This window comes from Bradysia coprophila (genome assembly GCF_014529535.1).
Source record: "Bradysia coprophila strain Holo2 chromosome X unlocalized genomic scaffold, BU_Bcop_v1 contig_473, whole genome shotgun sequence".
NCBI lineage: Eukaryota > Metazoa > Arthropoda > Insecta > Diptera > Sciaridae > Bradysia > Bradysia coprophila.
In genome coordinates, this window is record NW_023503340.1 from 118,683 (window position 1) to 190,771 (window position 72,089).

At 36.3% G+C, this 72,089-nt stretch overlaps 5 protein-coding genes across 8 annotated transcripts; 1 reads left to right on the forward strand and 4 right to left on the reverse strand.

Moving 5' to 3' along the window:
- Positions 1–2,910: 2,910 nt before the first annotated feature.
- Positions 2,911–18,549, reverse strand: LOC119070126 (plastin-1). Of its 3 annotated transcripts, XM_037174446.1 has the most exons (7): positions 12,058–12,171; positions 11,879–11,995; positions 6,129–7,028; positions 5,485–5,695; positions 5,145–5,423; positions 4,833–5,086; positions 2,911–3,214 (listed from the first exon to the last, which is right to left on the reverse strand). In XM_037174446.1, the coding sequence occupies exons 2-7, from the start codon at positions 11,969–11,971 to the stop codon at positions 3,032–3,034; spliced, it is 1,920 nt and encodes a 639-aa protein (XP_037030341.1). In that variant the 5' UTR covers positions 11,972–11,995; positions 12,058–12,171; the 3' UTR covers positions 2,911–3,031. The 3 variants fall into 3 exon arrangements, with proteins under 3 accessions (XP_037030341.1, XP_037030343.1, XP_037030342.1); XM_037174448.1 differs by lacking the exons at positions 11,879–11,995; positions 12,058–12,171 and adding an exon at positions 18,207–18,549; XM_037174447.1 differs by having other exon boundaries at positions 11,879–12,097.
- A 3,929-nt stretch (positions 18,550–22,478) lies between these two features.
- LOC119070142 (histone deacetylase complex subunit SAP30 homolog) lies at positions 22,479–25,073 on the forward strand. The gene is made up of 4 exons (XM_037174470.1): positions 22,479–23,111; positions 23,189–23,214; positions 23,301–23,515; positions 24,379–25,073. Exons 1-4 carry the CDS (start codon positions 22,957–22,959, stop codon positions 24,505–24,507), a joined length of 525 nt encoding a protein of 174 aa, XP_037030365.1. The 5' UTR covers positions 22,479–22,956; the 3' UTR covers positions 24,508–25,073.
- A 1,904-nt stretch (positions 25,074–26,977) lies between these two features.
- On the reverse strand, positions 26,978–34,124 carry LOC119070124 (protein UBASH3A homolog). Of its 2 annotated transcripts, XM_037174443.1 has the most exons (10): positions 33,898–34,124; positions 32,597–32,837; positions 32,327–32,522; positions 32,134–32,232; positions 30,643–30,812; positions 28,416–28,536; positions 28,182–28,352; positions 27,689–28,102; positions 27,375–27,617; positions 26,978–27,306 (listed from the first exon to the last, which is right to left on the reverse strand). In XM_037174443.1, the coding sequence occupies exons 1-10, from the start codon at positions 34,005–34,007 to the stop codon at positions 27,062–27,064; spliced, it is 2,010 nt and encodes a 669-aa protein (XP_037030338.1). In that variant the 5' UTR covers positions 34,008–34,124; the 3' UTR covers positions 26,978–27,061. The 2 variants fall into 2 exon arrangements, with proteins under 2 accessions (XP_037030338.1, XP_037030339.1); XM_037174444.1 differs by lacking the exon at positions 32,134–32,232 and having other exon boundaries at positions 33,898–34,123.
- A 1,393-nt stretch (positions 34,125–35,517) lies between these two features.
- LOC119070144 lies at positions 35,518–40,649 on the reverse strand. The gene is made up of 13 exons (XM_037174472.1): positions 40,461–40,649; positions 39,447–40,364; positions 39,276–39,391; positions 38,901–39,206; positions 38,549–38,831; positions 38,211–38,296; positions 37,993–38,154; positions 37,446–37,634; positions 37,264–37,379; positions 36,734–37,202; positions 36,491–36,656; positions 36,068–36,422; positions 35,518–36,003 (listed from the first exon to the last, which is right to left on the reverse strand). Exons 1-13 carry the CDS (start codon positions 40,588–40,590, stop codon positions 35,847–35,849), a joined length of 3,453 nt encoding a protein of 1,150 aa, XP_037030367.1. The 5' UTR covers positions 40,591–40,649; the 3' UTR covers positions 35,518–35,846.
- Positions 40,650–46,486: 5,837 nt separating this feature from the next.
- On the reverse strand, positions 46,487–49,882 carry LOC119070135 (nuclear transcription factor Y subunit gamma-like). Its single transcript, XM_037174459.1, has 3 exons — positions 49,525–49,882; positions 46,930–47,647; positions 46,487–46,855 (listed from the first exon to the last, which is right to left on the reverse strand). The coding sequence occupies exons 1-3, from the start codon at positions 49,536–49,538 to the stop codon at positions 46,676–46,678; spliced, it is 912 nt and encodes a 303-aa protein (XP_037030354.1). The 5' UTR covers positions 49,539–49,882; the 3' UTR covers positions 46,487–46,675.
- Positions 49,883–72,089: the final 22,207 nt, after the last annotated feature.

A 72,089-nucleotide genomic window follows, 5' to 3' on the forward strand; every position in this document is an offset into this window, starting at 1 on the left:
AAAGACGATTTTTGAACTAGACTGCCGTTATTTGCATAAGGGACTTAGTGACGTCATCGTCCCATTTAAACTATACGTAGAAATGACGTCACTAAGTCCTCTATGCATATTACGGCAGTAGAGTGTACGATTATTTCGTTCAATAGAACTGGTTCATTTCCGCCGCGATTTGCATAAAGCGTATGCAACACGAATCGTAGACTGAGGTGTTTTATCGCACACAATATATTCTGTTAATGGCGATCTCAGCCAATCTAGTGGCGATAAAATACTAACATACCATTCTTGATGCACAGACAACTATTTTTTAGATATAAATATTCAAATAAAAATTGCACAAATTCAGTAACACATTAAATGTCCTTTTTTAGGGAGGGAGGGAGTGTTGATAATAAGTGTAATATTGTGTAAACCAAGTAATAGTCGAGTATATATACAAATGATCTGGATGGTAGAAAAATTGTGAATGGAGTGAAAATTATCCGGACAACTTTAAGACCGAATGTCGAGATGTAGAGAGTTGTCGTCCCAATCACGATTTTTGCCATCAGCATTTAATCATCATTAGGATTGACCCATATACAATGAAAGTTGAGTACAAAATATCGGAGTCTATCACAGGGCGGAGAAGATATACTCAAAGGTGTCAGCTTATGCTTATCTTCAGGCGAACTGTAGTTTAGAATGCACCAAATGCACATTAAACGCTAGCGCACAAAACGTATTTATCTACACACCAAATTGACGGTTTATTCTGTACGTTTACGTTTCGTAAATTGGGAAATTAGTAATAACGGCCTATTTTACGTAGTATTTCGAATTTTGCTCAATTAACGAGTAGCCAGTATGGCCACACAATCCAGTACTTGACGATGATATTTATCACTTTTGTCAGGACTATCTTATAAGCTGAATGAAATTTGTAAACGTATCTTGGCGCATTGATCTGAAACAATTATTCAACACACACACACATTGTTACGCATAGGGCCACTGAAAACTAGTGAAAAATGTATATGTCAAGCATTTTTCCATGATATAAGCCTGATGTAAACTCTCATTTTGTAGGCATTTTGAATGGTCTCATAAAATATAACTATTTAATTCCTTGATCTTGTATTGCTTGTGTGGACAACCAATGAAACGATTTGTTTACGAAAATTTGTTTATTGTTTCCCCTTGCATTCGGTCGTCGTTACCGACCATAATCATGGGTTACTTCTAATGTCACAACAATTTTGAATTAAATTCGATTTCTTGGCCGCAGATTATATCTGGGTTGACATGACCTATGTCAACACAAACAACAACAATCAACACAATATTGAACCCAGATATAATCTGCGGCCAAGAAATCGAATTTAATTCAAAATTGTTGTGACATTAGAAGTAACCCATGATTATGGTCGGTAACGACGACCGAATGCAAGGGGAAACAATAAACAAATTTTCGTAAACAAATCGTTTCATTGGTTGTCCACACAAGCAATACAAGATCAAGGAATTGATTGCTTTGAACCAGCTAAACAAACATCCAGTAAAAAAAATATAACTATAAACTATGAACTATAAAACTAGTACATAGTTCCTAAGACCATGTGAAAAATGCTTGAAAAATGAGAGTTTACTTCATGCATCATGAAAACCGTTTTATCTACAGTAAGTTGAAAATATTCATAATTTTCAGCATTTACACACGAAAATTTCCGTGAAACTTATGCGCACGCAATTGACAGAATCCTACTACGATCATGTGCAGTAGGGTTTTGTGTTGATGTCTTTTGCTTGAAAATTACGAACATTTCAACTAACAGTAGATAAAATCGTGTTGCTAACAAGTTAGTAAATGGGGGTTTGCGCACACGATGTGATGCCGAACTCGCTCCACTCGTATCGGCAAACTCACATCTGATGCGCAAAACAAGCCCATTTACTAACTAGTTAGCAAAATAGCTATTTCAGACATTTCTTCGCCGTCCAGTGTGCTGAACTTATGACAAGACAGAACGAAAATGAATGTGTCAAAATTTATATGAAAATATTCAACGACAAGTACCTCGAGGGAACTTATAAACAACTGCTCGGCCGGTATTCTCGTTCTAATCATAACGGTCTCTAACGAAGAATCGCTAAGTGTGTGTTCAGTAATTAATTTGCGTTAAAGGTGGTGCGTAATTGTGTTGTCGACGAAAGTTGGTCCGGTCACAGTTGATCAGCAATTAAACATCTACAGATCGCTTGTAAAATAATTTTATAGCTCGATCTCACTGCGTTTTGGTCACTATATCGCAGGGCCTACTTTCGTGAAATTTATTGCTGAAATTAGCGAAATTCTTCAAAATTTTCGAAATTCTTCAAAATTCTCGAAATTCTTAAATTTAAAAATTCTTCAAATTCGTTAAAAAAAATTCCTGAAAATAGGCACTGCTATACGGTACGTATATAGATTCGCATGCATAATAATCATTCAAATTGCCAAAAACAAGACTCTAATTTACAGTTAAACTGTTCGAAGTAGTAGCTTTGATGCACCAAAAGAATTACAATCAATGTCTCGGCTGACATAGAAGTCAAAGCACGGGAATCTTACGCTCGAAATGATTTTCATGCTGGTTTCACATTTTGAGATTACACAAAATCGGAAAGATGTTCGGACTTCTTTCCTTTGCAAGGTAGCAGAGAAATGATAATCGACACACGCGCTGTTATCATTTCTCTGAACGGTAAGCAATTATCAATTATGATCAGACATCTTTCAGATGGATACTCCAGCGGTACACTAATAAAATCTTAAATTATATATTGGTTAGCTATAGGTAATCGTCTGCTTTGTCCCGAATGATAAATAAATATGGCGGTTAGCAAAATATATAAAAAAATGTTATTTTATGAAAAATGCGCACACCCGTATGTAGTTTTTGAAACGGTTTTATTTAAAAAAAAAAAATTCGGAGCTTCGGTATTCTGTATTACCATTAGAAAATTGACTTTATATATAGATACAAACTTTCTCTCTCTCTCTATCTCTGTCTTATTGATGTATGTTATTTTGTACGGCATCCATGTTTGGAATGTAATCCATAGCCATTAGGCAAGCAAACACTGTCATTACCATTTTCGGTTTGACTTCTGTTATATCCTCTGGTAGGGCATAGACTCTAGCACCGATCTTTCTTGCCATTGAAATCGCATATTTTGCATTGGCGTGATTATCCTATTATGAAAAAGAAAATGTACTGAATCGTAGACTCCGAAAAAACATTTTTGCGCTGGAAGACTGAAATTCAACGGATTTCTTTGCTTGTGTTGTTGTGGTCTCGTCTCATTTCAGTTTTCAAGCGCAAAAATCGTTGTTTGTGAAACGAGATGAAAGCTGAATTTTTCATCACTCGTAACAAAATGTACTATTTTCGGACTATGATCTGGAACATTCAGGTAACGAAAATTCAAAAACTGAAAATTGTTGAGTAGCGGTACAAGTTGGCGGGACATTTATACACGGTTTATATCGTCAGGAACGAAATTATTGTTCGAGAATTTTTCATCTAGAACGATATTATCGTCTAAAATGATTTTTTTTTGTTGAAATATTGTTTCCTGTACGACAATATCGTCCTGGGCGAGTAAATTTGCTTTTAAGAATTCTTTGGAAAATTGAACTGTTCATCCAAATCAGAGTTACTTTACTCTTATTTTGAATGTTACCTAGGAATGTCCTAGTGTCCTAGTAATGTCTTAGTGTCCTAGTAATGTCCTAGTGACTTAGGAATGTCCTAGTGTCCTAGGAATGTCCTAGTGTCCTAGGAATGTCCTAGTGTCCTAGGAATGTCCTAGTGTCCTAGGAATGTCCTAGTGTCCTAGGAATGTCCTAGTGTCCTAGGAATGTCCTAGTGTCCTAGGAATGTCCTAGTGTCCTAGGAATGTCCTAGTGTCCTAGGAATGTCCTAGTGTCCTAGGAATGTCCTAGTGTCCTAGGAATGTCCTAGTGTCCTAGGAATGTCCTAGTGTCCTAGGAATGTCCTAGTGTCCTAGGAATGTCCTAGTGTCCTAGGAATGTCCTAGTGTCCTAGGAATGTCCTAGTGTCCTAGGAATGTCCTAGGAATGTCCTAGTGTGCTAGGAATGTCCTAGTGTGCTAGGAATGTCATAGTGTCCTAGGAATGTCCTAGTGTCCTAGGAATGTCCTAATGTCCTAGGAATGTCCTAGTGTGCTAGGAATGTCCTAGTGTCCTAGGAATGTCCTAGTGTCCTAGGAATGTCCTAGTGTCCTAGGAATGTCCTAGTGTCCTAGGAATGTCCTAGTGTCCTAGGAATGTCCTAGTGTCCTAGGAATGTCCTAGTGTCCTGGTAATGTCCTAGTGTCCTAGTAATGTCCTAGTGTCCTGGTAATGTCCTAGTGTCCTAGGAATGTCCTAGTGTCCTAGGAATGTCCTAGTGTCCTGGTAATGTCCTAGTGTCCTAGGAATGTCCTAGTGTCCTAGGAATGTCCTAGTGTCCTAGGAATGTCCTAGTGTCCTAGGAATGTCCTAGTGTCCTAGGAATGTCCTAGTGTGCTAGGAATGTCCTAGGAATGAAATTAAATAGAATTGTTTGGAAATTTAGACCCTTTAAGGCATTAACTTGGAATGGGTCAAATCCTGACATTTTTCTAAATGCTAAATAACATTTCTTCCAAGTGAGGGTCTTCAGAAGACCAATAATCATTTTCTCCCCTACTCAGCAAAATATAAATTTCGGAAGTATTTGTTGTGGGAAATGTTGGAAGATGTTCCAGACCATAGTCTGAAAAATGGTTTTTCGAGTTCTTTGGATAAAATAGCACTTTGGTCTTACCTCTTCCGTTCCATTACTTTTAACAAGATCGTAATTGACGGATCCTGGCTTGATCGAATCTACTAAATCGATGACGATTCTTCCATCTGCGATAGCTGAATCTTGGAAGTTTCTTAAGCTTGTCGTTTTTCCTGCATTTTCCAATTTTTTGTTAACCCATCCAACAATTTCCTTTTCAATTATTGGACTGCCAGTGTTGGCTAAACGGGACAGAACGGATAGAGTGTATGCACGCATCAACTGCCAGATGAGAGCTGAAATCGGCGAATTTTACAATTACGATTGGGAGAAATTTGTCATAAAAAAAGTTACCTAGAGTAAGAGTAGCATTTCCTTCGCTTAAATCTTGTCCGGCAATGCCGACCAACGAAAATTTTAGTTGCTTGCCTAATTCTACGGCGTAATTACAGTTTTCCAATTTTTCCATAAACTTTCGCATTGGTGTGAATCGCTTGTGGACCTGTTTCCAATTTACGATTCCTGGCTTGATAATGTCAAATAATTGGAAGATGACTAAACCGTCGGCCAAATCGGAATACAGCCAATTGATGTGAGGTGAGACACCCATCGAATTCATCCAGTTTCGGTATGCTGTAGAAAAAGTGGGCAATGAGTGTCTGAGTTCACCGTTGAACCTAATCGTTTTACGTACTTTTCTCTTCGCGAGTTTCTTCGATCGCCTCTAAGCCCTCGATTTGGTCCGGCTTGTTAAGGCCGGGATGATTGTTAAACAGATTTGCGACGAAGGCCAAATTCAATTTGTAGACACCATTGACCACATCTTGGGGAGTCAGAAAACTTCTGCAATTCAATTTGCCAGCTTGTTGCAGCATTATTTCCGCACGTTCAGTCATATCACGTTCCTGTGAATTCGATTATAAATTTGTAATTGCTGGAAAAAGCAGAAAGGTGGTGGGACCCGCAAGTATTCGCAGTTTGATATGAGCCATGGACAAAAAGGAATTTTTAGGCTGTAGTGATTAAAGATCCTCAAACTTGTAGGATCACTCACTTGTACTGTCCGATCGAGTGATCTCTGAAGCAACAACAAAAGTAACTTCGCCGGCTCGAGCTGTATGTGCTAAGTTTGTCCTAAAATGTCCTAAAACGACATCTCCACTCTAATCAATTTATTGAATGGAATCGAACGTAGAAGGACTCATACTTCGGAACGAACCAAGAAAATTTTCGGAGTTTTAAAGAGCTTCAGATCGGTCGGGAAGAAAGACTTCTCAGTATGACGGTCTGTTGATACGAACATTCTAACATATTTTAAACTTTACACGTGAAACTTACCCTCAACGCTTCCAGCGATACCCCTGCTTCATTCGGTGCAATCTGTTTCAACAAGTGGGAATACACTTCCGAATCGACAATATCGCTTTGGAAGTTTGTACACCTTCGGGAAATGCCAGCGTTTGCCAAGTGATGGTTTACCCATCGCAGTAATATCGCTTCCGGCGACAATTTCATTAAATCCTCCAACCGTTCACCATCGAATAACAACGTGGCCAGACCGGGGCAACTATCCAGCGTGATATGACTGAAGAGACCGATTCGAATAATTTGCCACAGCAGTCCCAACACCAAATGCGGTTTCCCTTTGGCTAGATCGTGAGCATCAATGTTGACTATATTACATCCGATGGCTTGTGATGATACCAGCGCTAATGTCAAATTCTCGAATTCACGGTAGACCGTTAAATTTTTCTTATTTATAGCTCGTTCGTCGATCGTGTCCGGACAGGAATGGTTGATGATTTTACACAGTAATATTCCATCTTTGATTTTGGCATATAATTCGCGTCCTTCGCCGTCAATGGGTAACAAATGACTTAAGTCAACGTCATGGCCAATATTTGAGTTGATCCAATCGGAAAAGGCGAGCTGTTCTTCCATTCTCACCGAATGTGTTGTGCCTTCTGCCGATTGACTTGACATGCCACCAATTGTCTCAAGGTTTTCTTTTTTCGATACAACCGTTTTGAATGTGCTGGCCACATCCTTTGCTTTCAGATCGAAACATAGCGTTTCGAATTCTTCGTAGGACAGCTTTCCGGGATTGTTCGATCGTTGTTTGTTTGTATACTCGGATATCATTTCGCGAACTTGATAGCCGGGTAATTTGAAACCGACGAGATCGAGAGCATCTTTCAATTCCTTTAATTCAATGTATCCGTCGTTGTTTTTGTCAATCTATAATGGAAAGAAAGAATGAAATTGATTAATTGAAATTGGCTTGGTTGTAGTAAAGGACAGTAAAAACGTTAAGAATCATGTACAAAATCTCGTCCAATTGATCTTCTCATTACATAAATTCCCTCAAAATAAGTATGAGTTAATGTCATATCTCATAATTATATTTAATATTAAAACCGTAAAATAGATCGAAAGTTTCAATCTCTTCAAGAAATTTAAAGTTAGCACTGCAGCACTTTTCCGAGTAAAGTTTGGGTCGATGCAAAATTAAGGAAATGGTCTTCCTGGGTGATTTATAGACATGGTCGATTCTGTTAACAACGAAAAAATTCTAGTGGTCCACAGACCACGAAAAACCATATTTTAGACTATGATCTGGAACAACTTCAGGTGACGAAAAACCAAAAACTGAAAAATTTCGAGCCATTAACTTCACCCAGAAAGGACTTCACCCAGAACACATTTTCGTCCCGCTTCCTATAATTTCTTACACCATCCACGCTGTCATAATAAAATGATAAAAGTTTGGAAAAAGCTCTGCAGATAGTCGATTCTCAGAGCAATAAAAAAACAATTTTCGAAATCTTTGTTGATGATAATTCTCTATCGAAATATCCACTGATTTTCGACCATATTTTTGAATCATTGCTTCCATTTGCTCAAAGAATCGAGCATCGGGAACTTTATCGGTCACCTACCAAAGTCAAGTTTTTTATTTTTCCAATTTTTTGTCTCATCTTATTATGACAGCGTGGACTGTATATAGTAGAAATAACAAAAAACGGGACGAAAAATAGTCATTTTCTCACCTCAGGTGAAACTTGAAGAACATTTGTTCTGAAAAACGTTGTGTTGACCTCGGGATAAAAGTAGAAAATTTCATTTTCTCGGGTGAACAACACTCTCAAATTTACAACTTTTCCACCTCTTGGTGAACAAATAACTATTTCACACAAATCTTTCATGAGTTTTGTTTTGACTCGGTGATCACGTTCTGTAATCTATTTTGTACAGAAAAAAAATGCTACATGTGGTATGAGCTTCTTCGACTTCTTATCAATGCTAATTTCTTTTTTGTCCAAGTATTCGCAATCTGCTATCGAAAATCGTCATTTCTTCAATTTGATAATGACACAAAAATGTACCCATATTTGGTGTCTGTTTCTGATTGCAATAAAACCAAATATTTGCAGCGAAATACTGATTAATGAGACTCAATCATATCTAGATATAGATAAGTAAGGCGTTGTTCATGAAAGTTGTTCTTTTCTCAATTTTCTAGAGTACATCCGCTCACACTTTTATTATGTGCTCAAAAAGCGTACTGAAAAATTACAGAAATGAGACGGGAAAACTGGAAGAGTGCAACTTTCAGTAAGCCATAGATAGTCCAGCCCCTTGTGTCAGAAAAAGTCGTCTCGCTCGCTTTAAGTTTTTCAAATTTTTTCTTTATCTCATGTGATTCAGCATGAAAAACTATGGAACTAATTTTTTTTCTGGAAAATGGAAAATCGCTTTTCCGGCTGGAAAAGCGGTTTATATGAAAAAAAAATTAAAAGTCAAATATCTACCGAACGCGATAACTTTTTTGAAAAATTCTTTTTTTCCTTGAAAGCCTGATTCAATACCAACATTTCGTGGAACAACTTTTTTTTCTGTAAAATAAAATGGCATCGATATAGGAATCTTCCCAAAAAATGACCCGGGAAAATTCATAAACTTTGAGTTCACCTCACACCGTCAATTCTAAACTGATTTCAATAAATGAGGGTTCTTTAGAAAGCTAAGGTCAGTACCTTTCGAATGCTGCCCGGCGGGCTTCACGCCGTTTCCTGGATATCGAGATATAAGTCAGTATTTCCACGGTTCCTAGAACTGATATTTTCCAACATTCTTTGGTATTTATTTCTGAGCAAAATAGTGACGCATGATTAATTTTTGCTGATGAATTTTGAAGAATAGCCTGTCCACATCATTTTAGAATTGAATCCTAGTCACAAAACTAGCTCAGGATGTTGTGGATGCCATTTGATACCCAAATTTGTATAACTCGTCAGAGTAAACCCTATTTATGCACTAAACTACTTTCGATTCGACAATTTAACACCAGAAGTGTTTTAAATGGTGATAAACCATATACATTCCATTTGTGTTAAGCACCTTCCTGATGTTCCATCGTCTTCCCAGCTCTAGAACCTATAGATTTCTCGCATTTTTATCGGATTTTTTCATGTTTTTCTGGATTTATGTCATTATTGAGGTAATGAGGGGTCAGTTCCTATCAACTGATCATTCCTTATGGGTCCTCCAACTTCTAGGTTCTAGAAATCTTAGAAGTCTGAAATTATACCAGTATCCTGTGTTATCCTGAGTTATTAAAAGGTGATCGAAAACTTTATGTTTTTGGAAATCAGCGATAGGTGTATCAGTTGCCTCAAAAAATATAAAATACAGATAAAACTAGAAGTAATACTAAAGACTTCAGATTTCTAGAACCTAGAAGTTGAAGGACCCATAAGGAATGATCAGTTGATAGGAACTGACCTCTAATTACCTCAATAATGACATAAATCCAGAAAAACATGAAAAAAATTCGATAAAAATGCGAGAAATCTTTAGGTTCTAGAGTTGAAAAGACGGTGGAACATCAGGAAGGTGCTTGAGACAAATGGAATGTATATGGTGCAGTTAGTTATCTACATTTAAAACACTTCTGGTGTTAAATTGTCGAATTGATAGTAGTTTAGTGCAAAAATAGGGTTTACTCTGACGAGTTATACAAATTTGGGTATTGAATGGCATCCACAACATCCTGAGCTAGTTTTGTGACTAGGATTCAATTCTAAAATGATGTGGACAGGCTATTCTTCAAAATTCATCAGCAAAAATTAATCATGCGTCACTATTTTGCTCAGAAATAAATACCAAAGAATGTTGGAAAATATCAGTTCTAGGAACCGTGGAAATACTGACTTATATCTCGATATCCAGGAAACGGCGTGAAGCCCGCTGGGCAACATTCGAAAGGTACTGACTCTAGCTTTCTAAAGAACCCTTATTGAAATCAGTTTCGAATTGACGGTGTGAGGTGAAATCAAAGTTTATGAATTTTCCGGGTCATTTTTTGGGAAGATTCCTATATCGACGCCATTTTATTTTACAGAAAAAAAAGTTGTTCCACGAAATGTTGGTATTGAATCAGGCTTTCAAGGAAAAAAAGAATTTTTCAAAAAAGTTATCGCGTTCGGTAGATATTTGACTTTTAATTTTTTCGTATAAACCGCTTTTCCGGCCGGAAAAGCGATTTTCCATTTTCCAGAAAAAAAATTAGTTCCATAGTTTTTCATGCTGAATCACATGAGATAAAGAAAAAATTCGAAAAACTTAAAGCGAGCGGATTGACACAAGGGGCTGGACTAAGAGTGTTCCATTTCGGAGAAATGTCACCCTTTTTAATTGGAAATATTTTCTATTGCGTGCTGCGAGTACAAAGACCTCTACTGGGGGGTTTCTCAAATTACTCCCTAAAGAATAGCGAAACAATTTTGTTGGAAGAATCCGATGGGCTTATGATGCTAAGAGAGAACCGAAAGTGGTGAGTTGCGGTCACAGATGAACAAGTGTAGCATTGAATGAACGATTCGTTTCCAAAAATTGTTTTATTTTCTGACTCACAAATTTTTATGTTTTCTGTTAAGTTATTGATTCTCTTCTATAGATTAAAAATTTTCGAGTCACAATATTAGTTGTTGTAATAAAAAGTTGCATGAATCATGTCGCGTACCGGTTGAATTTCTTTAGTTTCGTTTCCTGTGATGCAAACAACTATTTTTCACAGCTACACCTTCAAACGATAAATTCTTTTTCATACGAGCGGTGTGATAAAACATATCTTCTCCACTCAAAGAGCCATGTGAAAATGACGTTTTAATGACGCTTTGTGTGATGACAGTTCGGTGGAGAAAATTTGTCTTTTCTCCACTCTTGTTGGGATAAGAGACTAAATAAACACTTTCACCCCGAACTATCACCGCTGTTTTTGTTTCGAAAAGCTGTGTGACAAAGTGTTGTATTTGTTTCATGGAGAAAAACGGTTAATCGCACCTCACATATATTCCAGCGATTCACGGCTGTATAAACGAGGGGTAAATTGCGCGAGCAAATTTTGTCCCACCTAATTCCTTCTATCTGCCGTAATGTGCGTTAGTAACTTAACGTTTTTCAGAACAATAGAAATTCTTTTGTTATGAAAAAAGTTACGTTTCTGATGCAAGTAACGACAGATTGGTCACCAACAGCAAATAGCACCTATCCCAGTATTTGCTCGCATATGTTTCCCCTCGAATTTCGAATGTAAAGATCAACGCTTCTCAAATTTGTTGATGTTTTGGTTCTCAATTTTCGGTTGTGCTTTGACTGTGCCACACAGATTTAAAAGCAAGCACGGGCTGCACCCTAGCACGCTTCAAACACGTGTGTAAAGGTGTATAGGTCGTACAATTTGCAACAAAAATGTACCTGCAATAATGAAACTTAATAAAGTTCAATAAATGCAGCTTATGTAACACTTCCAACAACGATAACGATACTCATAGTCACACACTCTTGCCATGTTATCATGAAATATCTTTCATTTATATCACACACTTATTTATAAGAGAACGATTTCTGAGTACAGACATTCGAAGAAAAAAAAAATTATTCCAATGACCAGTAACGGAAGTGTTAACAAAAATCTTCTTGGAACTGATAGTCGATTTCTTTTCTACGAAAAACTATTTGTAAGACAACCGATTTAGAGTGCCTATATCGCAAAGTATGAACGCTAAGGAGGCTAATCTCATTACCCGATTAGATAGTTGCGGCCAAATTTCTTCTCGAAATGATCTGGCGTACTCTTCCATTGTATCCGGCTGATGTTCTAAGGCCCTAATATCCATCTTTAATTTCTATTTGACCGAGAACTGAAATCGTACAAGCGTTAAAATAAAAATTCACTTTCACAAACAGACTGAAAACGTATTACTGAAATGGAAATGCACCTGTAACACTAGCCACGAAACACTCAACTAGAACTTAAATTTTTATCGCGAAAAATATTCGATACAAAGGCCTCCGGTTTCTTATCAAATTGACATGAATTGATTAGAAATCATAAAAAAAATATTTATCAAAATAGATAATGCTCCTTTGAATAATCCCTCCTCTATGCTATAAACATTTTTGGTCGGATTATGATTTATATGATGGCTGCACTACACATAAACTTAAACGCCACCAATTAACAAACGAGTAAAGGTTATCCGATATAATCAAATTTTCTGATAATTCTTACCTGTTAAAACTTGGGAAATGTCTGAATGTCTGAATGTGACAGTCGCAAAGAGAAAAAAAACTCTTGGTTCATGGAAGAAGCAAGAGTTCAGAAAAAAAATTCTCACCTGACCTGTCATCGGAGGGAAAGCGTCAACAAAACTCCATCTTCTCACTGCATTTGGGTGGAGAATAGTAATTTATGGAACTAGTTGCGAAAAGTTGTTGTAACATTCAACAAAACAGTATTTTACTTGCCACCCGAAGGTTGCAAGAACACTTAAATGAGAAATTCGAATTCGCATCCTGTTACAACCACTCGAACTTCGCACTTCGAAGAGTTCTTGTAAACTCCAAACAGCACAAAGTTGTTACACTAAAGGAACCGACAAAAAGCAAAAAACACTCTAGGAGACAAACAAGGAACAAATCTTGAGTCAAGGTCAAAAACGAAGAAATTGCGAAATTTCTTTTTTCAAAAATTAACATCAAAATTACACGATTGTCCAAGTCACGTCATTCCATTCCTAAAGTACCTAAAGACACCGTTTCGTCCCGCTGATTTCAAAACTAACTAGTTCACTTACATAAAATTCCCGTGAAATCTATGTGGAAACAGCACATTGGGGGACTCGTCAGGGACGACGATGTCGATAGTTCTGAAATCATATGCGTTCTACGGTTTTTGGGGGAATTCTAAATGAAACCTGTTCTGGAAAACGGAAACCGAAACAGTAAAAAAATTAAGAAAAGAAAAAATCAAGAAAAACGCAAATCAACACCACCAATAACTCATAATTCATTAAACGAACCTTGACCTTCATCTTCCGTGTATTTTTCTCCTCTTGAGCTTCAAACTCCGCTCCTTTAAAAATTAAATCACAAAGAAACAGGAAAATTCAACAAAACAGTATTTTACTTGCCACCCGAAGGTTGCAAGAACACTTAAATGAGAAATTCGAATTCGCATCCTGTTACAACCACTCGAACTTCGCACTTCGAAGAGTTCTTGTAAACTCCAAACAGCAAAAAGTTGTTACACTAAAGGAACCGACAAAAAGCAAAAAACACTCTAGGAGACAAACAAGGAACAAATCTCGACATTGTCGTCCCTGACGAGTCCCCCAATGTGCTGTTTCCACATAGATTTCACGGGAATTTTATGTAAGTGAACTAGTTAGTTTTGAAATCAGCGGGACGAAACGGTGTCTTTAGGTACTTTAGGAATGGAATGACGTGACTTGGACAATCGTGTAATTTTGATGTTAATTTTTGAAAAAAGAAATTTCGCATTCTTCGTTTTTGACCTTGACTCAAGATTTGTTCCTTGTTTGTCTCCTAGAGTGTTTTTTGCTTTTTGTCGGTTCCTTTAGTGTAACAACTTTGTGCTGTTTGGAGTTTACAAGAACTCTTCGAAGTGCGAAGTTCGAGTGGTTGTAACAGGATGCGAATTCGAATTTCTCATTTAAGTGTTCTTGCAACCTTCGGGTGGCAAGTAAAATACTGTTTTGTTGAAACTAGTTGCGAAAAGTGGTTGTAACCACGTCGTGTGACAGAAACTATACAGCTCGACAGGTTGGGACACGAAAGTGGTGGAATCAAAACTTTTGAAATGCAAAACATAACTCTATTTTTAACACACATTCTATTTTATGAACGAAATATTGTATGAACGATCAAGTAGACTGCATCTAGCTTCAAAAATTGGTTTACTGCGATTATATATATATCTCAATAGCCGAATGGTTAGAGGTGTTGCTCGATAAGCATATTGGGTTTTGGTGTCAGGGGTTCGAAATTTGGTCAGGGCAGAATATTTATTTAGGGTTAGAACGAATGGTGAAACGTTATGACTGTTGGTGTGCTTGTCGACGTCGTCTCGGCTCGGCAAAAAATTCACACAACAATAACTATTTCCAACATTTGTTCCTTTGATGACAAAGGGACTATTTGTAATTATAAGACGATTTTGAGGCTTTCATCACGCCCATAAAATATGTTACTTCGATATAGTGTCTGGATAAATAACACGATGGAGCGATGATGTTCATTTCAAATGTATTATTCACGGCCACTAAAATCAGGCTAAATCCGTAATGACTCATCACTTATTGCTAATTTCCATATTCTTAGTCACGATAATTTCGAAGGCAAGAAGTTCTCTGATTTCTTATTTTGCGCAGCGTGTTTGATTTATTCGAATTTGATGTTATTATTACATGTGATCAAACAAACAATTACAAATTACGAATAGTGTATAAACGAACATATTGAACATTTCCGAGTAAAATAAATCATACTCTTCGCCTCTAGGTCGAGAGCTTTTGTAACGTTTTAAAACGTTGTTTTAAAATAATAAATAAATTTCAGTTTCATTCTACGGACGGTGATGGAATTTATGGATTAGATATAATTATTAGAATCGACGTGTGAATGTATTGGCACAGTGTCTCTATTTGCCGCTGATTAATATGGATATTTACTGATTATACAAGCCAATTGAAGCTTTGGTATTTTTCATTGATATATCTGCAGCTCTATTACTCAATAACAACGAGTCTTGTAACTAAAATAAGTTAATGTTTGTTTAGTTGATCGTCTTGTGGAATCTATAGCGAAACAAAATCCTCATCCACCTTTAACGTAAACAGTCATGACTCAAATACAGCGTGACTAATAAACAAGTTTAAATGGGTATCTTATGTTGTATTGAATGTGTTTCTTTCATACATTAAAAACACACACTTAAAACGCACACATAAATACTTTATATTATTAACAAAAACTGAAGGTTATTGCCGAGCTAAATAAACGATATAAGTAATCATTCAGAAAAATCGAAATTTCAGATTATGATTTTATGATCTATAATTACAAAAGTTAATTGAAGTCAAGTCCTAATCACTTTTACGTAATAGGAAGAAAGACAGTTCTTGTAGCGGTTGATAAGAATTTTCAATTTTCATATTTTATAACAACAACAAACGCCGATCCGAAATTAATGTCATCAATGTAACAAATCAATTATAAAATCGTAAAATAATAGTAAAATGAAATCACGTACTCTCGGTGCTTAAGTCAATGAAGGAAATGTAAACAAAAACAGAGAGTGTGAATCGTGAATAATAATATTCTGATAGGTTAAGCTACGATATGCGGTATGCATTTTTGAGGAGGGGAAAATAGTTATTTGTTAGACGAAGGGAAGAGAATAGGAAATTCCAACAAGAGCTAGATTTGCGGCCAAATCCAAGCGAGGAACGCAAATCGTTCGAGTTGGAATTTCCTATTTCCTTTCAGATGATAGGACAATCCTTTACTATGCTGGTGCATGTAATAAGGCTATTACATGTATAGGCAATAGCCTTTACATCACTCGCATAGTAAAACGTCGTACTACACACGGAAAATAAAGTGATATCTCGTATCACGATGAGTAAATGTACCTCGGGCTAAAGCCCTCGGTTACTTTTACTCATCTGGATACGAGATATCACTTTACTTCACTTGCATAGTAATGTACTATTTCATATGTGTGAGGTGTGATTATAACCTTTTTTCACATACGTACGGCATAAAAAACCCTACTTTCACACCAGAGGGAGAAAATTGACATTTTTCCCCCCGAAGCTATGATTTGAAAATGGTGTAGCAAATTGATGCGTTCGTTTCCTATTCCTGTTCCCTATTTTCTCCCCTATGTTAACAAATAATTGTTTCTCCTTGAATCGATCATAGTCATTTGTTACACCACTTTTCAAACAAGGGTGACGGTTCGGGGGAGAAAATTTCTGTTTTTTAATCTGTCAAAACAAGACAAAAGAGAAGACACATTTTCTACCCCTAACTTTCATCAGACGAAGCGTCAATACATGGTCATTTTTACATGGCCCATCGGATATTTGACACTAATCAAAACATCAAATTTCAACCAATTTCGTATTATGTTTCATATCAAACAGACTAAACAGGTTTCATTGTGTACTGTCAACACATTTTACAGTATTTTCATTCAATGTACGTACAGCATGTCATTATTTATGAATTGCTTCAACCTTGATTTGAATATGAAAACCGCAAAGTAACACCACGCTTTTATAGCTGAGCTTAAAGCGTGAACTATGGTTGATAATATCGATTTTACTTTAATCTCGGGAAGGTATCATCTCACTTAATCATTGTCATAAACCAATTCACCATAACAATGTTATATGATCAATAAAATTCGTTATGGCCAATCAATATTCTCCAGCCAAACGGTTTACAAGCAAACAATAAAATTGCATAAATTAGTGAAAGTGAGTGGGTGAAATGAAATGATGAAAATTAAGCATCTAGTGCGAATATTCTCGACTCGACTGAACTGACAATAAACAACAATTTAGCTCGCTTCGTTCGCATTAGGAGAAAAAAAATATTTTCAAAATCTTTTTTTATGAACATTCTCTGTCGGAATACCACAAGAAAATAGCGACTATTTTTCGACTATATTTTGGGGTTTATTGAATTTCCGAATTTGCTCTGCAAATCGACCATCCTTGGCCACGTAGTATCAAAGTCAAGTTTTAATTTTTTTTAAATTTTTTTATGATAGTCTGGACGGTAGAGTTATCAACAAACGGGACGAACATATTTTAAAGCTTTTTTTGGTGAGGGTGAGAATGGTACAATGTCCTCGCAAATTTTCAGTTTTTGATTTTTCGCCACCTGCAGTTCTTGCAGACCATAGTCTGAAAAGCGATTTTTCGAGATCTGTCGACAACTGGAATTTTTGTCGAATGGCAATATGCGCACACTACAATCTTACGTTTCCGATTTCCGTCAATCTTTTTGCAATACTATTTAGTATAGTAATGATCTGGACCAAAACCCTTCTTGGGTCATTAGAGCTGATCATTCATTTATTGACAGATGAGTCGATATTTGATTGAACCTAATGGAATGTTTCCGTTGAACACTCTCTAAATTCTACATTTATGGGTCCTGAGGTGCATTATTTGCTCGCTCACAGTCTTAAAACAATGCAATGACCTTAGCAACGATCCTCATTAATATTTAATCTTTGAATGGGAAAGGCTTACAGTTACACCGATTTTATTGTAAAAATTTAACTGAACCTTACCACCCCTGCAAGATAACTCGTTTATCAATGAATTGCTTCGCATAAATTGCGTGTAAATCCTAGTATACAATTTTTAGCCGGCAGTGCAAACACTGAGAGAAATTTAAAATTTTAACAGAAAAAAGTCTGATAATTGTGATAACATGCAGATAATGACATCCACTTGACTTGAATACTGTAACTTTCTAGTTAGCAGACTAAATTGCATAATGCATATGCCACTACTGCATGGTATCATCTTGAGACACTCCTGTCACTGTTCCCTTTTATTCCAATAATTAGATCGCTATACCACTCCCAAAATACTTGGATATAGTTTCCAGTGCAATTCAGCGATTTTTACAAATATTTTCACTTAAAAGTTGGTAGATAGTCCGCGGGTGGTAATTCTCTTGGCTATATACCACACGATTCTTAGAGTGACTGAACTCACAGTGTTTTTGGGTGGAGTTATGGTTTGTGTATATACAAAATACAATGTGTAGTAATACGGGGCTTTTTTTTAGTTTGTTCTGAATGGGATAAAATAATTATTTTGCATACAGTGGTCTCACTACCAGATAAGAATTTGAGCGGATGTTATTATTTGCCCTTTCCGTTTCTTATTATTTTCTTTTAACGAATCGTAATGAACACAAAATTTTTACAAGAATTGCTACGTGTTTTTTTGCTGACAATCTCACCAACAAAAATATTCCGTCTACAAAAAGGCCTTATTGAAACACCGCACGACTACTTACATCAGCAAATTTTTCTTTCATTTCTGCCCGTTCTTCAACTGTTAATTTCTTAAACGAATTCACAACATTATTGGTAGCCATCTTTACCGATTAATTGTTTTTCGTTCGTAATTCGTTAAATTTCACTGTATCTTTTGACTAATTCGCTTATTTCGATTACAATTCAATTGCAACGCTTCACATTCACCAAATTTTAAAAGAAATTACAAAACAATTTTACTTTTTAAACACTGGATTTAACTCCAAGTTGACGATATTCACAGTGTACAATATCATATACGTGTATACAATAAGATTTTGACAACAACTTTTGTATGCGGCCGACGAGTACTAGAGGCTTGTAATATATATTGTGCAAATTTGTATATTAAAGCAAAGACATTGCACGACAAGCAGATAGTCAGTTGAAAATATTGTGATAGAAGATGAATACACTTTGCGCTGGCTAACCACACAGTCACTGAATTCCGTTTTACATTTAGAGCTACAATCAGCCGTTCACATTTCATGCAATGTTCAATTATTACACATCCCACATACAGCGTCAAAACATAATTTTGAAAATTTCACTCCATCTATCGGTACACTGTTGGTCTTTGAGTCCAAGCAAAATGCGACACTAATACAGACAGAGAATAGAAACTACATTGACTGTAACAACGCACATCTTCATAATATCGTACTATAGAAAGAGCTCGTTTAATTCGTTCAATGCTGAAATCAAAATGTTCATCGTTTGATTTAGAATATTCTACGACAAATATCTATCGTCAAACAATTCAAATTGGTTCAGTTTTGTAAATTATATTCTGCCACTTTTAGGACAACACCGGGACGATTATTTTGGGGTGACTCATATCCCCCATGGAGACTAGCACCCATACTACTTCAATACCTATATATCGAGACTTTACTTGTGACTCACCAGGTTTTACGGGTTATTCATATTCATAATAAAATATTGATACTCAATCCATCGTGGAATCAATTTTTGCCAAACATCAGAATATTGATGTATCATGAAGTAATAATAACATTGATGGTGTGCGAACTGTTTACATTTGAGAATGGTATGACTGAATGAACAACGCGGTCAAATTCAAACGATAGATCGGTTTCGCATAAAAGATCCTAATTAATTGAGCCTAAATGATAGCACGGTGACCCCTAAATATTCATCTAATATATTCGACCGTTGTGGCCTGGCCAATGTTGTTGTTTGGCAAAGAAAATGACTCGGAAAATAAGAGTGGAAAGTAATAGCAAATAGGTTACAGCAGTAAATTACGCTCTAACAAGATTTTATTCTAAGGCTTGATTTCCACTTACCAAAAAAGTACTCCGTGTGAGAGACAAAATTTAATTTTTTCCTTTGTTTACTTGACAGCTCGCTCTCTGACGGATCTCACACGGAGTACTTTTTGATGAGTGGAAACCACACCTAACATATATAAAGTTTGTCACGCAAACTAAACTTCGGTTCAATACCTTCTTCTATCCGCTTTTTCAACGTCTTGGTTTAACCCAAGGTTCTGAAAGAACAGGTTAAGACAACTCTGAGTTGATCACGAAGGCGTTGACACACAACTGTGTCCACGGCTGCGAAGTTTATATGGAAAATGGAACTTAACAAAAATAAAATTCTGAATTTTCGAGAAAAACATTTTCTTCAAGTTGATTTCTCACACATAAAATTTGGTGTCACCCGCCTCCATGGTTGTTTTAATCTGTTCTTTCAGAACTTTGGTTTAACCAAGGATACCAAGTTGCGATTAAAAATGTTTATTTATAATATGTCACATCTTTTGTGATTTTTTGAGATTAAACCGGTTCTTTAAGAACCAAACCTTGTTTCTTACCACAATATGGATACGAGATTATGTCGCTGATACCGATACACTGAACTTAGGGAACGCCTTATGTGAGACACTTAAGAGGAATGCGTATTATATCGATAAACATCTGTTGGGTTTTGCGATGTATGCAAAAAAAACGGAATTGCCAAAATATTGAAACTTTCATACACAAAAAAAACGAAAAGCCTACCGAGAATTCGAGCTTACGAGAATTCTTCAAATGCTGAGGATCTTTGTAGCATTGATCCTCAACAAGACAAGTTTTCATTCAATTTCGTTTTCGTTGTTGCTATACAATATTCTGATCAAATTAATAATATCGGGGTGTCCAGCTTACATGTAAAAAAATATTTCAAATTGATTTTGTCAAGGATTTATAGTTCACTTTTACCGCCATTACGCTATCTGCGCTACATGCTGAAAACGCGAATATCGTCCTCCAATAGATGGCATTATAATATCAGCAATCAGAGCGATCAGAGCAAAATGAAAACTAACTTTTTGTCGGCTCATATGTTTGTATTTACTGGGTCATTCCACGTGAAATTTTAATTTTTAGCCCCGTACGAAGTACAAAAGGGCTTATAGGATTACGATGCCGTGTGTAATTGATGGAATTGATGGAAGGCAAAGTGTTTGCCTATATTCATAGATGACGAATCCGCAATAAAAATTTTGTCTGTCCATCTGTCCGTCTGTCTGTCACGTCGATATCTTGAGTAAATCAAATCCGATTTCAATTTTTTTTCCCCCTGAAAGATAGTCGAAATAGTGAGGCTAAGTTCGAAGATGGGCATATTCGGGTCGGCCCTTCGTGAGTTAGGGCCACCTAAGTGATTTAAGGTCTTTTGGTGATATTTATGGCAAAATAAACGATGGAAATGTAAATGACACGGCAAATGATAGGTATTGTCAATACCAATCCACGAAAAAACAGTTTTTTTTTAAATCGGGGAAGTGGACCGTGAGTTAGGGCCTTAGAAGTGAAAGGCTACTCGGCCCTATGCGTATTTTGCATATAAGTCGAGTAAATTTGATCCGTTTTTCCTAATTTTTGTTTCATTTAAAATGTAGTCGAACACCGAATAGAATGTTGTCAAAAAAAAATCAAGTTTGGGTCATTGGACTAAGACCATTACTAGGGCCCTATGTGTATTTTACATAGAACTCGAGCAAATTTCATCCGTTTTTCGTAATTTTTGTTTGATTTGGAAGGTAATCGAAGGCCGAATAGAATGTTGTTGAAAAATAAATATATTTGGTTCCTTGGACTAAGGCCGGTACTAGGGCCCTATGTGTATTTTACATATAACTCGAGTAAATTTCATTCGTTTTTCGTAATTTTTGTTTGATTTGGAAGGTAATCGAAGGCCGAACAGAATGTAGTTGAAAATTTTTTGAAATTTAGGTCCTCGGACTGAGGCCGATACTAGGCCCTATGTGTATTTATACTCAATAAATTAAAATTTTAGGGCTATTTGAAATTTTTGTTTCATTTGAAAAGAACGTCGTACGGGGCTTCGTAATAACGCTATGCGCAATTTCTAAGATGTACTCATTTCATAATAATTTTACTTTAACTACATTAACGGGCGCAATAGGCTTACGGTCAAAGTAGGGTGACAGACGCACTAGGGTCACGTACGCAATAGATATACGGGTTTGTACGGGGCTCAGTCGCAGCAAACGCTCCGACTGTTCTGATGGCTCGTTTTAAATTTGAATCGCAAGAAAAGATTGTTGTAATCTACCGCAAATATCAGCGATGGCACTGCCTTCGAGTCGGTTTTTCAAAAATGATTTGTTAGAAAATTAAATTTTCGATCACATTGTCCATGAAAATATTGTTCGATGAAGTGACAGAAAAGACCGACTTGCTGACAGCGACAATCATTGCGAGTCCTATGAAATAGTGTTCAAATCCACAGTTTAATGTACATACACCACACATTTTCCATTAAAAGCTTGGAATATAAATTAACCGATCTTCCATACCTGTTTTATACTTTCATTGCAAAAACTGGCGCTTATTCTTTTAAAACAACAAAAATACCACAATTTGAATGCGAAATGCCATACAAAACGACCTTTTCAATCTCAGAATTCAATTAATTGAGTCACAGTTACTAGCACGAACACTAAATTGATAAGTGTCAAATTTGGAGGCTTTTGTGATACGAGCTAGTGTTTAGGGTTGTTTGTATTGTATGTTTTAACTCATTCAACGAAAACAAGTTATCTATCTGTATAACAGAAACGCAGTGCCTACTGTGATTTCATCAGCCTCCGATTATTTTCTATGTTCGTGCTAGTAGCAGTGCTGTGATTGAGTGTGACATGCATTAAGCACTAAAAAAAGCCAGACCCGCAAGACTCATACTTTCAAAAATTTGTGTTGTAACCGCAGGCGTGGAATGACCCTACAACAAATATTATTTTACAATCTCTGTTCTCTTTCAATCAATCTTTTAATAGGAACTCTATTATCGCTAAACTCGTCTCAAGCAATAAACATTTATTCTGATTTAGAAAGACATATTTTCAACAGATATTCACAGACGTATACAGCAATGATATTAGTCTCCGCTCAAATGAAAACAAATAAAAAAAAATTGTGCTGTGATGATGCCATTTTGACAGTTGTTGACAGTTGATATATTTGTGCGGATTTTTTTTTGTTGTAAACATCCAAACATCCAAAGATTGTTGGAGGAGCAAGCCATCGTTCTTTCTTGAAACCATTTGATTTAACATTGGTTTGTGGATTAGTTTTTGTGTAAAAACAATTTGCACATGCCCAACCACACACTGTGATCTAGTGAATGTTGTGTTTAATCGAGTGTTACTTATGATAAAGACAATAAAACAATAAAGAAAAGTGAAATACAGTAAAAATGAACAACGGATTCAGTACGGGCGAAGAAGATTCTAGGGGTGGCGGAGTAGCAAATCAAATTTGTTGCTTAGTTGATGACGGGCTAAATTGTAAAAATGTAGCAGGAAATGCATCGTACAGTAAACGTATCCAAAAAACCGTAACGCAACGAAGGTAAGGCTTTTGTGTGCACATAATTTGGCCGAAAACAAAGCATTTCGAATAAACAGAATTATTCTCTTATTTTAAAGGTTAAAGTTGACGAATGATCCTACAGGTAATGAACATTCTTAATTTTTATTCCCTCTCTGTGTGTCTGTGCGCCCGAATGTTTCATTCTAAATTTTTGTGAATTTTACACAGCTACACATATCTACATTTGTGATTTTCATAAGGCACGCATTCAATGTGCTCGAACGAGACGACGCCGAAAAGACTCTGAGGACGATAGCAATGAAACGGACACAGATTTGCCAGAAGTGGATTTGTATCAATTGCAAGTGAATACGCTGCGACGATATAAAAGACACTACAAAGTATCGACAAGACCTGGGATGAACAAGGCACAATTGGCGGATGTAAGTGGAATTTTAACTGATTGCTGGTCGTGTAAATAAATCCTTTTACTCACTGCAGCTCCGGGAAATGAGTCATTACTTCATTGACATGACCGTCAAGACTCATTTGCCGGGGGCTCAGTGAGTAATTTAACTTACGTATTTGTATGGAACGTTGCCTTTTGTTTCACGCTACACTTGGCACAATGAAAAGTTCCGCACAAGGACGTGATCTACTACATTGTCCGATGACAATTCGGACATACATAATTTGACAATAGGTGGCCGGCGACCTCTTCAAATTCGATTTGTTTTCTCGGGATATTTTTTGTGTTTGTTGGTAACATCTGACCTGGTCGTACCGATGGGACTGATGAAATGTTACCACCACATGTTGACTGAAGCAGTTTCGCAATTTCAGTAACATATTCATATTAAATTGCTCAATGACAAAACTTTCTGATTTTGTCCCTTTTGTAGAAAATTCCCCAAAATGAACTGGTGTATCGATTCAATTGTTTTACAACACTCAAAAATGTCATCCAAATACTCGCAGTCAGAGTAGATTGTTAGATAGGCTCGATTTAGCATGTCTGCCATTACCGCTCTTATCACTGACAGACACAATTGGATCAAATTATCAGAAATTAATTGTAAGACTCATATCTTATGGAGCATAGGACGAAAAAATAGACTGTCACTTCGAACAGTTAGAACAGTTTTCGAACAGTTACCAAATTTTTCAAACAGTTAACACAGTTTTGGAATAGTTATCACATCCAACAGTTTAGGCGAAAAGTTGCCAATTCCCAAGTTGCTCCCCCAAGAAAAACATTCGAATAACCTGATGATCGCAATAATTTCCCGTTTTTGTACGATTTCAGGCGGTGATGAAGCATTTCAAGACGATACCAATTAAGGAAAAGGAAATTCTCACCTTCTTCATTTACATGGTTAAATCAAATTCAAATAAATTGGATCATAAAAATGGTATCGGCAACGACGCTACTTAAGTGATAGTCTTAAATTAAACAACCTTCCGCATGTCACTGTTTTAAATAAATCCACAAGCAAAATTTACCGTCCGTGAAGAATGAGAAGTCACCCATTAGACCTTTATAATCCAACTTGTTCCACAAGCGATATCCACGTTATTCGTATCTGAATAGAAAAGTGAACATCGAATGTGGAACAAGTTGGATTATAAAGGTCTAATGGGTGACTTCTCTTTCTTCTTGGACTGTAACAGAAAAATAAGCCCGAACGAAAGTTGAGTCATGATTCGCAGTCAAAAAAATTTATATTTTTTTTTCGTGAATTCGGGTCTCGAACAGATTATAAGATTTTAGCAGTTTTTACCTTACAATTTTAAGTTGTCATTTTGTTTTAACCATTGGAATTATGTTGTTTTATATACAAATCGAGTTTAGTTTTTTTTTCGAAATTTAAATTCAAAAAGAATCATTTTTAATGCGTAAGAGACACAGTAATTTGTTGTTGAATACCTTATCATTTTTCGTTAAAAGCTAAAAGATGCACTGAAATAGTCGCTTACAATAAAAACAAAAACGTAAGAAAAAAGATCCGTCTATTAATTGAATCGAAAAGTGGTCATTCAAAAATTATCTTTTCTTGTGAGGTGCTAGAGATGTGAATGGTTCAGGGTGGCGAATATGCTAGATGCAGCAATGTGTGAAGCAAATCGAATTTTGGCTCTATTGCATTTCATCGTTCTAGGTAGAGTCTAGATGACAAAGTTAATGCTAGTCACGGTGGAATGGACTTTAATTAAAGATGTGCATGACCTTCTGGCATTTTTGGATATTATTAATCATCTTGGAGCCCCGAACAAGATTCCACAACATTTTTGAACTTCCATTGATTTCAGTGCGGCCTTTTCCATATGGACCAAATGCCCATGGCGCCCGAAGTAGAGCAAACGAAAATGGCGGCCGAGGTCCTTAAAAACAAGGCATCAGAACAGTCGGAGCATTTGCTGCGACTTAGCCCCGTACGACCCGCAATCCTATTTCGTCCGTAACCATAATAGGTCCGTAGCCGTAATACGCCCGGAACCCTAATACGTCTACAACCCTCTAATGCGTCTGTTACCAAAATGCAAGTCAAGTTGGACATGGTCAAATTTACTGAAACTGTTCATTTTTAAAATTGCGCATAGCGCAATTACGAAAGCCCGTACGAAGTACCTCTCAAATAAAACCAACAATTTACGACATTATTTTAGAAACCCAAAATTTTTTGCAAACTTTCCATTGGGTATTCAATTACCTCTCAAATGAAACAAAAACTAGCAAAATCGGATGAGATTTACTCGATTTATGTGCAAAAAGTACTTAGGGCTGAGTAGTGGCCTTAGTCCAAGGGCCCAAATTCGAAACTTTTTTTGCCATCATTCTATCCGACATTCAATTATCTCTCAAATGAAACAAAAACTAGCAAAATCGGATGAGATTTACTCGATTTATGTGCAAAAAACACTTAGGGCCGAGTAGCAGCCTTAGTCCAAGGGCCCAAATTTGAAACTTTTTTCGCCACGTTCTTTTCCGTATTGAATTACCTTCCATAAAAAACTAAGTCTAGCAAAATCGGATGAGATTTACTCGATTTATGTGCAAAAAACACTTAGGGCCGAGTAACGACCTTTGAGCCCTCCCAACAAGCCCGCGTGCATCTTACCCAAAAACAATGTTCAGCAACTTTGTTCTACTCGTCAGTACCTTTCATTTGATATATCACAAGCAGCCATTGCGTGCGTATTTCGGTAGATATCGTCGAAAGACTGAAAAACACCTATAGGGCCCTTGCTCTGGAAGGGCCGACCCTACTATGCCCATTTTCGAACTTGACCTTACTTTTGTCGATACCAATCGGGGAAAAAAAGAATTTTCAAAAAAGGTTGTGATTTACTCAAGCTAGAGGGGTCACAGACGGACGGACGGACGGACATTTTTTTTATTGCGGATTCGTCATCTATTAACATAACCAAATGCTTTGCCCTTACTGTCTGCTTCCAATTCGACGTGTTACAAACGGCATATTAATCTTATAAGCCCCCAGTACTTCGTACGGGGCTAAAAATCTAGCTTTACTAAATTGGCGCCTATTTTTCCAATTGCCCTATGTGCCCAAAAGCTAAAAGCGGCACTGATTGATTTGGTGTAGCGGTATGCACGGCACCTACGTTTGCACTGGAACTGATTCGGTTCCCAATCGGTGATGACTGCAATTCAGATAATCATAATTGAAAAGAAAGTTCCATGGATGCAAGGGAAACTCCTGGAGACTCTTCTAGGCTAAAAAATTACGACTTCCGGAGGGTCGTCTGCGTCGGCAATTAAGCGGAATACATTTTGTAATTGACGTGCATGTTTTGAATTTATTAGGAACTCGGAACTCGGCACCTCGCAGAGTAGAAAAGACTAAACGTTCAGCCAATTTTCAACCAACGAACAATTTAAACCATTTTTAGCTGTATTCTTGCACTGTATTCTGTTTATGTAACCAACTAGCCCGATTCGGACAAAAACGTTTCAACCAAAATTAATCTCAATTGTCAATTGCTGTCCAGTCGAATCTAGTGTTCTTATTATGTGTCACTGGGAAACAGCATGGATCTTTCAAATGCCATTCATTGTCCGATGGCGACTGTTCTATCACAATGGTACTGCAATACGGGACTTTTTGCAACAAATGTGAAAGCTCTTCCTGCGTTCGTGCATTTCTTCCGATTAACAAACGACTGCACGAATCGAGTGTACAAGCATGGCCAACCATCAGTACATTTCCGGATTCTGAAATCGAAGTAAAATTTCTTCATTGATGCGAATGCAACGAACAAATGACATCGACCGGTACATACCATTATGCTGTAGAAAGTGTTCAACAGCTGAATGATTTCGCCTATAAAATTGCTCGGCAGTTTCTTTTGTTGAATGTTGAAGGTCTTCTTTCGTCATGAAAGATTCGTAGTCCATGTCAATGTTGAAGTTATCGGCAAACAGCTCGTCCTTAGTGCACCATTCTGGTACTTTGTCTTGATACCATGCCATCCATTCGAACAGAGCAAATTCGATTCGAATTTTGATGTGAGTCATACCAAGTCCTTAGAATTTAATTTTAAGAAATAAATCAGCACACACGCGCTAGCACACCTTCTACAAAAAAAAATTTCACCTTCCAATATTCCATGACATGTCTGAACACATCGATATGATGGTGAAGAATATGCGAACGAAATATCAACGCCGGCATCTTTCATCGCATCACCGGTCAGTTTAGCCTGACACATTCCAATATTGGTAATGGGAGAATCCAGTAGCCAAGTGTCTGGACCATTGATTCGATCCGGCAGATGTTTCGGCATGTTCAAATCTTTTCGCGTATATTTGCCCGCATCAAAGCAATGCGGTATCCATCGGCCGAAAGTAAAATCCACCCGTTCGCCATGCCGGGCTATATAGATTCGACGGCATTTCACGTTTTCATCGTTGCTAACTGATGCGTTGGAATTGTTTGAGTTAGACAAATCGAAGAGTGCGCTTTTGGCAGCATCGTGCAGATACATAAGCTGATGGTTTATCATGGAATCTTTGAATGGATGTTCCTTAAAATTATTGCTTCAAAGTCGACCATCAAGATGACCGAGAAGAGACAGGTTTATACATACCTCCACTATCCACTGAGCCATCCACAGTGTCAGTGTCCAAAGAAGATATTGACGGACCAATACACTTCGACAGGGGAACGGTTTCGTGGATTGTCCATGCATCCGATTCAGCCGTACGTCTAGTGTAACTTTCGGGAAAATAACCAGATGCACCAGTCAGCCAGGACGAGCCTGTTACACATCAATATTTATTGTTCAGCTTGTTTCAAGACGAATTTTTTCATGTTATTTCACCTTCTACCCATCCGTCTGTTGAGTTTTGTAGCGCATCGTTGCTTACGTAAATGTAGTCTCCAATACGCAATTCCAACTCATCTGGTTCACGTGAGTTATAAGGATACAAAACGCTGCGAACCTATGGGATATAGATGGTAAGTCAACTTGGTTAACAGTCTGGTTTGCTGAGCAGTTTTAACAATTAATTTATCAGACCGGTGCAACAAACACCCAATCTAGTAACGTGCTAGATACACAAGAAACACTAAGGAAGTAAAGAGAGAAACAGGAGAGAGTGTTTTGGTACTTATAAACTGGGACGACTCAGCCGCGTAAGTAGTAATTTTATGCAGCAATTGTTTGTGTGTTTCATTGAGTGTTCTCATAATCAAAAAACCATTTTTTTAAATTGCTAGTTCCTGTTTCTATGGGAGCCGTTCAAAAACCGAAAACACGTGAATGGCAGCTGGCATCTATGGGAGAGTATGTGAGGGAATTGCATTCAAAATTGATTCTCTCTCATAGGTACCAGCTATCATTCACATGTTCATTCTATCTCGCCACAGGCGTACTAACTTTATCATTTCTCTGGAAAAACGCAGTTTTCTTATGGAAATTTCTACAGGTTCATGATAGGTTCATGGTCGTGTAGGGTGTCATTATTAACGCTGAGATAAAAGCATTTAAAAAAATTGTGAAAAAGTTTGACTATTTTGGTGAACTTCTAGTGGTTTCGATTCATCCGAAACGGAACGAAAACATCAATAAACTGTTTTCCTCATTGTTACTGGTCGCATTAAAAAATATTTTTTGATCAAATCTTTCCTCTGCTAATTCCGAGCGAGTAGAGGAACTGAGTCTCAAAGTAACATTTCAATTGTACATTATTATAGTGATACTACTCTTGCATGATTAGTGTCATTTTGAGGCTACCATGTACCTGGACCAATTTTCTACAAGCATATTTTCAAGTTTTGATTAAGCGTCGAAGAATTTGAAAAACATAGCTTTTATTAAAATCCAATATGGCCACCGGCAGCCATTTTGTTAGGAGACCGGAAATTTTACCGACGCTTTACATTCGTTAATACCTTTCAAACAAAAAGAAATTCATGAAATTCGGTCAAAATTTACTCGAGATATTGATAAAATACTCCACGTTCACTGTACGGCCGAGTAGCCAGATAAGAGCTCACTCCAAGAGACCTAGCTCACGCTCCGGAGAACATAATTTCATAAAAAAAAATTTCCCTGATTGGTACGGTCAATACCTATCTAACAAAGCTAAAACAGACGAAATATGTTGAAATGTGGCCGACCTACAAGCAAAAACTGCGCCTGTTCCACACCAAGGGGTCTAACTCACGAGTCGGTCATCCGATTTCCATAAACTTTTTTTTTTGTCGATCGGTATTGTAAATACCTTTTATTTGACGTATCAGTTACAAGTGTAACGTTTGAATGTCCGGAGATATCTTCGAAAAACCGTAAAGCACTTATTGGGCCACAGCTCGGGAAGGGTCGATCCAAAATCACTCATCTTCGAACTTAGCCTGTCTTTTGACATTACCAAACTGGAAAAAAAAGAATTTTCAAAATCGGATGCGTTTTACTCAAGTTATCGTGCAGACGGACAGACGGACGGACGGACAGACGGACAGACGGACATTTTTTTTTCACTGATTTGGCATCTCTAGACAACCACAATAGGTTTCCCCTTACTCAGGGAGTCCAATTCGACGTGTTACGGATGTATGCGTAAACGCATAAGACCCCAGTACTTCGTACGGGTCTAAAAAGGTCTTTCAGGCTCAATACCTATCTGGACATACAAAGTAAAAATTTCTACAATATTTGTCTGATTCCAAAAAGGCGATTTTCAAAAGAATCCATCTCAGTGTTCTTATACACATGAAACCCATGATCTGAACGGATAGAGTTTTTGCACGAGTCTGATTTCAAACTATAGCGGACCAAAGTATCTACTCTGTGTACGTTTGCTTCGCTAGTCGCTTAAGTTTCGACCAACGATATTTTATCGTAAATGAAACGGCATAAGGTCGAAAGTATTGAAAATGGAATAAATGTCGAAAGATCGCTAAAAAATCTAGTAGCGCACACCTCAGACATTTTAACCCCGTAACTCAACAAAAGAAATGAAAAGCGACCGATGGTAATGTGTATTATTACCACATTCGACATTCGTTATAAAAAAACGACCCGCCTTTTTCTATAAACGAATTACCTGTTTTGATGATATTTTTGTATCTCTCGAGTACAATCGTAATTCCCAATTCGACGTACAAATTGGATCTAGCTTTTCCACTAGCGATTGTAGTGTATCGAATTGATTCGAAGGAAATTGATAAGCCAATGTTAAGTGCAAAGACTTTACGTGTGGTTCCAGAGATATTGCTGAAAAGATGTTGGAGAACTTTACGTAATACATTTTTTTTCTTCCTAAAGCAAATGTCACACACTTGTGAAAGCAAGGGGTTTCATTTCATACCCCTTCATGCAAAGCTCTTTTAAAGTTTATTTTACTTTAAAGAAAATAGTCACGATTCTACAGGATATAGTGATTGTATTCAATGTTGTTCAATGGACTGATATCGCAAAAGCTTATAATGTATGATAAATAATATGTAATAGATTATGCCTTGTTTTGTATCGTATTGTGATAATTTGCTGGTAATTTCAGTGCCGACAATTTTCATTTTTTGGGTGTAGTCTGAGTGTTTCTTTGATTAAGCGAGGAAACGAATCAAATCTGAGTGACTTTTCAAAACTGTTTGAACTTCTCTGTTTGCATATTTGGCTGGTAGTTCAGTCGGCCTGAAAGCTGCCCATGTAAAAATCTCACTTTTTAAGCTGTTCTCGTCACAAATTTCAAAGGAGAGAAATTAGAGAAATAAGAACAACTTTGAAAGTAACCAGATGTGTAATTTGTTTACGCACAAGCATTAATAAAATGAATTTGGGAACCCATGAAGTCTGTACAAAATTTCTTCGCAAAAACGTATTTTTTGTATGGTAATTTCGAAAAAAAAAGGAATTTCATTTACGTAATAAAGTTCAACAACAGTAAATGACACTATTTTGAAGAGAAAGATGCTTTCAGCAATTAACGTGCCAAATACCTAACAAGCTACACATTACCCCACTTACTAATCGGTTTGACAAAAGTATTTATCAATAAATAGTCGGCGGTCCGTTTAAGGATTTAAGACCATTTCAGTTTCCCATCACCATTTGAATGGCTTGACATGAGCGTATGGGATCTAATTTTTCATATTATATATGTTTCGGAGTTCAAATAAGTGTGACGCTTTGTCTGATGACAGTTCGAGGGGGAAAATATCTACTTTCTCCTCTCTTGTTTTGACATGTGAGAAAATAGATGTTTTTTTCGCCGAACTGTCAACTTAGTTTTTGATTTGAAGAAGGGTCTAACAAATTGACATGTTCGTTTATCGAATAAAAACGGTGTATCACACTTCGCCCATAAGAAAAACGGTGAAAGAAAATAGGAGATTCTATCTCGAGCGATTCCTGGCATTTACGCTCTGGTCGCTTCGTTTTGTTGGAAATTCCTATATTCTTCCTTCGGTTAACAATTAACTATTAAGCAATCTCCAACATAGGAAATCCCATTATTTTGTACACACAAACGTGAGCTATCTTTTCATGCAAACATTTTTGAACCATTAATTTCATCTAATTTATTGTATCTTACATCTGTTGCTACGTGGTATGCATTGAGTATTTGACACTCCCCCACACCAAGGGAAACATGTTACAAGTGCATCTAACTGTTCGTATGTATCACTGATTACTATCACCAAATAAATGAGAAGGACAGTATCAATAAAATGTTAATGTTTGGAAACAGCTGAATGAGAAATTAAATGTTCAGAATTTGGACGTACTTGATCCCGATACTTCTTTAACATACTGTAGAGCCAGGCGCTTCAAGTAGTTTGCATCATCATCGGTTACAAAAAATCCTATAAAATTGTGGCTGACATAGAGTTCCAGCGACATGTGTTGTTCGAGCTGAGAGCCTGCCAATTCCACAATGTCTTTCAGTGCCTTCGATAATTGAGGTGCGCATTCGTCGGGTGCCTTTAAATTGCAGATTGATAACACAATATTCAATAATGGCGTTTGATTCGAATTTAAATTGAATTTAAACCGACCTTAAAGAATGAGACCAGTGTTATGTGTGGAATGTAATTGTGGGCTCCGTTCCAGCCGCATATGTTCTTTGTCTTATCCCAGAACTCTTCCAGTTGCTTCATGAACTTACCGGATGGACATACATACAAAATATATTCTCTAGGCTCGCAGTCATCAATTGTAGCGTCGTTTACGTGAGCCAAAAGCCAATCAGACGCAAGTTGTACGCCTCTGTTTCCAGTCGCTGCAATTGCTTTTTCTCTAACAGAACATATTTGAAGATAAAGTGAGTGTCTCTGACAGCAAATGACGAGAGGACCTCGTGGAGAACAGGACTGACAATGGTCGAAGGCGGATCTAATTTTTCATGCCAAGGGACAAGCACTTGTCGAAGATAGCGATGTCAAGTGATTCCCAAAGACCAAAGACACTAGGAAGTCATGTGTTTCAAAAGTTATCTGAAGTGCCCTGACTGGGGCCTATCATGCTGGATAGGTTCCTGTTGGAAACTGGAAAGTTTAGGCGATTTATGAATGGGAGAAGAAACAGATGATTATTTGATGTGTGTGTCACAGTCTGGAAACAAACTATCCCAACCTAATAAATCTAAAGAGTGAACATCGAGGAGTATAAAGCGTTGTCGTGAAACAGCTTAGAAATGACGTCACGCTATAGTACGGAATTTGATCCCTGTCGTCACGCAACGACTAACAATATTTATGGTAACAATTTCTAATTTCGATAAGCACCAAGACAACTTCATACCTGAGATGCATAAGACTTTCTCAGTTCCTAGTAATAAATCCTGCACCAATCTATAATTTTACCACTTGATCCTTATCTGGGCAACCATCAAAATCTTCGACTTTTTACTTGATCAATTTGATAGCTCTACAATTTTGCATGGCTTATACCACGGCGAACCGTCGTTGCACCAAATGACTATAGTAATGAAAGTTTGGAAGTCACATCAAGCCATCAAAATTAGTAGGTCGTACAGTTCCCGTAACAGCTGCGGCTATCTTTCGAACGACACATATCTGATGGACATACTGCTACAAAACCGACGAATCAATTAGAAAACATTGATAAATGATAGACAGTCAGAATCGTCATATTTGCTGATCCTGTCTATCACTAAATTGGGTGTGCGAGTCTGCAATCAATTCGAAAAGATTGCATGAATAAAAAATGACTTTTTTTCATGTATTTATTAGCTATGAATGAGTCCTGCGACAACTCCCCCCAAACACCTGACGTATATATCAAGTGTTATAAGACAAAATTGAAGAAAAATACGAATTTTAACCACTATACGTACGCTCGATGTTTACTGAAGCCCATCTGCAATAGTATTGATAAAGCAGTTTGTTCTTTCGATATTCGGGACGGCGTCGAATTGTTTTTGCGTGGAGGTAGGCTTGTCGCCATTATTATTGTTATTTTTCTATTTATTATTATCAAAACGTTTCACCAAGAAAATTTTCTTACATTCTACATATACATATACTGTCACAACACTGACGTACGCGGCATCCTTTGAGTGAAACAATGACAGAAGGTGACACAGGAGAGCGATTCAATATATGAACGATTTTTGGTGCTGCTGAACGAGCTCCTGAATCCGTTTCATATAACGATTTTATGCAATATTGATTGTATGAGAGGAGTCTAGTAGTCGACCTGCTTGTTTTGAACAATTTGTATATTGTTCCAAAACAATCCTATTAGTGAAAATAGCAACGATTTCCACGTCTTTGACTTAATTTTCCTAAACTTTCTTTCTGACGCCTTAGATTTTTCTATTTTTGTGAAAACTAGGAGCAGATCGTGTACTTTGAATGCAAAAGGACTTTGTGAAAGAAGCTTTTGGCAATTGTAAAAAATTTTCAAGCATTTTCTACACGATTTTTACTGATTTTCCTTTGATTTTATAACTTTCAAGGATTTTCTTTCATTTTCTGAAAAGTTTAAGGATTTTCTTAAGAGTGGATTTTCTTCCAAATCAAAAAGAATTTTCTTTGTTTATTGCTCCTCTCTTGAAAATGTAATTTTTCATAATTACCGTGGGCGAGAGGAAAATCGTCGCTGTGGGATTTTACTTGTACCGACACGTTTGCTCCTTCGTACTTGAATTCGTCCTCACGAAATGCCGGATCTGTAGCAAGAAGAGCTGAGACTAAAAAGATAGATCATTACTCTCACTTGGCAAGCCAATCTATTTTTATCCCAGTTGCCACTGAGATATCTGGTGTTTTCGGAAAATTGGGATTGGAATTGATCCAGAAAGTCTGAAGCAAAATCACGAAAAGCGTGCGACGTCGTACCTCATTCAACGAATTAGCGAATTTCGGATAATTATTAAATGAAAATTTATTCATCTCCTAACAGTTTAGATAAAAGGACCAACTATAATTAGGAAATCTTGACATTGTCCAGTTTTAGTACCACTCCCACTCATGCTTGAAGTGGATTAATAGATTTTCTTTTTGACTTCAAGGATTTTCTTTGACTTTCAAAGACTATCTTAAAATTTAAAGGTTTTTTAAGGGATTTTCAACGAATTTCTGGATATTCACAACAAAGGATTTTCCGGCGTTTGAATGTTCTTATTATGCTAACAAACTTTGCAGACTTTCCTCCCAATTCTTTAAAAAGACGAATGACCTCCCTAGTAGATAAGTAGTTCATTCTGTTGATCATTTTCCGATTTCAGATTGAATGGTTTAGTATTTGCCGCTTCGTCGAAAGTTCAGGCTGCTATTCAGAACAATACGTTACCCTCATTACAAACAAAATGTGAAATTCGACATATTGAGTCAATCAAAGTTATTTCTTTAATTTTTCTTAACTTTTTGACAAAGAAATATCTTGAAAATTACATATTAATTGTCTAGAGAGTAGCACTAGGATGCTGTAAATAATTAATGAAGCTGTCGTTAAATGGTCATCGTTTCTAATCAAAGCTTCCGTTGAACTTTTTGCTGCGTCTTTAATTACAACTTACCAAAGCACCAAGCACATTAAAAGAATATTTGGTGTGTCAAAACAGCGCTCGATTACCATTACAGTAACGTCAGTAAAATTTAGACTTAAATTTGTTCCAGCTATTTTTCTGCTGGTGTTGTGATTAATACCAATAGTTATAATTACTGGTACTAATGGTATTAAATGAAGAGCGTTGTTTTGACACATCAAAATATTCTTTTCATGTGCTAGTTGCGTTGCAGCTTACTGAACCGTACTATGTATACATTTACGACATAAACTCTAATTATCCTTTAAAATTTGATTAATATTCGCTAAATCTTTGGTGCTCCAATTTTCTAGTGGATCTGGGGGTGACTCGGTTCGAAATTTGGATGAGTTGGCCGATCGTCCTCTTTTATGCTTTCTAGTTTCACCAGTTTCATCGGTCGGAGAAACTCTACAATATTTTTCCCGTTAATAGTCTATTTATCACCGCGCATCATTGACGTTACTGTACTCACTTATTGTTCCTGCTTGTCTTCGATTTTCTGGCCTTTACATACTTTCCCGTTTTCTCATCCATTATTTTTGTACCTTCCAACGGTGAGCCCTTTCGTAGGTGGAATAATTCTGTTTGTCGTTTCACTTCTTCAATGGTAACAATTTCATCTTGCTCGGTAGCATCATCCATAAAAACCATATTTGTTATACCATTCGGCTGCTTCGCTGGTACATTCTTCTGATCGTAATTTATTTGTTCTTCCCAGGCGACATGGAAGAGAGGATGCTTGTCGTTGGTCTTTTTCGCTGAAGCAGTCCTCGAAACTGCTGACTTTGCGCGCCGAATTAACGATATCTTGCCGAGAACTGGTTTTTCTAATTGAAACAAAGGTGCCAGGGTGTTGATCAATGGAAAAGTAGCTGATGGCAATTTTTAACCGTACCATCGAAACATTCGCTGTCCGTATCCTCCAAAGCCTGTAGTTTTCGCATAAATTCCTTTTCTTTAACTGGATCCACAATGTCTTTTGGGTCGGTGAACATCGTTGAAATGTTTTGCATTTCAGTTGGAGCTGGAATTGGATGTGGTCGCAATGGTGCTGGTGAGGCCTAGAAAATCGATCATTGAGTCATCAAAATAAGCGATTCTAAAATCAGACGGTCATGGAAATTGTGTTCTCAGGTACCGGCATTTGGCCAGCTTGTTCTGGTAAAACTTCCTTAACATGTTCCAAGACGGTAGCTTCTTTTGCCAACGATTTAACATTCGTCAAATAAGCTGTGTCGTTAATGCAAATCGCCTCCGAAATTAATACCAGTTCACGTAGTGGATCTTTGTAATCCTTTTCCACCGTTTGGGTACACGGAAAGTGATTTTGGGCCATCATAGTCGTATTTGCTTGTGACATTTGCTGTTGATTGCTTGATGGATTAACATTTCCTGTAGCCATTGGTTGAGACATAGCCATTTCATTTTTTAGCGATGGTTGGGTGATCTGTTGGGCGCTGCTTCTATTCTGTATATCTTTCGTTTGAGATGTATTAACGGTATCGTTGCACATGACGATGTCATGAGCGAACGACATTACATCTACAGCTGAACTAAGTGCTCCGCCTGAAGTGACTCCAAATGGATCATTCGGGTCTCGTACCTTCCTAGGTTTATTGAATTTAATAGACAATTTTGGCTTTTACAAAAAGTGTTACGGCTCGTTACTTCTTCGGTTCCTTTGTTGGTGAGCTGATTGAAGCACGTCCCCACATTATTCGTCTCAGTTCTTCACCGGTTAATCCTCTTTTCGACAAAGCGTTCAGAGTTACTCTACCAACTCTCTGTGTATTTCACAAAAAGATAATTTCTCCACGGGAAAACCAAATCAATAATTTTAAACAGTCTACCTTCCAATTGCTAACAGCACCCTTCCTCTGTTTCGCTCTGGTCTTACTTTTGCTCTTAATTACCATTACGCCTCTCGTTTCATAGCCCGAATCATCGGATGGTCCCAATGGAATGGAGTACGCTTCCAAATACTTCTGAGCGTCTGTCTGTGATACGGCACGTTCTAAGGTTACCACAATCTTGGCCCACTAGTGGAAATCATTGTGTTAGTTACAGGTTTAATTATTGGGAACTTTGAAAAGTTCCAAATCAACATTCGAAATTTTCATAACTTTTTTGAATTTCCAGAAATTTTTTCGAATTTTTCAAATTTTTTGTTATTTAAATTCCTTAAAAAATAGGCCCTGGTTGGTCACTGATCTTGGAAAATAAAAGTGAAAAGAAAGAAAAAAGAAAAACTTAAGCAACAACAGTCTTGGGGCTAGCCTGAGAATTTTCTCATTTCATTATACACTAGCAATGGAAAAAAATATTTCGCAGCACCAGCTGTATTATTTCAGCAGTGCACTAATTTCACTGTATCATTGCCTTATCTTTTATCCGTACCTGCTTCATCCATTCCTTTTCCGATTGTTCGATGACATGGGCATACGTATTTCCCATCATCGCAATTAACATGTTCAGTAACAGAATCGGCACGAATATCATAAAAATTACGAAAACCGTTTTAGCCAAATTTGGGTAGGTAGTGTTGTTTAGATCTGAATACTACAGTGGTTTTACATCAGCTTCATCTTCTGTAACTCAATATATATAAGACGTACACTATAATCTCCCAGTGTTGTTTGGAATAGTGCCATCCACGTACTGGGATAAGTGTAGAACAGGCTAGATTTTACTTGAGGATGTCCTACAGTTAAATTTTTTCGTTAAAACGGAATGTTTTCACAAACTAATGAAATGTCTGCGGGATTAATCCAAAATACCGTAGCTCGTTGTTTGTGTGCTTTCGTGAGCTTTCAAAAGCTTTGAGCTTCTTTTATTTCTTTTGGAAATGTGGAATATTTTATGAATCCAAGAGAAGCTCCAAGCTTTCGTAAGCTCTCCAATACGATATGGTGTTTTGGCATAACACGACAGATGTATACATCGTTCACCCTACCTTTGTACAAAAAATAAAAAGCCTGTGAGAATCCGAACAGCACAATTAAGTAAATTATTCCGAACGTAAACATGTCACCAGTGATCATAGAATAAATCATTGTCACAAATGGACCGGTGAGTCGAACAGCTCCTGCAAAAAACATTAGAAGAAACCAACTTCCCGGCACAGCGAACACTAAAATCGCTTCTTCTGTATCATTGTCTCCAATCATTCGGAATGGAATACATGCCAGGATGAGTATATTTGAGATTAGGAAAATTGCCTTGGCCGGTGCATGGACCTTTCAAAAGACAGAAAATAAAAATGGTTTTGGGGAAATGATGTCTCGAACAAGTTAATCAGTTCTAACAAGTTGTTTGGTGAAGGCTGCTAGACCTTGATTTTTAATTTCGTCGCCTTGCTGGAAAATAACGTAGCTCAACACTCCCAACAATGTGCACACCTCGCTTCCATAACGAATATACGCTTGAATATCCATTTCGTCGACATGCTCTGCTGCTTCGTTACTTTCACTGGTACTCTCTGCGTTCAATAAATCGTCTTCCTCATTTTGTGCTTTCGATGATAAATTTTCGGTTATAGGCCGCAGATACATGGAAATCGATAGGAAGAAGAGGTGAATGAATAAGATCAGAAGACGTTTGAGAAATTGATTCTGGAAAAAGATTTTTTTTTTTCATTTTGTCATTTGGTCGCGAAATAAGTGATTATGTCAGTGAAATACTCTGGCAAATGTTTTCCATTTCTCTTCTAGTAAACGCTGAATAATACCTCCGTCCAGCATATCCAGATGTTCCTCTTTCGTACCATTTAGAATGATGAAAAGTGCCGAATTCCAATCTACAGTCGATAATCATTTCAACGACTAAATGGGAAGTTAAATTCATTAGCTTACTAGTTCTACCATCGGGTAGTAACGTGTCCAACGCGTTTAACGGATATCCCGAGCATGTTATGTTACTATATCGCCAAAACTCTCGAGACGACAACTCCAACATCTCTCTGAAAACTTCGGCACGACCCAATTTACATGCCAATGTCAATGGCGTCAGACCGGAATCATTTATAATGCCATTCTTGGCTGGCAGCTTGGGATGTCTTAGTGCATAACCGAACATGTCGAGTTTGTCGCAAACAACAACCATATGCAAAATCATGTTGCCGAATGTGTCCTGAGCATCTGGATCAGCACCACTGTCTAGCAATAAATTATAGACACTTTCGTTGGCACAGCAAGCTGCCCACGCTAATGGATATTCTCCCAAGTATGCAAGACCTTCATAATCGGTATTTTTAGCCGGTCTGTATCCTTGTTGATCGCGAGGTAGGAAGAAACTGCCCGTTGCTCGTTGATTCACATTCGCACCAGCTTCAATTAAATCTTGTACCAATTCGTTGTTGCTATACGCAATCGCCAAATGTAAAGCACTAGCACCCAAATATTCTTCACCCTCCATCACATCCAAGGCCAATATCGAGAAAACTCGCAACAGGATCCTAGCCAACTTAGTGTGCACTTTCGTGTCACAAATGATCAACACATGCAACAGACTTTCGCCCAACGAGCCACGATATTGCATCTGCCATCCGGCTTTATGATCGACCCATTTCCCTAGCGGATCGTGTGGTGATAGCGATGCTTCTATTGGAATCACAACTTCTTTGTTGTCACGATACTTCCATCGCAGATATTCGGCGCGGTTTATCATTTGGCCTTTGCCGTTGTTGTACATGAAAACACCGAATTGCTCTCGAATGAGATTTTCAACGGCCAACTGGCCGCCAGTTTGAAAGGCGTCTATTAGGTCACCACCTTAAAAATGAAATATTTTAGGGTGACAGAGGGAGGTGTTGGTTTGATTTAATTTGAACAAAAAAAAAGAATGGAAAAAGTAGGTCAAAGGCACACCTCTCTTATAGTTTGCCAATTTATACAGCAGACACTGATTGGCAGTTGATGACGACTGTGAAATGACCTGATCCAGTATTTCTCCAGGTTTTGTTTCATGTTTCTTCTTCCGGCAAAATTTGAACAACATTTTACAAATTTCTAATCTGGCTCTTACGACCGAATCACTTTTAACATGAAATTGGGTGAGTACAAGTATGTTTGATCGATATTCATGTACTGTCTCGCCAACAACACCATCATCACTGTTGCAATGGATATGTACACGAAGTATATATAAATCCAACCTCCTTCAACAATAGGGCGTATCGAATTTTGCAAATTTTAAGGACCGCGATAGCCTGTGTGCGGAAAACGTAGATCATCGAAAACTGTGTCCGGGCATGTGGTTGATGGATCCAATGGAGCCATGGAAGAAGTCCCCCCGGGCGACTTTAAGTTTCCGAAGGTCATAATTCGGAAAGTTGAGAGTATTTTTGAAAACAATGTTCTAGCGGAATGTAGAGCTTTGAAAACTCTACAAAACTACCGAAGAAACCGATGGTCCAAAAGGTGTCACTGCCAAGATTGCCTAACATCGAAAATGCGACCTTTTGGTTTTTGACTTATATTTCCTGAGAGACAAATGATTTTGTTTAGCCTGTGGTATGAGATGGTAGAGGAGGTCGAGCACTACCAGTACACTAGGCATGTCCCGATCGGATATACTCTTGAAATCACTTTTATAACATTTGTGAATGGAATTTTTAAGAGTGGCCACGTCGCCCACGAAGCAAGTGCAGACACTGCAACCGGTACTGGTGAGTCGAGGATACCTTGGCCAGTAAGTATGCATAATATTCCATGACAGTAGCTGAACTCTTTCACAAAATATTTGTTATTTCGATGTGGCACATGTGTATTGAAACACTTTATTACGAACTTCAATTTTTCGTAAATATATCGAAAAATATGTATAATCTGTGTATTTGCAACGAAATCGACTTCTTACTACTATTCGTGGGTGAAATAGCTAATTAAATCGATTATTTCTCGTTTTTCTCATAAATTCAATTTATTCAGATTTTGTAGTACAAAGTGTGCCACATCGAAATCACAGATATTTTGTGAAAGAGTTCAGGTACTGTCATGGAATATTACGCATACTTACTGGCCAAGGTATCCTCGACTCAACAGCACCGGTTGCAGTGTCTGCACTTGCTTCGTGGGCGACGTGGCCACTCTTAAAAATTCCAATTAAAAAGGTTAAAAAAGTGATTTCAAGTGTATAATGGATCGGGGCATGCCTAGTGTACTGGAAGTGCTCGACCTCCTCTACCACCTCATACCACAGGCTAAAAAAATCATTTGTCTCTCAGGAAATATAAGTCAAAAACCAAAAGGTCACATTTTCGATGTTAGGCAATCTTGGCAATGGCACCTTTTGGACCATAGGTTTCTTCGGTAGATTTGTAGAGTTTTCAAAGCTCTACATCCCGCTAGAACATTGTTTTCAAAAATACTCTCAACTTTCCGAATTATGACCATCGGAAACTTAAAGCCGCCCGGGGGGACTTCTTCCATGGCTCCATCGGATTCATCAACCACATGCCCGGACACAGTTTTCGATGATATACGTTTTCCGCACACAGGCTATCGCGGTCCTTAAAATTTGCAAAATTCGATACGCCCTATTCAACAATGTTTCGGTTTTTGTTAGTTTAAAGATTTAAGTTCCTTTCGACTATACAGATACATCCTACATGATAACTTAAAAATTTGGACGCAGTTATTATATGCAGAATCTATGCTTAACGTGTGCAAGCAATCAGAACATTTATCTACCTAGGTGAAATAATAGCAGTGAAAAAGTGCTATTATTTCGCCGTCGCGTGTATACATATGGTGTATACTAGTATACACATCAGACAACAGAGTTGGATCGGTTATCCGAAAAACCGAAAATTTCGGTTCGGATTAAACCGAACCGAGAATTTCGGTTCGGATTGAACCGAACCGAAAACTTTGGTTTTGTCGAAAAACAATATGAAATGAAGGCAGACTCGTCAAAATTGATTGATTTCATTATGAACTAACCAAAAAGAAGTAAATGGAGCAATTGCATGATACTTTCATTGAGAATTGAAAATCTCATAAGTTCTTGTCAAATTCGTTTTCTCACAAAAATCGCATGCAATTGCTCCATTTACTTCTTTTTGTTTAGTTCATAATGAAATTAATCAATTTTGACGAGTCTGCCTTCATTTCATATTGTTTTACGACAAAACCAAAGTATTCGGTTCGGTTCTATCCGAACCGAAATTTTCGGTTTTTCGGATAACCAATCCAACTCTGTCAGACAATTCTAGCGTATGTAAGTGAACCGCCTTTACCGTCTTCTCACGTGTGATCTCAAAATGTGTTCAACGACATGCCCAATTTTTTAAAAAATTCCACACTGTGCTTCGGTAGATAAAATAGCGTATTCACCTCTGTCCAAATGTTTATTTAGACACTTGGGGTTATTCCCTTGACTGAAAGTCAAGGGTCTTATGCCAGAAAATACCCTAAAATGTTAGTAACCATACAGTGTATGGAAAATTATCAAAACTTTAAATGTTTGAAATATTTTTTTTTTGTCACGACGATAACTTGAGTAATTCTTAACCGATTTTGATGATTTTTTTTTTAATCGACGAGGAATGAAATTCCTGAGGTTAAGTTCGAAGATGAGCCATGTCGGGATAAAGTTCTGGAAAACCAGAAAAAACATGATTTTATTGATAATTTTAATTGTTGATAATTGTAATTGATAATACAGTGCTGATAATTGATATTTTGATAATTTAATGTGTTGTGATGATATTATTATATAAAATGTAACTGTAATAACTGATAATTGGTAATAATAATATTGTTCCCTTGGCTGAAAGTCAAGGGTCTTACGCCAGAAAATGTTTGTAACCTAACAATGTATGAAATGTGAAGGAAAACGTAATTGTTTGTAGCCTATTTTTTTGTAATCACGATAACTTGATTAATTCATAACCGATTTTTATGATTTTTTTTTAATCGACGAGGAATGGGATTCCTGAGGTTAATTTCAAAGATGGGCCATGTCGGGATAAGGTTCTGGAAACTATTCCAGAAAAACAGGATTTTACTCTGTTGATAATTGATAATACATGTTAATTGAAAATTAATATTGATAATTTAATGTGTTGTGACATTTTATGAAATGTTATGAGAAACGTAATTGTTTGTAATCTATTTGTCACGACTTGAGATGGCTTGAGTCATTCTTAACCGATTTTAATAAAATTTGTTTTAATCGACGAGGAATGGAATTCAAAGATGGGCCATGTCGGGCCTAAGGATCTGAAAGCTATTCCAGAAAAATTCATTTTACGCTGCTTATAATTGATAATTGATAATTCCCTTCACTGAAATGTTTGTAACCACACAAAGATAGTTGGAAGATAGGTCATGTGGGCCTAAGTATCTGGAAACTATTCCAGAAAAACCGGATTTTACTCTGTTGACAATTGATAATTTAATGTCTTATTCCCTTGACTGGCAGAAAATAGTGAAAAATTTTGGTTCCTAAAATTATACATCTGACATTTGGAAGGTTAAGTTCGACGATAAGCTATGTGTGATCAACGCTTCGGAAGTTACCCCAAAAAATAGAAATGCAATGTAATAAATGAACAATATCATTGATATTCGATTATTGGTATTTGATAATTGATAGTTGATTTTTATATTTGATAATTAACAATCAGCATATATCTATACAGTGAGTATATAGTATTACAAAAGTCAAGCAATTCTAACATTAGGCAATTTCGACGAGTGTGAAGCTTACGGCCCAAGCGAAGCGAGGGTCGTAATTCACACGAGTTGCGGTATCATATTGCAATATTAGACAGCTCGGCCTTGCGAGAAGTTTGCGATTAGACCAAACCTAATATTAGACAACTGACGAGTGTGAAGTTTGCGGCCCGAGCGAAGCGAGGGTCGTAATTCACACGAGTTTCGGTATCGTATTGCAATATTAGACAGCTCGGACAAGCGAGAAGTTTGCGATTAGACCAAACCTAATATTAGACAACTCTGACGAGTGTGAAGTTTGCGGCCCGAGCGAAGCGAGGGTCGTAATTCACACGAGTTGCGGTATCGTATTGCAATATTAGACAGCTCGGACGAGCGAGCAGTTTGCGGCAAAGTATCAAGCAGAGTAATAGAAAAAAATAAAGCAGTTAATTTTGGCGGTGTCAAATGTCATTTTGATTTGGTAAGATTTTTACACTCGTAAAATTGCGATGAGAGCCAACGTATATTTGAAAAATATGCACGAACGTTCTTTCAATGAAAATGTGATCACTGAAAAAGGCTTTAAAACACAATAGAATTTCATTGTGTCTTTATCGGATGCGCTTCTTTGTCACGTTGTAGACGATTAATCTGATATGAGATGAAAAAATCAGTTAAAATAAATTAAGATATTTATAATAGTGTAATATAATTGGTTAATTATTTTGGAAAAATTATCAGTCAAGGGACCCGACCCGCCCAACAGGTGGGACCTAGTACCATTCATAGTAGAGGTGAATAATCTACTGTTACAGTGAACCATAAATAAAATCGAATGTTTGTTGGTAGTCTATCGAATCTATTACTTCATTTGAACTGAGTATTTTTTCAGGAGATTTATTTCGAATCTTGTTTGTTGAAACCTTTTTTATTCTTCGCCCTTACTAACTCTGTGCTCACGAACTATTCATGTCTTTTGTTGCAACAGTTTGTTAAAAAATGTCGATGTTTATAGATGATGGAATTTGTTCCAGAAATGAGCGTTTGACTGGCGTTTTGAATGTTGTTTCTTCATTTCGTTTCATTTATTTCATCATAAAAATTTTTCTAGCTTCATAATAACCTGCGTAACTCTAGCTTGCATTTAACAACTTTACTTTAAAACTCTAGAACACATATTAACCTCGTTCTAGATTTCTAGATTTTCTCCAGTGCTGTGACATTGACAGAGCATTGATTTTGTCAGTAATGGGAGTTGTTAAGTCCAAGTGAAGGCGTTATACATGGTTAAATATTTGCATTGCAATGAAAAGCGCATTAACCTGGCCTTGGCTAAATGTATACACAGTTCGCGAAAAGTGGCTGGAAAATGCTTGAAAAATTGGCAGAAGTAAAATTATTGAAAAATGGTGGCAGAGATGGTTATAAATGCAGATATAGATGCATGCGCCAAAGCCTCACTTCTCGTAATTCATGCACTCCGCTCGACGTGTTTATTGACCTTGGTCCACGTTGAAACATATTTTATGAAATGGAAAAATATTTTTCCTCACACCAATAATCTCTCGCAATAAATGTATTTGAAAGGGGTTGTCCATTCTGCACTAAAGAGACCAATCCGCTATTCAAACTATGGTTTAGAGCAGTTTTAGGTGGCGAAAAATCAACTGAAAATTTTCGAACAGCGGTGCATTGGACCTTTCTCACCTCCACACTTCTTCTGACCTTTTTAGCATTTCGTACAAGGAATATTCCCTTCTACAAAATGTTAGAAAACCGTGGTTTCCTGAAGAAAAGGTGGATTCTTGAAGATTCGGAGACTACTCACCGCTTCTTCAGGAACTCACCGTCTCTTCAGGCAGTCGTCGTTTCTCGTGTCGTATTGTAGCAAAGTCAATTATTACTTTTTTCAAACACTTTTCAAGTTCCATTGTCGAGATAATGTCAGTTTTATACGCATGCGCAGCACATAACAGAATAATTTCCATCCATAAGTTTAGCCGATTACTTTTATTGTTACTGCACCATCAATTTGTATGCATATTACCGTATGCTGCATCTTGTCTGCTTAGCATTACATTTTTACTGTTCTGATGTTATTTGATTCCAGGTAAACGATTGGTTTCAAGAACAATTCGTACTAAGACTGTGAATGCATAAGGAGATACGTATGAATGGGTTCGAGTGACCTGTCGACGACAAAGACAAACTCAGTGAATTTAGATAAAACATTTTTTGTTTCCGTTTTTATTATTATTAAATGAGCGCTCAGTTGTTTTAGTCCTTAAGTTTTTGTTTGTTTTTTTTTACAAATTACACGTTTTACAACTTTATTCTTTGATTTACACGATTTACATGGAAATTTCTTCCTTACTGAGTAAAAACGAATTCAATTTGGCTATGAGATCACTCCGCAAATGCTAATCCTCAGTCGAATTGTTCGGTGTATTTATAAACATACCCGTTGATCCAGCGGCTGCCTGACCGACCTGTAATATTTGCTGACTTTGTAACGGTGCTGCTTGCAGTATAATAGGCTGGGCAGCCTGGTTTTGAATTTGCATCCGAAGTAGATTTAGCTGATTTTGAGGTATGTTGATCTGGAAAAGTTCAAATAATTTTTTGGTAAAAAAGTGACGAAAAGTCAGCAGGAGAAGAGAAAGTCTGAACTAACCGGAACATGTGTGATTTCACCATTTGGTGTCACTATTTGCTGAACCAATTGAATTTGCTGTGTTTGTTGGCCTTGTTGTATGCCGCCCACAACTGTTGGCGTTCCCGTATTCGTCACTAAAATGTTTTGTGGTGCCGCTAGTGTAATCGGTTGCGTAACATTTTGACCCTGCATTTGAATCGTTGTACCAGGCTGTTGGACCTGTTGTGCTGTGATGCCATTCGTTCCCTGCAACGCTTGCTGATGCTGTTGGGCGAGTTGAAGATAATACTGTACTTGATCGCAATTCACCAGCGGTTTCGTTTCGTTTTCCTTTTTGACCGGTTTCACTTCCTCGCGCGGAACAATATCAATCAAAAAATCGAATTGATCGAATTTTGTGATGGCCATTGCAATGTCGTTACGTTGCAGCGTTCGCCGTTTATTGTCCTCTGTGTGCACCCAGGCACGTAAAGTTAATTCCTGTATAAACACTTCGGCTGCTTTTGCGAATAGTAGTGGCGCTTCAGCCGATATCATTTTTACATCTTCGTCTAATTTCATAATTTTCTTAATTCTTGCTAGGGGTAACACTTGATTCTTTGCGTCCACTGTTTTTATTCGTTTGATTTCATCTGTGATTGTTGGCCAAAAGTCGTTCAATGTTGCCTGAGCTTCGCTTAGCGGGGTATTCTCATCGCTGAATGCTGCTTCCTGACTGTCGTTGTTTGTGTCCTCACTGAAACAGTTAATTGTTTAAATTAAATCGGATATTCGTTCTTCTATAGCATTCACACTAGGGCGTATCGAATTTTGCAAATTTTAAGGACCGCGATAGCCTGTGTGCGGAAAACGTAGATCATCGAAAACTGTGTCCGGGCATGTGGTTGATGAATCCGATGGAGCCATGGAAGAAGTCCCCCCGGGCGGCTTTAAGTTTCCGATGGTCATAATTCGGAAAGTTGAGAGTATTTTTGAAAACAATGTTCTAGCGGGATGTAGAGCTTTGAAAACTCTACAAATCTACCGAAGAAACCTATGGTACAAAAGGTGTCACTGCCAAGATTGCCTAACATCGAAAATGTGACCTTTTGGTTTTTGACTTATATTTCCTGAGAGACAAATGATTTTTTTTTAGCCTGTTGTATGAGGTGGTAGAGGAGGTCGAGCACTTCCAGTTTTGCAAAATTCGATACGTCCTAATTCACACCACAAATACAATTTTTTCTGGTCATTTTCAATACGGGCCGAAATCACCAAGAACAAATTGAGTGGTTTTCTTATGTTGGAGTACTGCGAAACTCAATAAATTGATCTTGGGAAAATTGAAACTCCTATATTTCCCAACTTATAAATTATTTATTTTTTTTATTTTCACATACCCTGAAAATAAAATAAATAATTTATAAGTTGCGAAATATAGGAGTTTCAATTTTCACAAGATCAACAAATTGAGTGTTTCGACAAGTGCGAAAAAAAAATATTTCGATATCGAAATGACATTGATTAAATTTAAAAAAAACATTGAATGAATCTAGCTTAAGTATTATGCGAATAGGTGACACCGACAATAAAAGTCGCGGTGATATTTGCTGTGAGTATTTGTTGGTTCTTTCAGTTGTCCAGCGTTAATTTAAACTTAACGTTTAATTTAATAATAAGTATTAGAACACTGTACGGTTGCAACGAGGGTTCCAGCAACAACGTTTTGTTTCATCATATCAACAAAACAAATGTTCACCCCCGTGCTATGAACGTTGCCTGGATTTCTTCTAAAGGAAATCGAGTGTTTTATTAGATGGGAATCTCGTCTCGACAACGAAATGCATCTTAAGAGTTTAGTTTATTTTTATGGTTCTTCATCTTCGCTATTCCAACCCAAAAAAAAACCATTTCTCTTCATGTGGCGGAAAATAGACCGTTCCGTTATTCAAATGAGACCATTGATTGTAAGGAAATATAATTTCATAAAAAGAAGTTTGCAAGAAGAAAAAAATCGATATTGTCTCTGATGTATGTTATACAAAGTTTAACGTTGTACCATAAACCAATGTGAGCCTGTGCACCACCACCACGTAAATGTATAAATGTATAATAAACAGTTGTCCGAATATAAGTGGAATAAGTGGTACATACCACGAAACAGTGGAATAAATATTCCCAAGAAAAGAATGAACATTCCCAAGTATAGAAAAAAGGTACCACGTAAATGTGCTTAATGTAAAAAAATTTTACTATTCGACACTGTTGTAGATATATGTGTGTTGTATACATTACCAACAGGGCTGTCACGGTAAGGACGAACTATTGTACAGCGGTTAAGGACATTTTCGTTTTTTGTACCAACCCTGTTCGAAGTGAACGGGTCTTGTTTTAGCCATTCTTCAAGCAATACAATTAAATTTCGACAGCAAAATGATTTAATAGGCAATTCAATTAACTCTCGACAGTTGCAAACAAATATCGGCAGATGTCTGCGGTATTTGTTTTCGGTGAGACTTTCATTCAATTTGCATGTAAAGTGTCATTCCTGTCCGTGTTTCGTGTTCAAGGAAAAAATATCTTCGGAAAGATTTTGCAGCCGAAATTTTTTTTTTTTTTTCAAATTTTACTTACCCAACGAACAGCATTTTGTATTCCTGGATAAAACTGTTTGTTTTCCGGAGCAATCGATTTTGTCCGCACCAATATTAATCCAGTTAGAATATTGAATGTCAATAATTCCACAACAAAACACTCATTCACAGCAGACAATGCATAAATTATTAGTTAGAACAATTAATTGAGAAATAGTTTTCGGTTGTGTTCATGCACAATTCAATTTGTTTGTTTGTAAACAAATGACACTTTTGAATTAGCACGTGGAATATTTTGGGGTTTAAAGACCAATGGGGTGATCGATGTATTGTAGAGACCAATAGCAAAATAGAGATACTGTTCTTGAGCTCCAATAGACATACGCCATTGATCGGATTGGTTGAAGGTAAGGTTGTCGCATATGACCATACCATCAGCTGGTAATAATTTGCTGAATGGGAATTTTAAAAGGCGGGATATTTTGAAATGAGTTTTTAAATTGTAAAATCTAATCAATATAATAAATGGGATTATTGAACGCAAACTTATTTCCTTGGCTAATTTTTTTTAAATTGTGACAAAAATTAATTGGTGTTACGCAGGGCCTATTATTTGGGAATTAATTCCCAAAATTCCCAAATATTCCCAAAAATTCACAAATATTCCCAAATATTGAACTGAATTGAGGAAGTCTTCTGTAGAGACGCAGACGTCGTTTCACTCAGGAACTACCCTTTAAATATTTGAACGATCAGTGGATATTATCATTATAAAATTTTTAATACACAGAATGACCTGTTTTAAGCTGATGGAGGAACCCCAAAAAATTTAAGTGCAATGAAAATAACACTTCGCTCATAAGGAATATGCATTGACATTGCCTAATCACGTCAAGCACATTACGTCCGAGGTTCCAAATTTTTGCTTTGACTTCAAAAACCTTGTCATCTAAGTCCCTAAATTGATTTCTGATAAATAAATCTAGTTTTAGTCGGCCCTGATTCTAGAAATGAGATGATCCAGTAGAGTTGAGTCCGTAGAACGGCAATTATTTTCTATCATATTCTCTTCTTCAAGTCTGCCGATATAAATACGCTTTGCTACTTCGCGAATAGATGTCGTTCATGGCTTATTATTTGGTTATCGATTTTGGAAATATTTGGTAATATTTAGGAATTTTAGGGAATTTTTGGGAATATTTGGGAATATTTGGTAATATTTGGAAATATTTGGGAATATTTGAAGATATTTGGGAATATTTGGGAATTTTGGGAATATTTGGGAATTTTGGGAATTTTGGGAATATTTGGGAAGTAGAGGGTTGGAGAAGTGTAGACGATAGAAAATACCTGCTGTAATGTCGCTGGATATTCCTAAGTCACTCGTGAACAGCTAAGAGGGATTCTTTTGAATTTCGACTGACCGAAATCAGCCCTATTTTTTCGGAACTTTCTTATGTGTAGTGGTAGTATATAAGAAAGTCCCGGAAAAAATAGCGCCGATTTCGGTCAGTCGAAATTCAAAAGAATATTCTCTACAATAAACTTCTGATGGATGACATTAAATGGCAGTGGCATTTAGACACGATTCATAAAGCCTGGTTGATAACAATACAAAAAAAGAAACCTAACATTTTGGCAGAATATATTCAAAAGGATCAATTTTTTGGAATTAATTCCTAAATATTCCCAAAAATTCCCAAAAATTCCCAGATATTCCCAAAATTACCAAATATTCCCAAATATTACCAAATATTCCCAAAAATTCCCAAAATTACCAAATATTCCCAAAATTCCCAAATATTCCCAAATATTCCTAAATATTACCAAATATTCCCAAATATTCCCAAATATTCCCAAAAATTCCCAAAATTACCAAATATTCCCAAATATTCCCAAAAATTCCCAAAATTACCAAATATTCCCAAATATTCCCAAAAATTCCCAAAATTACCAAATATTCCCAAATATTCCCAAAATTCCCAAATATTACCAAATATTCCCAAATATTACCAAATATTCCCAAATATTACCAAATATTCCCAAAAATTCCCAAAATTACCAAATATTCCCAAATATTCCCAAAAATTCCCAAATATTACCAAATATTCCCAAAAATTCCCAAAATTACCAAATATTCCCAAAATTCCCAAATATTCCCAAAATCAATTACCAAATAATAGGCCCTGCGGGTGTTAGCATCCATACGGCAATAACACCATAGAGTGATTTAGTTCATTTTGACAAGTCATGTTTATGTTTACGATAGGAAATTCCTATTAGGAATATTTCGATCAAATTTCTTGTCAATCTTGCATCTGTTGAAAAAACCAGAAAAATTCCTTTAACTTTAAGACAATATTTACAAATTTTCAAGGAAATTTCTTGAAAATCAAAGGAAAGTCTTTGAGAATCAAAGGAAAATCGTATGCAAATGCTTGAAATTTACTTGAAATTGTAAAATCCTTAAAAATCAAAGATAACCCAGAAAATTGAAGAAAAATCCTTTGTCTTTGAGGATTTTCTTTTAAAAAAATCTGTTGACACTCAAATTACACTATTATCTGCCCCTCGTAAATTATTATGTCTCATAGTTTTTCCTGCTATCCAATTCATTTTTAAATTTTGTTTAAGAATCATCACCCATTCACGCGCCTAATTTTGAAATTGAAAACAAATCTCCGTGAGACTATAAAGACTTTATAGTCAAAGGTGGCAACCCTGCAGGAACTTTTTCGACATTTTGATTCCTCGACATTATTGACAATTGAAATACCATAAATTGTCTATTTAGAAAAATAATTACATTCTACAATCTCGGTTGGAAGAATCGATTGAAAAACCATATTGTTCGCTGCTCGTCTGTGAGAAATTTCATTTTTACAAAAACAAAAATACAAAATTGAATAACATGTAACATTTTGCACCGATGTTTCATACCAATCATTTATTGATGGTGACAAACAGTTTGTACAACAAAAACCAACTTAGCAAAAACAAAAATTTCTATACAATTCCATATTACCATTCGATACCATTTCAGTGGTTAAATAATAATAACTAAGCATCCGATGCGTATCGCAAAATTTTTGACTTCGATTATCACTCCTGTAAAAAGGTTACAGTCGAATTTTTTGAAATTTGTCACGTGATCGTTTCAAACAATAAAAATTCTCAGCGGAATGCTAAATTGCCTGTAGCAAAGAGTTGCGAGGAGTTCACATTGACAACTTCAATTGTCATATATATAACTGGCAGTACCATACCACACTGTAGCGTATTATCGAGCTTTTTTTGTTAAGTTAAGCTTAAACTCGACCCTTTTAATTGTATATTTAATAAACGAAAAAATGTTTTTTAAACCTACATTATACGCGAATAGCGTCAAATGGTATTCCGATGATGGCCCCAATAGAAGATAGTAATAAAGTCTTTTGATAAATATTTCTAATTCGTCTTAACAAATAAACGGTGGCATAAAAATCAATAGGATGTACTTCGTATGACTATATAGGTTGGACAAAAAAAAACTCAGTTACATACATTAGTGCCATCTGTCGGATGAATACAATTTAAAAGCTTTAAGCAATGACACACGTTATGCATGTTTTCCATTTTCCCGCGTAACTTTCGGGCTTTTATGAATGCCTCACAAACTTACTGTCTTTGGATTAATAATATTTGATAAATTGTTTTCCCGTTATCACCGATAAGTATTTGTATTAAGGAGATTGCGACTTTCACTTATAATTTTAAGTTTCTATAAAAAGCGCGATTTATAGGTACATTTTGTTTGAATAAGTAACTTAGAATTTTCAGGTTCTAACGCAACTTATATCTACAAATGAAATCACAATCTATCTAAAAAAATTTATGCAACTTATACTGACGGAAATGAACTCTTTCTAGCCTGTTTCTAATGTTATAACAATATGCTAGACGCACATTTACACTTACAGCCTTTACTCTTCCTCAGATATACTTAAAACGTTATAAAACCTTAACATAATTTCAAAAGCTTCAGTGGCATGTCAAATCCTGACACCATCTGAATAAAATTTAAAAAAATGTTGAACGGTTTTGTTTGTATGAGTGGATCAGCTGAAAAATAGCAGATTCATGTCTAAATTACACTGACGTCCACTATAACTAAATAACTCAGCAATCGTTAAAAAAGATTGACAATAAGTAAAATTGGAGTTTTAAAAGAACACTTCTACCACCACCAAAACTATAGCACTGACAGTGCGTTGCCAAAACCTAATAGCTAAAATGTTATAAGACATATCACACTAGCGAAATATAAGAAAAATGAAATGTGTGTTTGTTTACTGCTTCCGGAACAAGTATTTTGGCTTCAATCGACAATCCCAATTACTCCTTCTTAAATATTATCCGAGGGGTAACCGACTCGGGTAATTGACTACACACCCTCAAAGGAATTGCCGGAGTATCCGGTAAATGATTGTAATTGATGAAATTGACCAGTATTGAAATATGTGGAATTGTAAAGAATTGAAAGTAAATGAGAGTAAATGCTGATAAGTGTGATTATCGGAAAGAAGTACCAGCGAATGCAAAACCACATTATTTCCTTTTTGTTTGAATTTTAAAAGCTCCCGCGCAATAAATAACAGTGTACAGAGTTGATCAGTTCCATTTTAGAACAAGTCCAACATTCTTTTATGTTCAAAAAATGCACACTAAAGGATTCTTCTTCAGAGGATTATTTTGAGTCAGATACGGGAGAGTTTGAGCCGCAACAAATAAGTGAATATTCGTCGGGGGAATGTTAGGCTGGGCATTGCCGTTGCAAAATGCTCCAGTTACAAACCAAATTTACAAAAAAATGCATCACCGACAATATCATCTATTCCATCAACTTTTCAAAAGCCTAAAATCTTACGATGTCGATCACTTGAACGAAACAAAAAATTGAATACTTTGGCTTTTGCTGACGTGTGCTGAACAAATCCATTTCCTGTCGAGGTACGAACAACGTTTTGTGCATCGGACAACTGAAATAGACAAAACACATCAATTTACTTGAAAACATACACACTTCACATTAACCATATTAAATTTAATCAATCGTATAGTCATGGAAAAATTCATGTAATTCCTTTCCCGCACCATAAATCGTAAAGAAATGAAGTTTTTTTCATGCCTTAGGCATAAATTACGGAATTTTTCTCGTAACTTAGGCCCTCACCATGAAAAGTTGTATACGCATCCGTTGTGGACGGTTTATTTTAGGGATTTTCGCTTGTCGCCCTCACTTCGTTGTGACTACAATCCTCGCAATTGCCTAAAATATACCGTCCACAACAGATACGTAAATAACTATTCCTGCACGATATTTAGTTCGGGAAAAACTGATATTTCTTAATGAAAAATCATGGCAAAATATGTCGTATTTCAGTTGTCGGATGCACAAAAGTTTTTCGTCATTTCCTGCCTTCGTACGAAAAATACTATTTATCTAAAATAAACAATGATGTGCGATGTGAAATTATTTTAAACAAAACTACAGTCAATTGGACGGTTTAATCTAAATTGAAATTGAAAAATCTCTTCTAAAAAATACGAGTAAAAAGTAAAGATTCTAACAAAATGAGTCACAAATGTAGGACAACATAGTTGTTCCAAATTTTAGTTTGATATAGATCATTTTCATGACCTTGTAAACGTCAGACACGATCCCAAAACTGTCAGACATGTCGAAAAATATCGAATGAATTGAACGAACGATTTTCATATAAAAATCAGTAAATTGAACGCAGTTAACGTCAATTGATTGAGGTTAAGGATTACTTGACGAAAAATTAAGTAAGGTTACGTTGACAAGTACCGTATAATGAAAATGATCTATAGTCTGATGATTCTTTTTCCAAAATGCTTAAGGGTTTAACTTTGACTTTAAATTTGAATCTATTTGAAAATATCGAGCAATTATTTCGAAAATTCGTGGAATTGAAGGAATTGATTGGAATTATAGTAATTGAAGGGCGAATCCGGCAAGTAGTGGTGTTAATCCGGTAATCAAAGAAATAAAAGGAATTAAGAGCAATTAAAGGGAATTGAATGAAATTGACAGGAATTGAACGGAATTGAAAGGAATTGAAAGGAAATTGAAAGGGAATTGAAAGAAATTGAACGGAATTGAAAGGAATTGAAACGAATTAGAGCGAATCCGGCAATTAGACGAGTTGGTCCGGTAATTGAGGTAATTAAACGGAATTGAAAGGAATTAGAAATTGATTTGCCACCATTTTGGCCAGTCGGTTACCCCTCGATATTATCGCTAAGCAATAATGTTGAAATTTTATTTTTCTTAGAATTCGCTAATTCGGCCGAGTGTGAATACACATCCTGTGCCAAAATAGGTATTTGTGTATCTGTTTTGGACAGATACTCAAAAAAATATTCATGTAGGGGGTCGAAATCCAGAGAAAAATCTCAAAACTCCCTCATTTTCGGCCCCGACATATGAAATAGTTATTTACGTATCGATTGAGGAGGCCGAAAGAGTTACGTATTAAGTTTTATATGCTACCTACTGGGGACGAAAGTTGAAAAATGTAAGCCCAAGGGCCGAAAGTGAAAGAAAAGCTTCGCTTTCGCCCCTTCGGCTTACATATCTGTCACTTTCGGCCCGTGGGCTTACATTTTTTTCTTTCGTCCCGCAGTAGGAAGCATATAAAAGTATTTATGTCGTATTTCAATTCTCGGTTGCCGAAACAGCATTCATCACCGAGTTACACAATACGTTTTCGCTTTCGGTCCTCTTAGCAAGCATCGAGGCAAGCATACAAAACTTAATACGTAACTCTTTCGGCCTACTCAATCGATACGTAAATAACTATTATATGTGTCGGGGCCGAAAATGAGGGAGTTTTAAGATTTTTCTCTAGTTTGCGACCCCTTACATGAAAATATTTTTTTTTTGTATCTGTTTTGGACGATTGATTTTAGGCACAACTCGCGAAATTGCCTAAAAACAATCGTCCAAAACAGATACACAAATAACTATTTCTCTACAACGGCAAAGATAGTTTTACTTTTCGTCATTGTGCCTGAGTTGAGAAATATGTGCGGTGTGTAATCAACCTTCACTCATCCATCAGAAAATTACGTTTTGTTGACGCTTCGTTCGATGATGAAAATGTTTTCATAGAATTTTCTCCCCCGAACTGTCTTTATTTTTGTTTTGAAAACTTGTGTACGAAGTTGATGTTTTTTTCCTCTGTAAACAAATAACTATTATGCAAGGCGTAATAATAATCAAATTAATTAAAACATTCGAAAATCTGAAATAATTGATGTGAAGATTAAAAGATGAATGTATCGGTCAGTCCTTCATACTTTATTCATGCAGTAAAATAGACAAAAAAAGAGATTCAAATGTTTCTTCTAATTAAGCAATTTATCTTAAGTTTTTATATTTTCTACAGTCCAGTCAGTCAAGCTGAAAAATTTTCGATCAAAAAACGTTTATGGATAAGTGTGTAACCTTTTCAATTTCTTAATTACATTTCATTGGCGTTCATGATTTTCGGTTTTTTCTACCTTATGTATCATAATTTCATTCAACATTACATCTCATTGGTATTCATCGAAGTACTCTTTCAATAAAATGCATAATAACTTCTTCTCTAATACCAATATCGTAAAAGGCAGATAAAATGTAAGTATATGAGTGGTAAGTGAAGAGAGTCGTCGCATCACACAAAAAAATTAAAATAATCGGTATAATGGTATGAAGACCCTTGTCTATTATATAAAGAAGCTGTCGATTGGAAACAACGCACAACTAGTCTGTCCAGATGGTTAAAAGTATCTTCAAGGTTGTTCGGGTTTGAAACTTTGATGATGATTGAAACATTTCCAATCCCCAGACGCATTTTGTCAAAAGTGTATGTTCAATTTGCCAAACTTTCATTTTGATACGTTTTTCAACCGAGCGGCTTATACTCTTGAAACGTGATTGCAGACTACCATTAACCTGTTAATGGTTATTTATGACATCGAGTGCAAAGTACTTTATTCGGCTCAGATAAAAAAAAAAATCATATTAAAATTTGAAGGTCCAAGTGCATTAATTTCTAATTCTTCGGGGATGATATAATCAGGTCCAGCTAGGAATTAAAGAAATATAAAAGCAAGACTTAACTTTTTCCCTTTAAATAATAACAGAGGTCTCCCAGAGGTGTGTAATTGATGGAATTCGAAGCAGACGGTAAGGGCAAAGTGTTTGCCTATGTTCATAGATGACGAATCCGCAATAAAAATTTTGTCTGTCCATCTGTCCGTCACGTCGATATCTTGAGTAAATCAAATCCGATTTCAAAATTTTTTTTTTCCCTGAAAGATAGTCGAAATAGTGAGGCTAAGTTCGAAGATGGGCATATTCGGGTCGGCCCTTCGTGAGTTAGGGCCACCTAAGTGATTTAAGGTCTTTTGGTGATATTTATGGGAAAATGACACGGCAAATGATAAATATTGTCAATACCAATCCAGGATTTTTTTTTTTAATCGGGTGAGTCGACCGTGAGTTAGGGCCTTAGAAGTGAAAGGCTACTCGGCCCTATGTGTATTTTGCATATAAGTCATAATAAAGGTAGTCGAACAATGTTGTTGAAAAAAAAAATTGGGTCCTTGGACTAGGGCTCTGTGTGTATTTTACATAGAACGCGAGTAAATTTCATCCGTTTTTCGTAATTTTAGTTTAATTTGAAAGGTAATCGAAGGCCAAATAGAATGTTGTTGAAAAAAAAATTAAATTTGGGTCCTCGGACTGAGGCCGATACTAGGCCCTATGTGTATTTATACTCAACAAATTAAAATTTTAGGGCTATTTGAAATTTTTGTTTTATTTGAAAGGACGGGGCTTCGTTAGTGATATATCAGTGGTTGGACTAAGCCTAATCCGTCCTTTACTTCTATATACTCAGTGAAGAGTATAATCTGAAACGAATCACAGCGAGCTGGCGTTCCCCTTCTTCATCACACAGCTGAAATGCCTATCTAAACGAAGCTAAAAACAAAATAAAATAAATTAAATTAAGATCAAACAGAGTTTTAACACTCTTCCCTTACCCTGGACTCACGTTAAGTGAATGAATTGAGAAAAAGAAGGCTGTTTCGACCTCGAGATCTAGCGGCGGTCCAAAAGCCAGAGTGGACTCACTATCTTCAGTTGTTTCCGCTAGCCTCTTACACAAGACAGCAGTAAATCTTTCAATTGAACTGTAGCGTTAGAAAGTTTACATAAGTAATTGCCATCTGCTGAGTATATAGAAGTAAAGGACGGATTAGGCTTAGTCCAACCACTGATAAATCACTAGCGCTATGCGCAATTTCTAAAGTATAGTTTCCACTTAAAAGGAGCACTCCGTTTAGCCTCCGTCTACATGACAGTTGTAAAATAGAACAAAAGAACTGTCACGCAAAAACGGAGTGGAAATTGAATTTATTTCAATTTTTTACTCCGTTTACGTGACAGTTCTTTCGTTCTATTTTACAACTGTCATGTAAACGGAGGCTAAACGGAGTGCTCTTTTTAAGTGGAAACTATACTTAAGATGTGCACATTTCATAATAATTTTACTTTAACTACACTAACGGACGCAATAGGCTTACGGTCAAAGTAGGGTGACAGACGCACTAGGGTCACGTACGCAATAGATATACGGGTTTGTATGAGCCTCAGTCGCAGCAAACGCTCCGACTGTTCTGATAGCTCGTTTTTGATGATTCAGGCTCAAACGAAAGTAATTCCCGAGATAATTAAATTTTAATTCCAAAAATGATTCGGTCGCTTGCTGTAAATCCCTAAAAGATTGAGACCTAGATCCATATTTCTATGTGCGTACAAATGCCATCCAATAACTATAAAATCCTCTCGGCTCTCAGTATACGATCTGAACCAAAGAAGAGGAGAGGGAGACATGAAAAGCAAAAATATCGTAAATTCCATCGCATAAGAAACAAAAATAATAAATCAGATATGTTCGCTGAAGAATTGGTTTCCTTGTGATTATGTACCAACTCCTACCATGACACCAGATGAATACATAATTTGAAAATAAATATAATGTGTGTACACGATATACCGATGATTGTAATGGTCATTGTCATTGGTTTGTGGATGAATTACAAACTTGATGTTGACGTTGGAGTTGTTGTTGTTATGCCTCTTTTGTATGAATTGGTTAAAATGTAAAAGCCGATGGTGTCGATGATTTTGGGATGTAGTAAAATTTTCTTAAAATTTTTTTATTTTTTCAAAAATGAAACGTATTCACAGCTTATGTAGACGTGTGTGATACGTTCTGTGTCGGTCGTTGTTTTTATTGTTTTATAATTTTATTCCGAGTATGGTCATCAAATAAGAATGAAGAAATCATAAATGATGAATTGATATGACTTATATGAGTGCTTAATAACGGATCGACTCTGTTAATATTAATATTATTTGGCTTATTGGTGTCGGAGAGAAGACGAACAAAACCTGAATAAAATGATGATTAACGTGAATACGATTTTGATTTGGTTTCATTGCAATGCATATGATATATTCCAACTCTTACTCATTTAGCTATTGATGGTCTGAGAGATTTAAAAAATTGATTTTCTTCAAAGTTACTTTTACAATTGAAATTATAACTGCAAATTAACCATACATTGACGCCCACAAAAAAAAGAGAGAACAAAATTTCTTTTGATCATTAAGCACGCGTAGTAATAATCTGTCTGGTTAAAAATAGATATTTGTTTACCGAGGGAACAAAATAGGAAATTCCAACAAGCGCAAAGTTTTTCGATCAGAGATGGAATTTCCTATTTTCTTCAAGAAGTGAACACAATGACGTGTGATTAACCGTTTTGTTCCACGAAACAGAAACGTCATGTTATAACACAATTAAACAAAAAGAAAGATGACAGTTCGGGTAGAAAACGGCTCCTATCAAAACATGATGGGAGAAAATAGACATTTTCTCAACTCAGGGACGAAAAGTAAACGAGCCGTCAGAACAGTCGGAGCGTTTGCTCGTTCGAACCCGTACATCTATTGCGCACGTGACCCTAGTTCGTCCGTAGCCCTACTCTTCCCGTAAACGTCGGTAAAGTAAAATTCTTATGAAATTTGTACGTCTTAAAAATTGCGCATAGCGCAATTACGAAGCCCCGTACGATGTTCCTTTCAAACGTAACACAAATTTCAAATTGACCTAAAATTTCCTCAGTCCTATATTAACCTATATTTACCTATAAATAAACAATTTACTGATAAATATGCTAGTATATAGCTCAAAATAACTATCTATACCGTTATATAGCTCAATATAGCTCAATATAGCTATATATATTTATATATAGATATCCATATTTGGGATTCTTGAAACACCACACACATAACCAATCCCTTCCCACTGATCAGTAACTTTGTAAGTATCATTTTCACCGATTTATATTGTTTTTACAAAAATCCAAAATGGCCGCCGACGGCCATTTTATTAGGAGACCTGAAATAGTACTGACGATTCACATTTATTAATACCTTTCAAACAAAAAAAAATTCATGAAATTTGGTCAAATTTTACTCAAGATATTAACAAAAAACACCACCTTCACTCTACGGCCGAGTAGCCTCATATAAGCTCACTCCAAGAGACCTAGCTCACGCTCCAGTGAACCGAATTTCATGAACTTTTTTTTCCCTTATTGGTACGGTCAATACCTATCTAATAAAGCAAAATCTATCTAAATCCGTTCAAATTTGGCCAACGTTCAATCAAAAACGGGTTGCCGCCTCGTACCTAGTTCACACCAAGGGGTCTAACTCACGAGTCGGTCATCCAATTTCCATACACTTTTTTTTTGTCAATAGGTATTGTAAATACCTTTCATTTGATGTATCATTTACCAGTGTAGCCTTTAAATGGCCAGAGAAATCTTTGGAAAACATTAAAGCACTTATGGGGCCCCAACTCGGGAGGGGTCGACCCAAAATCGCCCATCTTCGAACTTAGCCTCACAATTTCAACTACCTTTCAGGGAAAAAAAATTTTTGAAATAGGATTTGATTTACTCAAGATATCGACAGACGGACAGACGGCCCAAATTTTTATTGCGGATTCGTCATCTATGAACATAGGCAAACACTTTGCCCTTACCGTCTGCTTCGAATTCCATCAATTACACACGGCATCGTAATCCTATAAGCCCCTTCGTACTTCGTACGGGGCTAAAAAGCTGGCTTTTTTAGAAATACGTTGTATATAACTCGGGAAAAAATGCTTTTTAAAGCACATGTTGCCTATTGTCATACTCGGCCTACGGCCTCAAAACATCTATTGCCAAAAAAAGCATTTATCACTCGGTGGCAATAATAACTATTTCTCCTCCGAACTGTCATCAGACAAAGCGTCATTTTCTCATTTCCTTTTGAGTGGAGAAACTAAGGTTAATCACACCGCACATAGGAAAAAAAACTATATTAATCTTGCGACTGAGCTTAAAATATGATGAAACTGCAAATCAAGTGAATTATTCATTGCATCGCGATATATATTCTGTCGTCTGACGCACAAAATACACGTCAATGTTAATAGATGTTGCCAAACAATATCTAGATTTTTAGCCCCGTACGAAGTACAAAGGGGCTTATAGGATTACGATGCCGTGTGTAATTGATGGAATTCGAAGCAGACGGTAAGGGCAAAGTGTTTGCCTATGTTCATAGATGACGAATCTGCAATAAAAATTTTGTCTGTCCGTCTGTCCGTCTGTCCGTCTGTCCGTCTGTCCGTCTGTCACGTCGATATCTTGAGTAAATCAAATCCGATTTCAAAAATTTTTTTTTTCCCTGAAAGATAGTCGAAATAGTGAGGCTAAGTTCGAAGATGGGCATATTCGGGTCGGCCCTTCGTGAGTTAGGGCCACCTAAGTGATTTAAGGTCTTTTGGTGATATTTATGGCAAAATAAACGATGGAAATGTAAATGACACGGCAAATGATTGGTATTGTCAATACCAATCCAGGAAAAAAAAGTTTTTTAAAATCGGGTGAGTGGACCGTGAGTTAGGGCCTTAGAAGTGAAATGCTACTAGGGCCCTATGTGTATTTTACATAGAACTCGAGTAAATTTCATTCGTTTTTCGTAATTTTTGTTTGATTTGGAAGGTAATCGAATGCCGAATAGAATGTTGTTGAAAAAAAATTAAATTTGGGTCCTTGGCCTAAGGCCGCTACTAGGGCCCTATGTGTATTTCACATATAACTCGAGTATATTTCATCCGTTTTTCGTAATTTTTGTTTCATTTGGAAGGTAATCAAAGGCCGAATAGAATGTTGTTGAAAAAAAATTAAATTTGGGTCCTTGGACTTAGGCCACTACTAGGGCCCTATGTGTATTTTACATATAACTCGAGCAAATTTCATCCGTTTTTCGTAATTTTTGTTTCATTTGGGAGGTAATCAAAGGCCGAATAGAATGTAGTTGAAAAAAAAAATAAATTTGGGTCCTCGGACTGAGGCCGATACTAGGGCCCTATGTGTATTTTACATATAACTCGAGCAAATTTCATTCGTTTTTCGTAATTTTTGTTTCATTTGGAAGGTAATCAAAGGCCGAATAGAATGTTGTTGTAAAAAAATTAAATTTGGGTCCTTGGACTGAGGCCGATACTAGGGCCCTATGTGTATTTTACATATAACTCGAGCAAATTTCATCCGTTTTTCGTAATTTTTGTTTCATTTGGAAGGTAATCAAAGGCCGAATAGAATGTAGTTGAAAAAAATTTTAAATTTGGGTCCTCGGACTGAGGCCGATACTAGGCCCTTCAAAAAAATAAAATTTTAGGGCGATTTGAAATTTTTGTTTCATTTGAAAGGAACGTCGTACGGGGCTTCGTAATTGCGCTATGCGCAATTTGTAAGATGTACATATTACATAATAATTTTACTTTAACTACATTAACCGGCGCAATAGGCTTACGGTCAAAGTAGGGTGACAGACGCACTAGGGTCACGTACGCAATAGATATACGGGTTTGTACGGGGCTCAGTCGCAGCAAACGCTCCGACTGTTCTGATGGCTCGTTTTTTTAATGAAAAAAGAGTGCAATTCAATATTTATTGTACATTCAGCTGAATTGTTTACTGTTTCATTCGCATTTTTTTAAATAGAAACAAGCAATGAAATTAAATGTACGCCGCACATGTTATTAACGATGGATCATGAAGTTCATAAAAGCGGAAAATTCTCCAGTCGTTAATCATAGTCTTTAAGGTATTGAGAATCTCTTTTATGATTTGATGCAGATCATAAATGCATCAATGCACTGAAAGGTTGCAAATTAATGTTATAACTTGGTATAGTGTATGATGTCGTTCGTTACATCGTTGTTCCGTTTAATTCTTAAAAATTGTTTACATTTTTATTGAGAGAAGAAATCATGTCACACATGATCGAAAAATCTATTTGAAAAAATCAAGTTATGTCGCACGATTTAGCAATGGTTAACCTTTCGCCAGTTAGAAAAAATGTTGTGTACTGTAATGCGTTAATATTCATTTCGCGTGCGTAAATATTCATTCGATGAAAGTGCGAAATTCCTACTGTACATAAAATCATGTTCTTGACTTGTGCTCTGTTCATTTCTTTCATTAAGTCTTCTCTTCGTGTAAGGAAATGACTAATTGAAAAATCTGTCAAGTACGTTTGAGTGTAAATCCATCTAAAGGTTGAAAAGCAAGTCCCATACAATTGGGAACCAAACGAATCCGGAACGTCCTCATACTCGGCAGAACTTTATACGTTTTTCCCTTACCAATGGTGACCTGTGAAGATGCATATGAGATCAAACTGGAACTTCGTACAAACGATGTGTTAGATCTTGTCGCGTATCTTGGCACTATCCCGGAAATAGTAGATTACTTACTTATGGGAGAAATGATGGAAACTTTATTTGGTAAACAAATAACTACACTAAGTCTTTTACTAGGCATTTATATAGGACATTATATGCTGTTGAATGTGCCCCTAGTTTCCCATCATTTCTCCCATGGATACGTAATCTACTACTTCATGCTTGTGCATATTTACTGCACTTTTAGTATGATCTTCCCTAAAAACTCGAGTTCGCTTAATATTTATCTTAATTTTTACAAAAACATTTTAGATACTCCTAACGAAACCAGTCTACTGGTCTTTCCTTCTATTCATCAAAAAGGGGGAATTTATTTTAAATGACCTAAATGAACGGGTCAACTAAAAAAAAATAGTGCAAGTTTACTTAAACCGATCGAACAACAACTGCAAACGATGCCTGAACTCTTCATGTCCAAGGTTAATATACAGAGCATATTTCTGCTTCAACTTTCGAAAACGAGTTTTTTTTTATACATTACATAGTGGTCAGAGTTTTGAGACCATAGGGTGGCTTAGTGGGGTCACAGTTGATTCGTTATTCTTGAAAAACGTTTGTTGAATGAAAAATGATGGTTTGTTTGCAAGGATGTCACTGGAACATGTCCGTTATTTTATAATGATTGGTCTGGTTTTCTTTGATAACTCTGTTAAGTTGATATGCAAACTTCAATGTCATTTTCTCCTGGTATTATTGCAAAATCTTTTCTAATTACTTCTAATCTCTACGAACATTTCCGTTCCACACAAGAGTTCAGTGACGATACTTCAGGCGACATAAAGACTTCGCGTTCAAAGTGTAATTTTAGATTTCTTGTAAGAAGACAAAGATAATCGAAATTGTTTGTATATAAGTATGTGCTGTACGTATAATACAGTACAGGTACTCAATTGAAAATGAGGCCTCGATTCAGAATAAACGTAAAAAGAGATAAAACTGAGGAAACTAGATAAGGAATTTATTAGTCTCTAATTAATTATTGAGTGTGAAGCTCTGATCAGAAATCTTTTCTTTTTTTTAATTATATTTATGATGAGTGTGAATGGTCTGTAATTGTAAAAGTAAGATATCGTCACTATCTCGAAATGTCCGCTATCAAAATATGAAACTTGTTCACATATTTTTAATTAAAACTCTGGAATTTTCAGAAAATCTTATCTCTCGAATGTTTGAATAAAATAATTAAATTTCAAAAAAGAACAACAACAACATCGTGTCCTCATGATCATGTACACGACTTTTTGTTTTGATAAATGTCAAAAACAAAATCGACTCCAATACAAAAAGAAAAACAAGGTGCAATTTGGCAGGCCGATGCAACGCAAAGTCTACAATTTCCGGAAAAAGTGAAAAATTTCTTTACATAAAGGAAACATTTTTGGTTAAATATTCGATGAATGAATCAACGATTATAAGCTCCTCCTAAATCCAACGTATTGCACGACAGAGAGTATATTATTTATCAACCAGCAACCAATTCATCTTCGTGCCGTTATGTACCAGCTTCAGTTTCCAGCATCCAATCGTGAACAGAGTGAGAGAGTGAGAGCTGTATGTGAACTAATACATCTAAACTCATTCAAATATGGGTGTGGCAACGGTGATATTATATACAAGAAGAGGGTACTGGTACATTTTATGCTATATAGAGGAGAACGACCAGATTGTTATTAAATACACACCATACTGACACATAGTACAATCTTCTCTGTGTATAGCAATTCGGTTATTTTCATACATATTTCGCAGGACCCGTAATTTTGTTGAATGCAATGGAAGGAATTCACAATTTTGAGTTCATTTCACAGTTCAGGTTTTATAGCACAACCACAGCATAATCAGCAGCTCTGTGCAGAATGAAAAATAATTTTTTCAGAGGATTTCGCCGTACGTAACAAGTCATTATGGGGTTGTGGCTGATATTAATACCACATATTTTTAACATTTGATAGCCTAGATTTCTGTTTGGCGATTTTTAATTCTCAATGTCAAACAATGTTCAGCATGTTCAGTCATCGTTTAATTTACATGATAGGCAAAATATTCTACTTTCTATAAGAGCTTGCAATTGAAATAGATGATTCTGTAAACCAAGAAAATATGCAGGAGAAAGCCAAGACAGTACAGTCCCAAAATGGGACACAGAACCCATAACATTATAATTTTAATTCCTCCTGCTACAGCTTTGATTTGATTTAGATGTATTTCATTTTTTAAGCCCCGATAATTAAGTTTAATATTTCCATGGAAGGCGGTTGTGCCAATTATGATTCTTGAACATTGAATACAGATGCTCGTTATTACACATTTGAATGTATATTTCTTTCATAGGACTAGGTATGTTGCCATATTACATATTACTTCATCAGAGACTTTGTTGACTTACAATATAACTAAAACATTGAATTTATTGTATCCACACAGACTATGCAAAACTGACTATTAGACAGAAAAAATATTCTGAAAACAAAGGAAAGATTGTCTAAACAAGAGCCATATTTATCTGCAATTTCAGTTCCTAATATTATTCAGGCACTTCTCTCATCCAAGCAATACTATCATTTCATTTATAATTCACTAGACCTGTACATGATAATGGGTATGTCCTACTTCGTAGAGGTCGCCAAGTCCTGGTGAGATGTGGCATTTTTGATCAACATCATTAAATCCAAGGCAGCGCAAGATGCTATTATATCATCCTCACAGTTCGAAACAGTTGCAGAAACCATTTTCGTTAAAAAAATACTATTTTCATCTTTTGGTTATGTGATTCCATTACAACTGCAGGAAAGGATGCATGGCTGGAACTCAGAAACTTTTTTGGAAAAATGTTGTCGTGAATTTTCACTCATTTTCATAGATTTTCCCAAAAAAAATTGCAGGAAAACTTGGGAAAATGTAGAAAAATATGGGAAAATGTTTTCCCAAAAATAGTTCCTAATGGAACTAGAGTATAATTCACGTTTCTGAGTAGAGGTAAGACGTCAGATATGTGTCGTCAGAGCTACTTAATTATATACGCCGAAAAAACAATCTTTATTCAAAAATGGACACAATTTTCATCACCATTTCTGTTCGAGTATTTCAAGGACGAATTTCTGCTGTAAAGGAACAAAATATCCCTTCCGAATTCTTACTATACAGCACTACAACAACAACTTCGATAATGGTAGAGACAACGACAATTCGCTTGGGGAAATGATCAAACGAATGGAATGTTGTGAGAAATTTGTCTACCCGTCTGAAGAGTCTTAAGATCAATTTTACTCGTTAACAGATATCCAAATGTTGTTGTCACTAAATAACCAACCAACAAAAAAAAATACAAAAAAATATTTCTCTCGATCTTATACAATGGCGTATATATTACGGATAGACTCATAAAAAGGCCTGACGAAATCACCTTCTTTCCGTTTTTTTATCTATCTTGGAATCGTTTTAAAAATTACTTTAGAAGAAAAGGGTTATAAAGTGTCGTGATAGAGGTCAATTTTAGCAAGAGAATAATATGCCATACAGGATAAGCATATACATATACATATTAAACAAAAACGTCGAAAATAAAAAAAAGTTTCTGTTTTCCAACAAAAATGTATAAAACAAAACGAAAGAATAAAAAAAAACGTAAAAAACGGATGAGATGGTAGCGTACACACATTTTGTTATAGACTCTTCTATATACATTTAAACAAGACCGGAAAGGGTATAATCATTACCGAATGTAGCGCGTATAATAAATTAAATCCATTCTTAATTAATATATTCGTTAATCGGTTCGAAAGACTATATTATTGTTTTCTTAATGAGAAATTTAAGTGACTTGTGAGCCTTTGATATTTTTTGAATTAATTTCACCTTATTTGAATTTCAAAGTAGATCATTGTGTTTTAACATGCACAGCACAATATCTGTTTTTTTTTCCTATAAAAAATTTTCAATTCAAAACAATACCCAATAATGATAATTTAAAGATTATAAGCAACTTGTGAAATATAAGTGAGTGTATCGGATTATTATTATTTTCGGTTAGCATTTTTATACTCGGGTCGTTTCATTAATGTTCATCAGATACAATATTGTCAACTGAAATAAATGAAATGAAATAAAAAAAAAGTTTCATGATTGGAACATTTTTGGGAGTCGTGCACGTCTCTCGACATACAAAAAAAAAACTGGGTAAAAAATCTTTTATATCGTTTTTCGGCTATGGTACTGTTCATATTGACTATTTTACCAATCTCATTATGAAGACATATTCGAGACGTTAGGTAAGCCGATTCGCTATTATATATAGGAGTGATGAACACAATCGAATTGTAACGGCGATCAAACAAACTGCGTCCATATACACACATTGTATAGTCTGTAATCTATAAAATAAAATTTAATGTTTGTTTGTTTATGTCTGTGTCGGAGCCCAGACGGAAAGTCCTACAGACTTGAAACTTGGCATATCGACTAATGAGAAAACTAAATAACCTCCATACAAACAACACACCCTCTACGGGGAATAATGATCGAGATGTGCGTCAGCGTTATTTCACGCAGGACCACTTAGGTTGTTTGGCAGGGTGAAACGAAAAAACATATGAAACTGCTGGTCCCTCCGAGCAGAGTGAGACATTCCCCGTAGAGTGTGTGTTGTTTGTTTGGAGGTTATTTAGAGAAAACGTTTAAATGAATGTGCGAAAAAAAATCACTTTCATGCGTTATTTGACGGACGATTTATTTTTTTCATTTTTACGTCGTGAACGCGTTTATTAAACGGTACCGCGTGAAAATTTTCAAGAAACATTTTATTTTGACGCGCCAAAATTTTTTTTTTGGAAAATTTATTTTTTGCGCGGGAAAATATTTTCGACGTTTACAAATATTTAAATATAGGAGCCAGGACGGAAAGTCCTAGAGACTTGATGCCGACTAATGAGGAAAAGTTAGGACGAACGAGCGATAATTTTTTCAGTTTCATGATTTATTTGATGCCTCTCGTTTTGCATACGTTCATTGAATTAAGAAATATTTTTGTAACGCGTGAAATGTTTTTTTTTTGAGTATATTCAAACATTTTGTCATTAAAGTGATCCCGGGCAAAGTCTGGGTACTTCACTAGTAAAGATTGATGTTTGGTCTGTTTGATGATTTGTTTGTCGGGCTATATGAGTATGAACGAAAAGTTCTACAGACTTCTGATTTGCCATATCAACCACTACGTTAAACAATATTACACTCTCGTGCGTTATTTGACGCATGTTTTTTGACGCATCCGTTAATGTTTTGATGCATTTGTTACACGACTTTTTTTGACACATAAAGTTTTTTACCAACATTTTTGGCGCGTAAAACGTTTCTGAGTCGTGAAACTTTCAAAAACTTAATTTTTGAGTGTAACGAAAAGTTTATTTTGACCAGCTGTACATTCATGGAGACGAATTATGATTCGAAAAGAATATTTAACTTCAGAATTGGTTCTGATATGAATCCTAATTCAATTTCTTGATATGTACCGCGCATAGTCGGGTGTATTCCATTAACCTCATGTATTGATCATAATAATCGAATCGGAAATTATGCAAAACTGAAGCTGCATAACCATTTTTTTTGCATAACAAATTAGCCAAAAAAACTATCGAATTGTGAAAAAAAAATTCTCTAATAATATGAATGTTCATCAGACATATAAATATCAACCGCACCTGCTGTATTTATTTAACAAATTAATTTTTATCTAAAATTTGCAATTATACAAAAATGAGTTAGATGTAGACTCTACATTGTAGAGGTGAGCGGGTCGATGAGTTTTGAAACCAGATCCGAACCCAGCCCGAATAAAATTTTCGAAACCCGTTAACTCAAAGACAGGTAAAATTAAACCGAGTTGGGTTCGTTTTTGATTTTTTGACACGGTCGGAAAATCCGCTCATCTTTAGTTAGATGAACACTCAAAAGTTCGATTCAATTTGTTTTTTTTTACAGAGATGAAGAAGAAGAAAATTATAGTTATTTATACTACAAGAACTGTAAAGGGTATTTTATGTTCGATTAATGGTAAATGGCCTCGAGGCGAAGCCGAGAACCTATTTGCCATTTCGAGAGCGCTTAAACGCATTTACTTTGACCAAAAACAAAACACACATTCTGTGCGCATCTATGTTCCTTTACATATCAGCTATAAAACTTATATACTCGACTATTAACACAGTGCCGACAATTGGGGCTAGTCAGATTTCGGCTCCCTGGATTTTTGTTAAGGAGTCAGGGAACACCTAAAAAAATTTTTATAAAAATAAAAGATAAAATTCTAGATTTTTAGAATTTTTTTTGTAGGTATGTCCTGACTCCTTAACAGCAATCGAGGGAGCCGAAATTCAGCGAGCCGCAATTATTTTCAGTGTGTTAAGCTTATGTATTGGCGTATGTATTGCAAACAGTGATATTTATACGCGAATCGCAAAGCCTTCTTTATATCGAGGTTTGCGGTCAGATATAGTGCGTTTTTAACCGAGAAATATATAAAGGATATAATTTATTTATTTATTCATTTCATCAATGGCTGTGAAGCCCCCTGACTACTTACAATACAATTCAATCTAAGTTTACAAACAGTTCATATTTTAAATTACAAAATCAAAATAATAATGAGTTTATCGGTCCACAAATTCCCTCGCAATGACTTTGTCGGGCCAGAGCTTTTTATCGATTATAGCATAAAACAGTTCTGATCTAGCAGTTACTTTGAACGATACAAAGCTGACCGTGTCTAAATCTACATTAGGTGAGACGAGTTTCTTGCATAACACTTCTTCATTCGACGATATTACGTTGTTGTCTAGTAGATAGTCGACAACTTCCTTTTCGGTGATTGATGGGTGTAATCTGAACACAAAAGCAGTCTTATGTGTCTCGGACGGCCTTCGCGTATAAGTTAAATCTCTTGTTGGTTGAATTGGCGGGCTTTTGATATTAACGGATACTCGTTCGGCAACTGACGATGTAGTTAGCACCTCGGCAAAAGAACTGTTAGTAGCAGATGGAGTTTCGAGTTTCGATGGTTTCGTGAGAGTTTCTTGAAGATTTACGGCATTTCGTTCCGGCATATGCTGAGCGACATCGGATTGATTCACATCGGATGTGGTTAGCGGGTTCGATCTATTCGTAATCGAGTCATTGGCCTTTTCAAGATCACGGCTGGCATTCGGAGGTTTGGTTGGCAAAAAGACGGAACTTTGGATTGGTTTTGCACTCCGAATCGATTTGCGGTTACGTATGGCAGCAGGAAGGGAACAATGGATGTAGGATGGCGATGATGTTAGAACAACGACGGAAGAATTAAATAGATGAGACGAAACGTTGGGCGAGTGTGTTTGAACGATGCAACTATCACAGAACCATTGCAGATTCGGCATTTCTCTGTAGCACAGCAGAGCATCTTTGCTGGAATTGGCACATTCAGCGTGAAAAACTTGTCCACAAATTCCATCGCAAATGATTTTATTTTGACTACCATTACGGAAGCAATCATCACACACAGTGTAGCTGTTCATTTTCTCGATTGAATAATGCGTACATATAACACTCATTTCATCGGGGGCGGCAGATATCTGTAAATTTTCTTGGGGAAAGGATTTTTAAATAAACTTTAACCTAACATTCTGCAGGAATGAGCCGCTAA

Bases quoted from the DNA above. Each gene is read 5' to 3' on its own strand.
- LOC119070124 (XM_037174443.1), bottom strand. From the start codon at position 34,007: ATGGCGACAAGCCTACCTCCACGCAAAAACAATTCGACGCCGTCCCGA. The intron at 32,838-33,897 runs GTACGTATAGTG...ATGTTCTGTTAG, and splicing joins GGCTTCAGTAAACATCGAGC to AGAAAAAGCAATTGCAGCGA. The intron at 32,233-32,326 runs GTACGTCCAAAT...ATTTGGTGATAG, and splicing joins TAAAGAAGTATCGGGATCAA to TAATCAGTGATACATACGAA.
- LOC119070142 (XM_037174470.1), top strand. From the start codon at position 22,957: ATGAACAACGGATTCAGTACGGGCGAAGAAGATTCTAGGGGTGGCGGA. The intron at 23,215-23,300 runs GTAATGAACATT...AATTTTACACAG, and splicing joins GTTGACGAATGATCCTACAG to CTACACATATCTACATTTGT. The intron at 23,516-24,378 runs GTAAGTGGAATT...GTACGATTTCAG, and splicing joins ACAAGGCACAATTGGCGGAT to GCGGTGATGAAGCATTTCAA.
- LOC119070135 (XM_037174459.1), bottom strand. The intron at 46,856-46,929 runs GTTAGTTCAGAC...GAACTTTTCCAG, and splicing joins GTGAAATCACACATGTTCCG to ATCAACATACCTCAAAATCA.
- LOC119070126 (XM_037174446.1), bottom strand. From the start codon at position 11,971: ATGGATATTAGGGCCTTAGAACATCAGCCGGATACAATGGAAGAGTAC. The intron at 5,696-6,128 runs GTAAGTTTCACG...TCGAATTCACAG, and splicing joins TATCGCTGGAAGCGTTGAGG to GAACGTGATATGACTGAACG. The intron at 3,215-4,832 runs GTAAGACCAAAG...TTTTCATAATAG, and splicing joins AAAGTAATGGAACGGAAGAG to GATAATCACGCCAATGCAAA.
- LOC119070144 (XM_037174472.1), bottom strand. From the start codon at position 40,590: ATGTTGTTCAAATTTTGCCGGAAGAAGAAACATGAAACAAAACCTGGA. The intron at 40,365-40,460 runs GTGTGCCTTTGA...TTCATTTTTAAG, and splicing joins ATTGGCAAACTATAAGAGAG to GTGGTGACCTAATAGACGCC. The intron at 38,832-38,900 runs GTTAGAACTGAT...GTCTTTTGAAAG, and splicing joins CAGCCTTCACCAAACAACTT to GTCCATGCACCGGCCAAGGC.